Source organism: Tyto alba, unplaced genomic scaffold (assembly GCF_018691265.1).
Source record: "Tyto alba isolate M040663 unplaced genomic scaffold, T.alba_DEE_v4.0 Super-Scaffold_42, whole genome shotgun sequence".
Lineage (NCBI taxonomy): Eukaryota > Metazoa > Chordata > Aves > Strigiformes > Tytonidae > Tyto > Tyto alba.
In genome coordinates, this window is record NW_024881318.1 from 37,370,971 (window position 1) to 37,443,059 (window position 72,089).

Below are 72,089 nucleotides of genomic sequence, written 5' to 3' on the forward strand. Positions count from 1 at the left end.
TCTTTTCCTTTTCCTCTTTAATGAAAATAGATTGATTTTTTTTTTTTTAAAGTCAACTCTCTCAAGCACATGGAATAAATTTAATAGGTTTAATGGAAAGGATTACTATGTATCTTCCACTAACTTCAACTGGACATAAAAAATCTAAATCAAACTACCACGTCACACAGTCTTCATGAGAAACCAAATAATAGAGAAAAATTACTGTTGTCAATTTCAATGCAGATTTTCCAAATAAGAGGAAGAAAAAAAAAAAAAAAAGATCATTTTTATAGTTTTGCAAGATATATAATATCAGGTAAACAGCAAGTATAAATATTTTTATTTTTTTCAGAAAGCATTGTGTGTAATTATATTATATTAAATATGTAGCTAGCTAGCTCATTGTACTCCATAGTAGTTTAATGCAAAATCTAGGCAACATTTCCTAATGGATGTATTTTTTCAGATAAGTGATAAAAACAGAAAAGCAGTCATAACAGCTGCCATCAAATTCACCACAAAATTGGGTGGAGGAGGAAAAAAAAAACACAGAAGGTATGTAGCAGGCCAGAATAAAGTGTCCACAGATTTTCCTAAAAACTATACTGTAGTTAATACCGTATCTTTATAAAGCACTTGAAGATGGCACCATTTTCTAGAACATGAAGTTAAAAAGACAGAAACACAGTTTAGGTTGGCACGAAAATCAGGAATCATTATACAAGCCACCACTATACTGTTACTCAACAGAGCAGTGGTAGCACATTTGTATGAAAAAGTCAGGAATTTAAAAAGATTGTAAGTAAACTCTGCCAGATTAGGTTAGTAAGAATTTTTGGCATCGGGCACTGTAAATACTAGATTTTAATAATGATAATATGAAGCTAAGGGGTGAGGGTGAGGAGTGTTTTCTTTCTGTCCCATTTGGTAAGATCAAATTTATTAGACTATACAGTCCATTTTACCCATAACTACCATACCGAGTTTAGGATTAGTTTTTCTCCTATCTGATATCATAACATGCTAATTTCCCTTCTGTCCTCATACAGCCTTTATCTCCTGCCAGAAGATTCACTAGCAAGAAGCACTCAAAGCCCCAGAGAACCCCATCTACTGGTGGGAAGCTCAATGCCATCCTTATTCTGATGACCACAGAAGACCTGGGCAAAGCCAAAGTGTGACAAGGGCACGCAAGAGAAGACAGCTCTTGGCAAGGTTTACCGTCTGCTCTGCAACCTGTCTCTTCTTTGTCAGATTATAGTCCATATGTTTAATGTGTGCTTCCCATGCACCAGGCTGCAGCCACTACTTTTGATTCTAAAAGACCTGCTGCAGCAGCTTATGATGCAATTTCTCTGCTACTAGTAATTGTTTGTGTAAGTTTGTCTACAACTTTTTGTGCACAACCAAACTGTCAGTTTTCTGGGTGTGTGCATAAAGGAAAACAAAGTAGAAAGTCACTGCATTTGGTAACCTATGCAGTAAACGTTTACAAGATGTATATTTTTAATCCTCCATGGAGGGCAAGTATCATGTTTCTAATAATTACACATACAATTGTAAAAGATTTAGAATTTTTATACTATCAATCAGAATTGAAAAATCCATTACTCAAAACATTTATTTCACCTGGCATTTTCTGTTTTGTCACTTTGCTTTGAAGGCCGTCATTTTTGCTAACATATAGAGATGTGAACACCACAGACACATGATCATCCCATGGATTCTTCCAGCACTGCAATATAACATTTATAATGGAAGGAAGTCTCAATATCCTGTCACTGTTACAATCCTATAGAATGCCATTTTTTTTTTTTTCTTCTACAGAAGAAGCTTTACTTTTTAAATTAAATAACTCAGGAATGGACTTCTTTAACCCACATCAAAATTTTATAGGAGCTTCTCAAATTTGCTTACAGACAGCAGATGCGTACCAACTGACATCTGTTCCCATACATGAGGAAATTTAGGATGAATACTGTGCTACAGGGCTTTTTAAAGTTAGGTTTATGCAAATAAAGTTTTCCAAGACTAAAATGAAAAGTTTTCAAAGCTAACTCACAATATTTAGGGAAATCAAAAATCCACTTTCTTTCTGAATTGGAACAAATGCAAAGCGCTATTTCTCTAACATAGTTATTTTGGACCTTGTCAGCTGCAAATCAGAAAATACAGTTTTATCTGCAATTCACATTAATCAATGAAGAAAGACCTATGAAGCTATGAAGCTACACTGAAGATACCTTACACAGTTCTGGCAGTGTAAGACTACAGTAAATTAAAATCAAGCACTGTGCCATTAAGTCATTGTAAGATGTTTAAAGTATACTGTAAGAGTCTCCAAAGGTGTATGAAGGGTTTGGCTAATGTCATTTGTATTAACTACAAGAAAAAAGAGAAGACTAGGAACAAGTACAATAAGTTCAGAGCAGAAACAGCAGATATTATGGTGTCTAATCTGGCTGAACTAACCTGGAGATCGAAAAAAAATCTAAGTAGGCATATCAGACCTGAAACAACTGGTGGGACGTAGAACACATTCATCCTATCCATCCTTCCACTTGCCTTAACATATTCTTTGTCCTTCACAGAATATAGCAAAACCTTTTAGACAGGAAAAAGATATTGACTGGAAGAATGTATAGTAAATGATAAATGTGGTCTCTATCAATTAGCTTCTGTATATGTGTTTTAATAAGGTTATAAATGCTTATTTTTTTAATTTATCTTCCCAAACTATATGCTCAGCTTCTCTCATTTGTCAAGAATACTGAAGATTATGTGTGAAAACAAACACTTCTTTTTCTTTAAAACATGTGTTTTCTGGTGTTTTTTGGCCTTTTTTTCCCACCAAAGAAAATACAGATTGTAATGCCACACATTCCCTCTGGAACCCAGGCAATGCATCATTACCCAGAACATTTCATACTTATTTGAAGGAATTTATGTCCAGAAATTCAGTCCTTGTATGAAAGAAAAAAAAAAAAAAAAAAAAAAAAGAGTTTTATATTTTTCCACGTTTAGTAAGGGCTGGTTGTTATTAACATAGTTCCGGAGTATGATTTATCACTTCTTGAAATTAATGACCCAAGACTTTTTTTATATTATGTTATAAGACTGACACCTACCAAGAGCTGTGGAAGAATATGCTTTTTTAAGACATGTTAATTTAAATCATGTAAATTAATTGGCTGAGGTTTGAGAATAGATTGCAAAATTCTACCTTTTGGATTCCTTTATTAGTAGAAAAGTCAGGTGTTGAAATTCTTTTAAAGCTGTGTTATTCTGTTCTCTGCTGGTGTAGCGTGGGCAGCTTCTCACTTGTTAATTACACTGAGAGCACAGAAAAGGATGAAAAAATCTTCAACAGAAGGAGAGAATAAAATACTTTTCACTGGCATGTACTTAAGTTTCTGTTCACACATATATATGGGATCAACACCTTAAAGAACTATTGTAAAATCAAGGAATTAATGTTAGAATTGTTTGGGTTGCAAAGGACTTTCCAAGTGACTTTCCGGTTACTGGGTACTTTGCCTGACTGCCTTGACTTTTCAAATATGATGGAGAACAACTTAGCAACCACATCTGCCAGGTCCCTCAGGACTCTGAGATGCATCTTATTGGGTCCCATTGACTTCTTGTCTATGTACAGGTTCCTCAGGTGGTCTCAAACATGATCTACAATGAGCAGGACTTCATTCCCCCAGTCACTGTCTTGAAATGCAGGAATTTGACAGATGTGGGAAGAGCAATTGCTGTTGAAAACTGAGACAAAGGAATTGTTGAGTACCTCAGCCTTTTTCATGTCAGTTGTAACCAGATTCCCATCTCATTTATCAGAGAGAGTACAATTTGTTTTGTCTTCATTTTCTGACTAGATTACATGTAGAAGCCATTCTTATTATTCTTCACCTCTCTTGACAAATTTAGCTCTGTCTGTGCCTTAGCTTTCCTGATCCTATCCCTACAATCCCAAGTAGAACCCTTATATTCTTCCCAGTGGTTCCACTGCCTGAGTATTTCCCCTCTGTGTTTCAGTTTGACCAGGAGGTCCTTAGCCATCGCTGTCTTCTGCCTTCCTTTCCTGATTTCTTGTAAATGGGAATCAAGTCTTCTTGTGCTCTAAGTAAAATGTCATTAAGTAGCTGCCAGCCCTCTTCCCTTCCTTTATCCCTGAGGGCAGTTTTTCACCGGGTCACATCCACTAGTTCCCTAAACAACTGAAAGTTTGCTTCCCTAAGATTTAGGGTTGTGACTATACTTTCTGCCTGGTCTATATCTGCTACATCATTCCTACAATGATCAAACCTGCAGTGTACTTAATTGTGACAATTATTATGACAGAAATAGTGATCTATAATGTCTTTCCAAAAATAAGCGTTTGTGGCTACAGTACCACTAGATCACAAACACCAGATTATCTTAACTAAGTGGAATATGAAAAAGGTTGCAATTAAATTAATTGTTCAAGCCTTTCTGAAAGAACAAGAATATCTCTCATATTTCTCTACGGAAATGAATACCTGAAAAGCTGAATATAAAGCAAGAAAAAGCATGAATTTCATATCTGTGAATTGCACAGTTAATAATCAGGTTAGAATTTGTGTTCATTTGTTATTTTTCGCTTCCATGACTGACCTTAGCATATTCATGAGGCCCTAATTCCCATATGGAGACAGTAATGTTCTACAGAACAGATTACAAGTTTTCATGTCTATTGGGAAAATTTCACATCTAAAACAAGCAAACAAAGCAAACAAACAAGTTTTTAAAAAAATCTTTCTTAGCATTACTTAATTTTTCTAAGATGTTCAGACTGCATCCAAATTTAGTTGCAGACATACTTGTTTCTTTGTTCTTATGAACCAAGAAAGCCAGGTTAGTAATACAGTTGAATTTGGATCATTTCTGTGTAGATTAAAAACCTATTTGCATTGAAGTAGTGTTAAAAAAAATGTATGAACAACTAATAAGCAATATTAATTAAAAAAATAAATAATAAATTAAATCACTTCAGTACGACTCCTTCAGGTTGCAGATTAACACAAGTAGGTGATCAAGGAACTGGAATAGAAAAACATGCATGTTCATCATCATAATAAACCCAGGAATATAATGAGCAGCTATGAGAGAAATTTCTAATATGAATAATTGTATGCGAATAATTACCTATTATGTAGAAAAAATAATTAACTACTGGACAAAAGTCATACCATTTATAAGTCGTATCATTTTATCTTTATTGTGCAGGGAAGGCTTATTTTAACTCCAAATGGAACCATGTCTAAAGAGATTTATGTTACTTAGCAGGAATCTGTAAACTGAACTGTTCCCATCCTAAACACCAGCTGGGAGCAATATAAGGTATGAATTTTCCCCAGGAGAGAAAATGGTGAAAGTGAAACTTTCTGAAGAACCAGGCAAAGACCTGTTCAAAATCAGCAGGAAGAAAATAAATAACTTTGACATCAAAGAGTAAATAAGCAAACAGTAAAGGCTAGAGAGATAAAGAAGCCCCACATGTATTATTGGCAGAGAGTACAAAATAGACAACAATAAAAAATATTAGGAAACATGATGGAAATGAGTAAAAATGCACTCATGGTATTCTCCAATACCTGTTAAATAGGAAAGCTGTGTTTTAAAACAAAGTTAAATGCTCGACACAAATGTTTTGTCATCTTTCTCTTATGCATTTGGAAGCTAGCCATCACAGGAAAATAAAATATTCAAGACCAAATGTTTCCATTGCCTACCCTGAATCAAATATCAAAACCACATGACTAACTGAGCAAGAGCCCAATAGTTGTCCTGACCGGATGAAACACTGGCAACAGAATGCCGGTTAGTTTTTCATAAATGACAGGAAGGAGACTGCAGGATACTCTCATTCAACTTAATGATTCCTTTTGATATGGCACCTTCAATACACTTACTGCATTTTTACTCAATCAATTAAATTAGTAGGATATGGACACATCTGCCATGTACAGCACCATCAGCAGCAGGTGTTTTGTTTTTTGTTTTCAGTTTTGGCTGAATTTGAAAGATTGGTAATAGTTACTAGCACATAGATTCACAAAGTAACAAGTTATTCCTCTGAGCTACAATTAAATCAAGTAATTTTAAGAAATAGATATTTACAAAGGGAAAGGATTCTGATTTATATCTCATTAGTTACATAAATTGTTGTGAGAATATGCGGTGTTTTTCAAATGAATCTAATATGTTCAAATGTAAATAAAATTGCATATTCTGAATAATCTATTTCCAACACACAGTGTGCAAACAAAAATGGTCTTCCTTGTACCATAACTTCAGTTTCCATGGTTCAGTATCTATAATACATTTCATATGTAAAAAAGTAACTGGATATAATTCAATCTCACTACTAGCCCATCTTACACAAACCAGTACATTGTGCATTCTTGTAAAACATAAGCAAGAACCAGATAAAAATTTTTGAATTGAAATTGGTAGAAAAGACTCTAACACTATGCAAGATCTTTCCGGGTTTTGTTTGTTTCTTTGTTGGTTTGTTTGTTTGTTTATTAGTTTTCCCCAAAGAGAGTTTAGTTAGCCTTACAATAAGCTAATTAAATTCAAGTTCATTCCACAGTGCTGTAATATTGGTCCCCCATAGCATTGCGTGATAAAGATCTCCTTATTTCTACAATGCAATGCTACTGATTTTGGGAGAGTTTACTCAAAATTATGCTTGCAAATGTAAAAAAATAATTCCCTTTACAGCAACCATTTTGTTAACGTGTTGCAGCAGCAACAGGGGTTTTAAGTTTATCAGCTACAAGTTGGTTAATATAAGGAGAGGAATCTAAATTAGATTCGACAGAAAGATCTTGTATTGTGAGCTCCTTTTTAGCTGCCTATTTTAAAAGCTTTTTCTCTGTTCTAACTGTGCCTAGAGGGATGTACAGCAGATATTCTTGGAAAAAAAAATCTGTGGTTAGAATCTATTCAAGATAAGGTCAGAAGGCAGGATTTTTTGGTAAACTGTGGAAATGGAAATAACGTCAAATACACCTGAATAGAATTTCCATAAGAATCACTGCACTTATAACCTAACAGGCACAAGAAAATGGGATGAACTTTTTCTTCTGGTCATTAATGTATACACAGGTGTGCTAAAGAGCAGATGACAATGGACATTTCTTTGATGCCTGTTCAGTTGTAATAGACACATCTCACTATTGTCCAGGCTCATTGCAGATCACAGAGAGACAGATAAGTGCATAAGAAAATTATTTTCAGAACACCCTGAACTGAGCAGTGGTACAAGTTATCAGAGAGAGGCTTTGGTCTTGAAGAGGGTCCCAATACGGAGAGTGGCCCGAGTAACGACAATCACACCGATGCGGTTACATGTCGTCCCCCTCTATTGCCCGAATTGCTTGGTTATATCCTTTGCACAGCAAGCACTGGCTGTTCACGCACCCCATACCCCTTGATTATTGGTCATAAGCAACTTATCACGCACCCAAAGGCAAACTGTGATAGGCTAGCATCTTGCGGTTTGCTGCATATTTGTGATTAGCTTAGCCAGATACATAGCTGGGAAAATTCCTCATTAACAGATACAGTTCCTCACAACACAGCCCTTCAAGGTCATTCTCATAACACAGCTGTTGTTAGCAGTCTGATCTCAGGCCTGGATTGTCCAAACCTTGCAACAAAATATCATGGCCATTCTCTGTCAGAAATTCTACTACATATCCCCCTTTTTCTTTTTGGACAATCCAGACTCGATTCATGACCTTTGTCAGGTCTTTTCATATTCATGAAATACAAAGACAGACAGCTAAAAATATAAGCAGACAGTAAATAAGCAAGCGAAGGCCTTCTCTTAATAAGCTAGCTAACCAATCACTGATTACAAGACATTGCTATGGTTGCTAATTTAAATCAAGTGTTAGAAACAAATCATATCCTGTTGACCCAAAACCTGTGTCTCCTCGAATGTCGGAAGGACCATTCAGAAGTGATTGATGCAAGGGATGTTTTGACTCTAAAGCAACAATTTGAGCAATTTCACTACCTTTTGGAACGGTTACTGGTGGTTGTAATGCATATGCCATAATTTGGATTTGATCTGTTTAATCTGCATCAATGACAACAGGGAGCACAACAACACCCTGCTTTCCTGTGGACGATCAACCAATTAATAACCCACCCACTGGGGAATCTCTAGAAAACAAAGGTCCATATGCTGTGGTTGGTATAAGTGTCACAGAAGTACTGGTTAATGTGGTCACTACTGCTGTTGTCACATCAACTCCGAGGCTTCCTGGGGTCGCTGGTGTGTGGTCGAGTAGGAAACCTGGGGGGTTGAGACCTGGACTTGTGTCATCACATGAGGTCCCTTCGCGCTGCGCCTGCCGTTTCCTGACTTTCTGCAGGCCATAGTTGCATGAGTATCTGTATTGCAGGTACGGCACCAAACAGGCTTGGTGCATCTATGTTTCCAATGACCTGTCTCACCACAACGATAGCATGCGCCCGTGGTCTGACTGCTTTTAGCCAGCTGCCTCTTTGGCTGTCCTCCACTACTTCTCAACGCAGCAGCCATTGCCATAAATGGTTGATGGAAAGTTTCCTTCATGGCTGCTGAGAAAGCTGCAGCTTGGTTTGATTGCTCAGCCCGAGATGTTAACAGCAACATGTCATCTACCCCCAATCCTTGCAGGAGTGTGACTATTAGGTGCTTGGTGGTTGCATTACTATTGTCAAAAGCTAGTGCGCGGAACAACTGTGTCTGCATGCCCTCAGTGAGTTCCGGAGCATCTTTCCACGCTGCATGGAGTCGGTCGACGAATTGGCTAAATGGTTCAGTGGCCCCCTGTTGCACCGTTACATACAATGGTGCTTTCTTCTTATCTGGTACCACTGACAATGCACGATGAGCCAATGATTGTGACTGCTGGTGGACCGGAGTCGGCAGAGCTAATTGGGCAGCTGTTGTCAAATATTGTCTGTCCCCAATTAGCATCTGAGCTGTCACTCCATATAGTGCACCTCCCTGTTGTCGGGGAACACTGGTTTCTGCTACCGTTAGTCTCTTCCACTCTCTTTCCCACAGCAAAAATTGTGATGATGATAGAAGCAGTGATGCTACCTGCTTACTATTATTTGGACATAAAACATCAGCTGTAAAAATGAACTGTATAATGTTTATCGCTGCCTCAGATCGTAGCCCATAAGTGGTCACAGTTTGTTTGGCCTGGTTCAAGATCTTCCAATCATGAGGTTCCCAATTAGGTCCCCCATTCGTTGTCACTACTGGGCAGGCCAACGCTCCAGCAGCATGCCAGTCCCCTTTTAATAAGGCATCACGAATCATCCCCCTCCATCGGGACTGAGCTAAAAGCGGAGCTGGTTCTGGTAAGGGTGGCGGGAGTGGGTGTGGCGGGGCTGCCGGCAGCGCTTCCTTTTCTTGTAATTGTAAATGCAGAGTTCTGTTCTGTAGCTTAACTTCTGTAATTTTCTTTCAAATTCTTGGACTCTGTCACTGTCCTTTTCCGATGTTTGACTCTCTTGCTTTAATTCGGACATAGCCGCCGTCTTACTCTCCGACTCAGACGCTGACGCGCCGTCAGGGGCGGAACCATCCGAAGAGGGGGGAGGTGGGCGGAATTTGGGGCTGCACGCCGCTCCCCCCTGGCGGGAGGGGTCATGTGGGCCCGCCCCCTCGGCCGGGAGAGGCGCTACTTCCGGGTTCTTAGCAGGCGCTGCACCGCATTCCGCGGGCACTGCCCCTCGTGCTCCCGCGCCGCCTGGTTTCTCTGCCGCTTCTTGCGCGGTGGAGCGAACAGGAATACTTGGTGACATGCCCTTAATAAAGTGGAGCTGCTGATTAAACCCGAAGAAGGTGGCTAATCCTGACGGACGATTGGTTTCGGCAGGGACCGGTGGAGATGGTATAGCGCCGGTAGCCTCAATAGCAGCAGCGGCTATTTTCTTTTCAGCTTGCATCTCCCCCAGAGCTTTTATGATCGTTCTCCAGACCAGCCCTTGCTGTCGTGCTTCACTGCCTTTACTGCCTCCAGTAATAGTCTCGTCCCACAATAAATCACCTACTTCGTGCCACTCCTGTTGGCTAAATATTAGCGAGGGGTCACTCATTCTGACCCGTTTTCTAGCCCACTTAACCAGATCATGGGTATCTCCTTCCTTTAGCCTCTCAACTCTCTTAGAGAGCATGCTAAGGAGCAGTCTTATTGCCGTGTCAAGTTCTATCGCGGTCTTACCTCCTGCCAAGGGTCAGTCAGCCAGCTGACTCGGTTGCTCGCGTCTCCTTTTCGCAGCAACTCACTTGCTCATCACTCTCCAGCTCCCAAATAGAAAGTTCATTCGATGCTGTGGAGTCTTCAATCCGTATTTAAACGTCCGACTTCAGAGGCTATATAGCATCCTAGTCAATCTGAGGGTCCCTGTTTGGGCGCCAAATGAAGAGGGTCCCAATACGGAGAGTGGCCCGAGTAATGACAATCACACCGATGCGGCTCCATGTTGTCCGCCTTTATTGCCCGAATCGCTTGGTTATATCCTTTGCACAGCAAGCACCGGCTGTTCACGCACCCCATACCCCTTGATTATTGGTCATAAGCAACTTATCACGCACCCAAAGGCAAACTGTGATAGGCTAGCATCTTGCGGTTTGCTGCATACTTGTGCTTAGTTTAGCCAGATACATAGCTGGGAAGATTCCTCATTTATCTTTACTCAACAGATACAGTTCCTCACAACACAGCCCTTCAAGGTCATTCTTATAACACAGCCATTGTTAGCAGTCTGATCTCAGGCCTGGATTGTCCAAACCTTGCAACAAAATATCGTGGCCATTCTCTGTCAAAAATTCTACTACAAGGTCTTTCTTATATTCCTATGTTACAATAGGAGTATCTTCCCTTGCAAGTTCCACAACATCAGACAGGACGCTCATTGATAACCATGGAAGTAAAATGTCTTGAACTGGATATTTGACTTATATGGTGTACTATCGGACAGTTTTCATTCCCAAAGGCAGTTAGCTTGAACACCTGGTTCTGTCATACCTTACTGCTTGAATAAGCCACAGAGTAATCTGTTATTGAACCCTCTGGATAATTTGAATGAGTAATAAACTACAGTTAGTGTATGCCTTTCTAGCTGGGACAGACTCAAATGTGTCAGTGGGTGAGAAATATTAAATCAAAATGCAGTGTGAGTAAAGGAACACTGCTTTAAGGTCACGTCCAAATCAGTAAATGGAGCAGACATAATAAATTAAGACCACCTGAAGACCAAAAATAGTTTTTTTCAAATAATACTTCACTGGTATTTGCTGATCTTGTTTATGCATGCACTTTTCTTGCTGGAGTGAAAATCTTGTAAAGGATAAAAGACAATGGAAGAACTCAACTAGCCAGTTCTCCATGTATTCTTCTCTTCTACAAAAGCTAAAATTCTCAAATAGATAAATATCTAGGAACTCCCACTGAGAACAATTTGCACCTATGAATCTAAACATTTACTGAGGCTGCTGGATGCTGAAACCACTGGAAAATCCAGTCCAAGAAGAATCCTTCTTTCTTTGAAAAACAAACATCCAAAAAGTTGATGTTTAAAGTAGTGTTAGTAGGAGAAATTGACATATCCACTCTGCATCACCTGCAGGTTTAATTTAATTTGATTTTTAAAGTATCTTCATTTTAAAAAATTAAATTAAGTTTAAAACTGATTTTTGTGAATTGCTGGATTTAGATCCTTTAAACTTTATAAAAATTTAGTTCACCTATATCAGGTGTATATCACTAGTTTTATACTTGTAAGAAATAAGTATAAATGTATTTATACTTGTATAAATAATTACTGCAAGTTTGGATAAGATCTGAGCATTTCATCAACTATTTCTTTCTAGTTTAACAAAACCTTATCAGTCAGAATTTGAAAATATTTTATTCTTGTGGGCTAAATCCATTTTCTGAGGGTAATTTAATTTAAAAATATAGAGAATCATAGAGCTAATTTTTTTTAGCCAAAAGACATCTATGTACAGGACAGCAATATATAAAAGAGCTTGTTTATGATCCATGAGAGATTAATTTAAGTATTATAAAAAAGGACATGGAATTTTAAATGTTAAGGCTTAAAATTTGGTTTATAAAACTATCTTCAGAAGTTGTTGATTAACTAACAAAAGGTAATCAACCATAAACTGTTAATAAACACCTAAGTAAGTCTCAAAATCACTTAAACATATAATTCCATTTAAACATCTAAGTTAATTTTAAGGAGTTTTTCAATATTTGCTTAACATTAGGCTTTGGTTTAAGCATAAGTGAGGGCTTATCATTGTTTTGTCAAAATCCCTCTTCTGGGGCAGAAGATTTTGCAGTGCCCATGTTAGCAGTTGCAATCTCAAAGAAAACTCATGTACACAAAGTAGATAAGCAGGCACTTCTTTATTCCAGAACTGGGGAACACAGGAGATAGCTCCACCAAAGACGTGTTCACCAACAGATACAAAGCACAACGTATTTATATACTTTTTCAACAAAGTCATGGTTACATAAGATTCTTTACACAGAAATGCATAGAATGCTCACTTCTTAATTTGACCGTTTTAGTGAATGGCTTTATTAATTACCTCATTTTATCCATACTTTTAAGTAATCATTGGTTTACCTTACTGATTGTAATCCTTGGTATTAAAATCAAAGAGGGGAGGATAGTGATTGGCATATTCATGTTATTTCCTGGAAATCATTATCATATGCAAATGTCTCTAACACATGTGTGGTTATGTTGGATGGGGGTCCACTGGTGGTCATCAATAGTCTTCCTCACTGTGTCTGCTGACTGAACTCCATCCTTGCGCATGCTCATTTCATCCTTTGGCTGATCTCCCAAACCAAGTTCAGTTTCTTCTGGTACCCATTGTTTTAATTCAGAGTCCATAACTATTTCCATAGTAATCAAGGCAAACACAATGCTGGTTGCTCATTCCTAAAATCTTAACATATCCTATGTTTCATAGCTACTATAACTCTGTATCACCCATATAACCCCAAATCATAATCATATTCTGAAATTCAAGTCATTTCATTACGGTATTTGTAAATTGTAACACCCAAGGACTATATAGGAAGGATGCCACAACTGGGGCATCATTTTGTCCCCTTTATTCTCCTCATTCACCAGAAAAGGGTGCTTGACCATATCAAGTGCATTTGTAAATGACCAGCCCTAGTCTGATTGCATGCCAATATTGTAAGAATATATCCAGGATTATTATTTTAATTAATTATATAATTTGTTTAAATAATTAATAAATATTTTATGTTTTTCTCATACAAGGAAATACAGTTGATATTCTTGAAGAACTTGCCTATACTTTCTCAATTTCTTTCTGCAACAGCAGTATTTCAACACAGAATTGGTTCCTAACATTCTATTTTGCAGTTTAAATGAGAAACTAAAAGAAATAAATACTATTTGGTCATGACAACACTGAGAAATTTAAGGGGAAATACTTTGTTGTTATATTCTTAATTATATGTTTATGATATGTTTAAATACTAGACCTGGATTCATTTTGATATGTAAAGGGACTCCAAAATGCTGAAACACACTGGGAAGATCTATCAACTGGTATTAAATATTTCCAGTAACATAAAACAGTTTCAAACTCCAGTTTTTTGAACAACACTTTCAAATCTTACTCTCATCCTCCTTTTACTAGTGTATGTTAGGATTCACTTATTCTACATACAAAGGAAAACATATAGTCAAGAGTTTCAAGTGGTAGAGATAGTATAAACTTATTATTTGATATTTGATAAGGTATCCACCAATAAATAAAAATGCTGGCTTCTAGAAAACTGCATACTTTTATATGTTTTAAAACATCTCTGACCCCAAGTATATTTTTATGAATCACTTCAGAGATGAAATTACAGTTTATCTGTCCTGTGACAAGCTCCTGCTTCTGTTACTGTTGGCACTGATCAGAAACTATTTGCTTATGGTTAGAGGCGTTAATAAGAGTACTTATTGTACTTATATAAAATGCTACTGTTTCTGTCGATATCTAAAAATGTCACAGTTCAGCTTGTACTGGACAGCAACCCTCACTAGAAAAAATTTACCTACATTTCAATGTAATTGGCTAATATTTCCTGCTGATGATACTGCTAGCTCACAAATTTTCTCTATCACCCATCTCTTTAGTGTAATTTCAGCATATACATACTTTAAAGTTTTGCATATTTTTCATACTGGGAAACTTTTTCAAATAAAATCATAACTTAGAACCTGCTTATGCATCTTTTACAAGTCACAGTTAAAGATTTGGGGCCTTCCAAAGTAAAAATTCAGACATTTTACCTGAAAAAATATTTGACTAACTAGGATTTAACCATGTCTCCCATTTATAAGAAGTGTTGTCAACATGTAAAATTAAATTGCCAGGGATGAACAAAAAGGTCACATTCAATAAACGTTTTCATATTCAAGCAGTGCAATACTCAGTATTGAGTGCAATACTGGAATTGCAGAGATGTGGGTATAAAGAGTTAGTATTAAAATCAATAGTGAAGAGCAATCACCTCATATACAGAAAACAGCATCTTCAGATCTACTGTAAAACACTGAAATATATCCTTACTTAATCCATGCTCCAAGAAAGTCACTGCAGAATTTATCTTTATCTACACTATCTTCTATCAAATGTTTTTGGAGAGAGGTATAGAGAATGTAAGTGTTGCAGTTTATGTGACATTAATCTAATTTTTGTCAAAACTCTTAAATCTCATTATAAATCCCTTTAGAAAAGTCAAAAATTCAGAATTGTCATATATTCTTATTTATTTTTCTTTTTAACTAAGAAACAACAAACTGAATTCTCATCTTTAAGGTTAGAGCATTATTATAAGATACAATAATTTTAAGTTAAAAGCAATAAATAGGATAATCACTTCACTGAGAAATTATTTAAATCCCTTTAAGCCTGTGAAGCTAGGTAGATTAAACCTTCCAAATATTTGGGCCCAGATACTGTGTTCAATTCATCAAAAATCTAGGGGGTTTCTTGTTTTTTTCTTTTATTTATATTAAGTAAATGGACTTGAACATTCCTGCCCCTTTTATATTTTCTAGGTAAGAGCAGCTGCAAAATATTAAGCAAAGTGGTAAATTTCTATCTTTTAAAAATAAACACTTATTAACACTTTTCAAAATTGGTGTGGACTGTTGAATGCTGTGATAGATTGAAGTAACTGGATTCTTTAGAACTAGATATCTATATCAGTTATTCTATAGAATAATGAAAAACTATTTATGGGAGATTTTTCTGAAGGTATGATTCTCTAAAGTGTAAGCTTTCAATAATTCACATAGAAATCCAGTATTTTCTGTCTTAATATTTGCAATTGCATAGTTTTTATCACATGTAATTCTCCCCTCTCTGCTCTGCCTCATCTGGCTAAAAACACACCTCTCTCTCACATGCTCCTCCTTCTTCTCTTCCTCCTACTCTTCCTCCTCCTTCTCCTTCTTCTCCTTCTCCTTCTTTCTCCTCCTCCTCCTTCTTCTCCTCTTGACAAGCCTTCAGTAACATCTGCCTTGGCCATTTCTCTCCCGGTTTGCATTCACACTCATAATTAGGTATAACTGCTCTTCCACCTCTCTGAAATTCATTCCTAGTCTCAACTATAAATTCATTCCTAGTTTCCCCTATACTTTGCACGTAGACACCTACTGCTGTCTAAGACAGCCTCAGTCGGCTGTGACATCTTTGCTTCCTTCCACCTACTGATTTTTAGGGGTCCCTAAATCCCTTCCTCTGACACGGAACACTACCACTCAGAGGACTTTAGACAGCTAGCTCATTTAAGATTTTTCACCATGTCAAGCTCCTTCAGACAAAATAAAAATAAAATCCTGTGTGATAATATAAACTAAGCAGCACTGTACTGAACAAATGTGATAACACTATATATGTATGTTGTACATACACTTTACTTCTTTGCTAATACCAAAAGTACTTGTAATTTTTTCCCCAGTAAATATGTGAGAAAATCAGACAGATTGTTTTGGTGAATTTCCATTATATTGTGAAGAGGCACTAATTCAATTTCATGTGCATTTACAAAATGAGGATTTAGTAAGCCAACTTTCATATTTCAAAACAAGCTACAGAATTACTAATGTTTTTAAAAGTACACTGCAGTAAGTATTCCAATTTTACTGTCAGTAATAAAACTATCTGAGTCACTTTTCATATCACACATCACTAAATGGACATACTGCCATAGTACATTTGAACAAATTCATCACATTTTCTTTATTTTACTTTTCACCACAGTTTTGTGAAGCTGATTGATTATTGAAAAGCTTGATCAAGACATTTTTTCCTGGACTTCATGCTTTTATACATATAATAATACTACTGTGAATGTTACAGCAATTAAATTAATCTATAAAATTTGTCCATGATGAAGGAAATATTACCTTTTTGTTATATAAAAAAAGATTATCAGATACATTTCCCTTAATAGAAATCAGCTTTTAATGATAGTAAACTACAGCTGTAGTTAAACTTTAGGAATATAAACATTTTATACAATACCAGATTTAACTGAAAAGTCTACATTTAAAGGTGACATTTACTAGACTCTGCCTAATAGCAAAGATATCACAGTATGACACATCAATGAAGATCTGGCTGCTTGTAGTAGTGATATGACATTGAATACCCTACTACTATTATTTTATTTCTAGACAAGAATAATCTCTAAGTAATATCATAGGCAAAATTCTTGACTTTTACATCTTTTGCTTCCATTCCTCACATCTCTTTACCTAAATTTCTTGCATAATTATGGCAAAGATACTTGGTGTGTAAAAATACAACACTGATTCAAAAATTATTTGAAAAAAATATGTTGCAAATAAAAATGCTATGACAACTTGGCAAGCATGACATAAAAATGTTATAAATATGTACTGCAGTGGATGTTGTTTCTGAAAAGGGATTTTTCAACGCAAATTCATTTTTGGTACAGACTTTAGACAATGTATTTCACAAATGTGAAGGCTTTCCAAAAAGGGGCAAAGAAAATCCACGTTTGTAACATGTTGAGAAAAATAATCTTTTGGAAAAGATATGAAAATTACTGTTTCAATATAAAACAGACATAAAGAAGGGAAAAAAAAAACAACAACAACAACAAACAAACAAAACAAAACCAAAATATCCATCAGGAAAGACAGTGATTGCAAATTTCTCATGAGAAGAACTCATTTTTTGCTTCTTAAATTATATAAATAATATTATGTAAATATATAAATAAAAAATAAAGGACACATAATCAATTAATTATCTCAATTACCTTTTAGAATTATAAAAATTACTACAAAAATGTCCCAGAAGTGAAAGAATTTTCCAATTTCCATTTTTCCCCAACATTTTAAAGAGTAATTTTAAACTTTTACAATTTTACCACAGTGCAATGGAGAATAACAGTATCTAATTAAATCTTATCATAGCTCAGTTGCCCAGAGAATCTGTGGATGTTCTTTCCTTGGAAGTGTTCAAGGCCAGGTTGGACGGGGCTTTGAATAAACTGGTCTAGTAGAATGAGTCCCTGCCCATAGTAGGAGGGTTGGAACTAGATGGTCTTTGAAGGTCTCTTCCAACTCAAACCATTCTATGATTCTATGACTCTCCAGAACTAAGACAGTTAATACAAATAACTTTTAAATATCTTGAAACCTGTGTGTTTGTTACTTTAAAAGTCCTTTAAGACAAACTTAACAGACATCAACTACAATTGTAGGACATTTTTTTTTTTTATCCACAAAACTCGGCTAACCCTTTAGAAGGAAAAAAAAAAAAAAGCAAAAATAAATCTAGAATTGTTTTCCTCTTTTTCTCTCATTGTTTAACAGTTAGCTCCAATTGTGATAAATTAACATATTTTAAATGAAATGGACTTCAAGTTACTTCTAATTTCTGTGTGAAAATTATTATTTCTACACAGGAACTAATGTATTCAGTTCTTTCTTTGAAATGTTCAGAAAATAATGTTAAATGGATATAGGATGTGAGTACCTCAATCAATGCCAAAAATATATTTATCTGTGACTAGTGACAACATCTAGCTTTCAAAAAATTATGTCATTTTCAATTGTACCAGTAAGTTGTCATTTGTTTTAAACTTTAACAAATCTCACCAAAAATAGGTCCCACTATACCATTTGTAAAACTTCCAACACACAGAAATATTCTAAAGCTCAGTCAAATAAATGGAAATATACTCATGAACTCTGTAGACCCTCAGAAGAGGACTATGAATCATCTTCATGAACATTTAAATAAAGAAGATACTTGATGATTTTCAAAGATAACTGATCTATCCTTGATTTAAAGTCAGGCAGATGGAAAGGGATGTGAGAACTTATCTTTAAGAATACTTTTCTGATTTTTAGAGAGTGTTTATTTTTCCCATGGGGAAAGTCAGCCTCTTTCAACACTCAATTTGATCATCAACAAGTTAAGGCACCAAAACCATTTGTCAGTTGATTACTAGAGACTAATCACTGTAATTACTAGTAATCACAGTTCACTAATTTCTGAGTTCACTATTAGTGAATTGTAAATCTTAATCATAGATCCAGTAAGTTCTGAGAATATTTTGTAAGAATTCTTGTCTTTTCACTGTCCAGATATGGTAGGAGTGTTTTTCTGTCTAGGTCAATTCAGTTTACTCTGTGACAGAGGTGTAAAAGCAGTTAATACTCTCCAGTGAGTAAGTCTCCAGGTTTTCTAAGGTGTCGATTCTGGTCACTGAGATGACAGTTTTCAGTGAGATAAAACAGCAGGGGGAGATAGAAATAGATTTCCAACATGAGGTGGATGTTGCTATGGCTTCAGGCACACACGGCATGCAAAATGTATAAAGTTACCATCTGTTCTATTGACCTATTGAGGAATAGGATAATATTAACTTTAATATTTCTTCAACTTCCACTCTTCTCACATTTCTAGACCACAACTTCCCATTACAAATACAAATAATTTTGCTGTGGATAATGTTCCACCATGTTCCATCAATGCAATACATGTGTACTGCAGTGGAAGTCTCATCAGCCTGGGGGCTGAGGAATACTTAGGCTTTCTTTTTCATTTTTTTTGTTTTTTTTTTTTTTTTCTTCTAGCCTTCTCCAGGGAATGTTTTGCTTCAGGTGTCTGATTTCCTGAGAGCTGAGTACATCACACTTGAGAACAGGCTTATGAATTACTGTTTTCTTTAAACAATAAAAATTGTCATGATTTCACTGTGGAAGATAGCAGGATCTCTGAAATAGAATCAGAGACAGTCTGTGGAAGAGTGCAAGTATGTTACATAGCTCTCTTGTTCCTGACTACCAGTTACAGCTCCAGGACAACTTATTTTTAAAATTATTAAGGACTGGATCAAATAGAAAACCAGATTCCAGCACTACAGGTAAGCAACAAGTTCTGAAATCAAATAAGTTGAGTAGCAATTCAGCTTTCTCCTGTATTTGATAGGGCTATAGACTGAAGATAACGTGCTGCCCTTTAGCCTTATGAATTAAGCAGCAACACTATATAGTGCTGTCACCTGTCATTTGGATGAACATTTTTACCCACAGTTCCTAGAGAAGGGTGATTCTGGAAAATTTCATTACAGTCCTTTAAACTCTAGCAAAATATGACTTTGTAAGCAAGCTTCGTCATGAAACAACCTGGGACTGTACTGTTTACACCAAGAGAGACTATTGCATGCCACAGGGGATGCCAGCCAACAGATTTCAAGGCTGAGAAATAATTACAAGGACTAGGCAAACTGAGTGAGACAAAAAAAAAAAAAAAAAAACAAAAACTATGTTAGAGATGGATCCTTTACACTTTTGAAAAAAAGATTTCTTCATCAGACATCCCAGTAAACAGCAGTTCCTGTGCCAAGCTCATGAGCCTCACTGGCAGCCTACATGTGGGCACAGTATTCATGATAAGTGGAAAACAGACAGACACATGCAGAGTAGCTAGCTGTATGAAGCAGATAACAAAAATGATGCCACTGTGTATTAGGAAACATGCTTTAGGAGACAATTCCCACATCCATGAGCTGAATGGCAATGACAGGAATGCATTCTGACATCTCTCAGTAATCACAGTGAGCCACTGTGTGAAACTACTGGTATTATCACAGAATCACAGAACAGCTGAGATTGGAAGGAAATTCTGGAGGTCACTTGGTTCAATCCCATTGCTCAAGCAGGGCCACCTAGAGCCAGTTGCCATGGACCCTGTCCATATGGCTTTTGAACATCTCCAAGGTGCAAGACTCCATAATCTCCCTGCTCAAGCTGTGCCAGTGCTCAGTCATGCTCACAGTAAATAATTGTTTCCTGATGTTCAGAGGGAACCTCCTGTGTTTCAGTTTGTGCCCATTGCGTCTTCCACCACTGAAAATAACCTGGCTTTACACCTTCCCTTCAGGTATTTGTGTACATTAATAAGATCTCATCTGAACCTTGTTTTCTCCATGTTAAATAGTCCCAACACTCTCAGCCTTTCTTTATAAGAGAGATGTTCCAGTCCATCATCTGTGTGGGCTTTGTTGGCCAGTCTCCAGTAGCTCTGTACATTTTTTATGCTGGGGAGTGCAGAACCGGACACAGTATTTCATGTGTGGCCTCACTAGTGCTGAATAAAGGGGATCACCTCCCTTGACTTGCTGCCAAAGCTTTCTCTAATGCATCCCAGGATCCCATTAACCTTCTCTCTGGCAAAGTCTCATTGCTGACTCATATTCAACACGGTGTACACCAGGACTCTAGGGACCTTTTCTGCCAAACAACTTTCTAGCTGGGTGACCCCCTGAAGTGCAGGACTTTGCACTTTCCCTTGATAAGCATCACAAGGTCCCTGACAGCTCATTTCTCCATCCTGTCAAAGTCCCTCTGGATGGCAACATGACCCTATCAGCCACTCCTCCCTGTTTTGTATCCTCAGCAAACTTGCTGAAGGTACACTCTGCCCCATCACACAGATCATTAATTAAAACATTAAATAAGATTAGACCCAGTGTTGACCTCTGAGATATGTCAGTAGTTACTGGCCTCCAACTAAAAATTGTTTTACCGAGCATAACTCTCTGGGCCTAGTCATTCAGCCATTTTGCAATCTACCTGTCTGCTTATCCAACCCATATACCAACAGCTAGTCCATGAGGATCTTATGGGAGCCAGTGTCCAAGGCCTTCCTGAAGTTCATGTAGACAATATGCACAATTCTCCCCTTGTCTACCAGGCTTGTCATGTCATCATAGATGTTTATCAGGTTACTCAAGCTTGACTTCCTCTTGAATCCTTGCAGACTACTAATTTTAGTGAAACCAACAATTGTCCTGGACAATATGTCATTATATAGTCTGGGAACTGCCCTGATCAAATAAGAGAATTACAAGATGAAATCCACTGCACAAGAACATGAGAGGGAAAAGGCATAGACATGTAGAAAAAGGAGTTAAGAGGTCACTCATGTGTGTCAACATTTTCAAGATTCCATTAACAATCAGAGACTGGTTGACAGATTTTCTTGTCTGAATATCTCTCCTCCAAGATTTGTATGACAGGATACTCTTAAAATTTTCCGTTTTCCTAGATGACCTGTCAAGTTACCTACTGCTCAGTAGAGCTGACCAATAGCTAAGGAAATGGTGTTGTGTGCAGAACTGGTCATCATTTCACTAACTGAAATGGGTAAGAATTCAATTAAAATTTCTTCACTTCAGCTAACTTCCTAAACATATCTGCAGCTAGCCAGGTTCTGCCAGAGGAGACAGCCTTTCAAAAATATCTAATTACAAGTGTAAGTAAGAACACAGAGAAGACACAAGACTTTTGGTTATGGGTTGTGTCTTGCTAAGTCTTACGATCATATAAATTGCAGTTCTCCAAAGCCTATAGTATGGGTATCAGCACATCACTACATACAGCACTTGTATCGGCTATGCTGTCTAGTAGCCATATTTTCATTAGACTCCAACAGTACATCACAGTAACTGTTTTTCCTGATGTTTGAATCTGCTGGTCCTAAATCACTTGATATAAAATTATGGACCAGAAATAGATATCTAGTAAAACATTATCAGGGACCAGATCTCTAAGCTCTTCCGTTTTCTTACAGCTGGAAGTTGTCTTCTCAAAAGAAGAAAACTGATAATGTAAGGATATGTATAATGAGAGTGTCTTCTCCTGGACATGTATTTGGTCAAGGGCTTTTTCAATGCGAACAGGGATAGTGAGAAAAGAAGAGGCCATAAACAAGAACATACAGACATAAACCTGACAAATAAATGCTAATGAAGGTAGTGATGAGAACAAACTCAGTCAGCCACACTAATTGGTATGGATATGTGAAGTGTGAGAGTTTTCATTTTTCAGTATGATTATCTGACTAAGTACCTTGTCAAATTGGGAATAGAAGAAAAAAGAGAGAGACAACATACAGAGACAGAACCTGACCAGTTAGCATTAACAAAGACAATAACTAGAAATAAACCTGGTCAGCTGCACTAACTGATGGGCTATCAAGAAACTGCAGGCAAACTGGGACATTATTACTGAGAAGGATATAACCCTGAGGTCCAGAACACTGGAGGAGGGTCAGTGGGACTAAGCAAATGGGTGAGAGGGAGGGGAAACGGGTAGAAACAAAGCAAGGGGGTAGGTAGAAAGGGGTCCAAGAGGGTTAAGTGTAAAATAGAGCTGGTCTGTACTCTTGTCTGGCTGAGTCCTGGGCCTGATCACCACATTATGTCCTATCTTCTTATATCTTCTCATTAAAACTTTTCTTAACTATCTCTCCGTGTAGTCTCACTCTCTATCCCATACAATTATGTGGACTAAGTGACCATGAGACTTGTGAGTGAGACAGTGAGTGAGTTTTGGTACCAGCTACTGGAGCCAGACTAGGGTTGTAGGTACCACTGGCCTAATGTCAGCTACTGGTATGAGCGGGAGCCTTTAATGTCCAGCCACTGGGGTGAGAATGGTATATGTCCCCTGAAAACCAGCTATCAGAGGACTAGCATGAGTGAGGTGAGTGGGCGGCTTAGCATTAGTGGCTAGAACAGTACTACGGGTCACAGCCTGTGTGCCTGGTGCTGGCTGCTGGGAAGAAATCTTCCCCAAACCTGGGGGGTCAGTGTGTGTGTGTGTGTGTGTGTGTGTGTGTGTGTGTGTGTGTGAGGGTGTATTCATTGACAAATTTCATGCTGGACTAGCTGATGAACTGGGGGGCCCTGTGTTCAGACCGGGGTATCAGTTGGGTAGCTGGTCATTACAGGTAACCCCAAGCACACCTGTGAGTGTGGGGTGCCTGCATTTGCTATAGAGCATTGAGCTGGACCAGACAGCAAGTAGGGCACCCTTGCAGTAAGTAAGAGGGATAAGAGGCCATGCCAATACTTCAAGGAAGAGAATAGATAATAATAATTATAAGATCACTTTCTAAAGTAGTATTAGCTAGTTTAGGTCCTTCTTTTTTTTTTTTTTTTTTTTTTTTTTTTAATATACCCCAGAGATTGTCTGACACGCCATAAAAACAGGTGAAGTCTTGACTAACATGCGAGGCATGTTCAATTCCTAAGAATCCCTTTTATATCAAGGGAAATGCCTTTGCTGAGACTGAAATTATTCTCTGCTTTCACCAGGTCCCATTTTCTTAGCTTCTTTCTTTGCAGAAGAAACAGCAGCCAGAGAATTCTATAAACCTTTGCAAATACTAAATCAGAACTAGGTAAAATAACCAGTTATAAGCTGCAAAAAGTCACTTTCATTTGCATCTTCTTAGTGGAAAACCCCTGTGCTATTCATGCACCAAAATAAGGGACAGAATTTCTAGTAAGAACTGTCTCAAAACAGTCAGCATTTGCTGGAGCAGAAAATGGTAGCAAAGGGGTAAAAACTAAAGCATTGCTGAAGTAAATGGGTACAACTGAGTAACAGTAGCAATAGGAAACAGCCTGTCCCCCCAGGTTCTTGCCACTAATGCTTGCTCCCTTGTGCTTGTACCTTCTGGATAGCTATTTCAATCCATTGATCAGGATCCAATGTCTCCAACCATCTTCTCATTTCATTCTTACTTGCTAATATGAACTGCATTTCTTATTCTTCCTACCAGATGTATGGTATATTTCTAAAAACTACTTTATGACACTGTGCTGCATTTTTTTTGGAAAATATGCTTGAAGACTTTGCTTAAAGAGCCAGAGCCCTATCTTGCAGAATATAAATCAAAGGGAGTCTTGGCACTGAACTCTAAGAACAAGACCTTCGAGCCAGTGTTCAGAACTACTCCTTTCAGAAAAAGATGCTTACAGAGGTTGGTGCAAATGTACCTGTAACTTGGGTGCCTGAAACTAGCTTTTGAAATAAGTTTACTGTTAAATGCTTGACATATTCAGCATTCTGTTCCCTACTGCTAAAGGTATTTATTAAATATGTTTAAAATACATAATAATAGTTTTTAAAGAACTTCACAAGTAATTGTTGTACCTTTCAAAAATGCACAATAAAGTTATTGTGGTTTTGGTTTTGTTTTTTGAAATAGGCGAAGACATCCACGTATGCTGAACCTTGACATTTTTCATATATTCACAGAATCTTAGAATTAGACTATATTTGGTTTATGTAGCAGGGTTTTGGTAGTAGGGGTAGGGGTGCAGCTGCAGGGGTCACTTCATGAGGAGATACCAGAAGCTGCCCCCGTGTCAGACAGAGCCCGTTCCAGCTGGCTCAAGGACTGTCCTGCTGCTGGCCAAAGCTGCACCAGTCAGCAGTGCTGGCAGTGCCTCTGTGATAACGTATTTTTTAAAGGGTAAAAAATGCTGTGCAACAGCACCTGTGAGACAGGAGTGAGGACATGTGACAGAAAAAACTCTGTAAACACCAAGGTCAGAGAACAAGAGGGAGAAGAGGTGCCCCAGGCACTGGAGCAGAGATTCCACTGCAGCACCATAGTGAGGCAGGCTGTCCTCCTGCAGCACATGTAGTTCTACTGTGGATCATATAGATCCTGCAGCCCTTGGAGGAGCCCACACTGCAGCACGTGGGCATGATCTGAAGGAAACTGAAGCCTGCGGTGAGTTTGTGCTGGAGCAGGATCTTGTCAGGAAGTGTGGCCCATGGTGAGGAGCCCATGCTGGAACAGTTTTCTAGCAGGACCTGTGGCCCCATGAGGGACACACATTGTAGCAATTAATTCCTGAATGATGCATGGTGGAGCAGTTCTTGAAGAACTGGAGTCTGTGAGATGGACCCACACTGGAGAAGTTCATGAATGGCTGTATGTCATACCTGGAACCCTATACTGGAGCAGCGGAAGATCATAAGGAGGAAAGAACAGCAGAGATGAAGAGTTATAAACTGATCACAGCTCCCATTCCCCATCCTCCTGCACCACTTGGGGTGGAGGAGGTAGAAGGAAACAGTGCGATGGAGGTGTTCTTAGATTGTTTTTATTTCTCGTTATCCTACTTTCTTTAATTTACAATTAACTAATTTCCCCAAGTCGAGTCAGTATTGTCCCTGATAGTGACTGGTGAGTTTTCTCCCTGTCTTTGTCTTGACCCACAAGTTTTTCATTGTATTTTCTTCCCCTGTCCCATTGAGGTGGGAGGGAAAGAGTGACTTGGTGGGCATCTGGCAGGTGCCAAGGTCAACTCACCACACCACCATTGCTGTGGCTGGAAGGGACTTCTGGAAATCCCCAGTCCAACCTGCTGGTCATCGAGATTGCGTTATTCTCTGGATGTGTCAGATTCTGCATATCTCCAAGAATGGAGACTCCACAGCTTCTCTGGGCCACCTGTTTCTGTTTAACTGGAACTTCCTATGTTTCAATTCCTGCACATTGCTTCTTGTCCTGTCACTGGGCATCAGTGAGCACAGTCTGACTCCCTCTTCATTCCCTCCTATTAGATATTTATAGACAGATATAAGAGCCTGAGCCTTCTCTACTCCAGTCTGAACATTTCCAGCTCTCTCATCATCCCTTCATGTAAGACATGCTTAAAGACCTTAATAGCTGTTCTGGCCCTTGGCTGGACACCCTTCATTCCATCCCTGTTTCTTTTGTACTGGGGAGCTCAGCGGTAGACATAGCACCCAGATGCATCTCATCAGGGCTGAGTGGAGAGGACAGGATCACCTGTCTTGACCTGCTGACAATGCTTTTCCTAATGCAGCTCAGGAGTCACTTTGCCTTCTCTGCCACATAGTGCATTACTAGCTTATGGTCAGTTTGTTATTCACCAGGTGTTATCCACCAGGACCTTTCCTGCACAGTGTCTCTTTTCTGGAAGCAAAAAAGGTGGCCACAATACTTTCACAACCCTCTGTAGGTTGAAAAGGGGAGCAATAGAACTTGGTCATTGTGTTGATGAAAAAATTATGTTCAGAGACTGTCCTGGGTTGAGCGAGTGGTGGTTTTTTTTTTGGTGGCAGGGGAGGGGAATATAGGGGCAGCCCCCTGTGAGTAGCTTCTCGAAGCTTCCCCAGCTCCAAGTCAGCTCCACTTCTGTTTGGAAACTGAGCCAATCAGCTGCGCCTCTGTGATAACGTATTTAAGAAGGGACGTGGTGACGTGCAGTTGGACTTGTGAGGAGGAGTTGCTGCAGCTGCGTGAACACCAAGGTCAGTGGAGGAACAGAGGAAGAAAGGAGGGGGGAGGTGTGCCGGAGCAGAGGCCCCCCTGTATCGTGTGGTGAGATGGCAAGGCAGCCCCCTCTGCCACCCATGAAGATCTATGGTGGAGCAGACATTGATTTATGGCCTGTGGCTTCTGCTTTGTTGATCAAGGTTCTGTGTCCGAAGAAGGCCGGGGTCTCGTGGGAAAAGGTAGCCCCGTTGCTGTAATTCAGAGCTGGGAGAATTGCAGCATGCGGGGGTGTCCCACACTGGAGCAGCTTGGGAAGGGCTGCAGCCATGGGAGGGAATCCAGTTGGAGAAAGTTAGTGACCCATGATGGAGCAGTGTGGGGAATGCTGCGGCCCATGGGAGGAACTCATGCTGGAGAAAGTTTGTAGAGAACTGTCTGCTGTGAGAGGGGGACCACGATGGAGCAGGGGGAACAAGATCCAGAAGCTCCCCCCACTCAAGATGGAAAAAGTGGCAGCACTGACTGCACCCCACATTCCCTGCCCCTGATCTTCTGGGGGAAGGAGGTAGAGATATTGGGAGCAGAACTGAGCCCAAGAAGAAGGGAGGGGTGGGGGGAAGGTATTCTCAAGATGTGGCAATGCTTCTCACTGTCCAACTCCATTACGTGTTTTTAGTGTCTGTAATAAATATATGTTCTTTTTTTCTTCCTATAACAAGTCTGCCTTTTGCTTGTGCCAATAAAGGGTGATTTTTTTCCCCATCCCAGTCCTATCTCAAACCACAAGCCTGGCTCTCTGTCCATTCTTCTTGCTGGAAGAGAAGGGAGAGCGAGTGGTTGCGTGGTGGTTAGCTGCCAACCAGGCTCAAACCATGACAGCTCACCATATAAACTAGAAATTAAAGGTGGGTATTTTCATGGTGTCTTAGATTAAACTTCCCATGCTCTATATTTTGTGCCCGTATTTCTTCATTACTATATTCACACTGAAGCCATGTTTGCCAAATACCCACAAATATCTGACAGCAGGTTTTCTCGGGCCAGAAAGCCGTAAAAAAACCCTTATAAGTAGGTAGATTAAGTACTGAAGATAAAATTTCTATAATTGAATATGGATAAATCCATGAAGTGTCCTCTTTCCCTGGCAGAACAGAACAAGGAGCCAGTCATACTTACTATCCACAAAGAACACAAATTGGTTTATGGCAAGGAGAAAAAAATAACAAACCACTATCAGAAAAATAACTTTGTTCATGAATGAATGATCTAAGTTTGACAGAGGTCAAACTGTTTGTAGCCGGCCCAGAGAAATTTAACAACACCACTCTCTCCTTTGTGACTTCATGGAAACTGATACAGATATGTCTGGGGCTTGATTATCATATCATTTACACCCGGACATTCAGTAGCAGCTCTGCTTTAGCCAAGGATTATACAGTGTGACAATTTGAACGCAGCCAAGATTCTTCTCTCTCTCAGGAAAGTAAGGAGAAGTAAAAGGCATCTTTTTCTGTATTTTCCAAGGGAAAAGGAGACAGTTTGTCAAGGAACACGAACAGGCTTCCAGGGCTACGGAAACTGAAGGATTACTCCTTTTGAGCAGACATCTCTCTTTTAAGGGTTCATACGTTACTGAGAGTGAGATGTGCCTGAATGAGTTTAGGGAAGAGAGTTAATACGTGGCAAAACTGACTAGGTCAGGCTAGAGTGTATATAATATTCTACTATGTTCCTTTCATCCAGACAGAAACCTGAGGAAATAAAATGCCTAATATATTTGTCATCCCCTTTTGGGAACACCATACAAGGGATCAGTGTAGTGGAATAGGAAGAGAAACTGAATTTGAGAGCAAAGATATCCCTCTCCTGCTCTTTGCACTGGTTGAAAATATATAAGACATGCAACTACTCTGTTATTAGCTTTTGTATCACCCTTCTCACAAACCCCATCCCACAGGATCCTTCTTTCAGGATGTTAATGGCCACAAGAACATACTTTTAGTTGATGAGCTTCAACTTCTAGTCTAAATATTTTAACCACAGGCCACCTGATTCAGAAATGGAAACATCCTTCCAGTCTCTCTATCCATCTGAAATGTTTTAGCTGCTTCCTCACCCATGCACAAACAAGTTAAGCAAAATCTACACTCATTGTTTGTTAGCAGGCAATGGCAGCCACCTTGGACTGCACAGGATCTGCAGCATTTCAGCTGTGCAGTGATTCACTTAACAACCTGGTGTGAAAGCCCCAGCTTCCAGCACAATTCCTACTGACACCAATAGGCAAAAAATTAATTACTGCCCCACTAAAGGAGTGTATGGTTGCATAAGCATGATACTTGTAGGTGCCAAAGTTTCAGCAGTGCTCTATGTAAGGTTAATTTTGCTTCCCTTTTCATGAATATGACAAAAAGAGACACAGTTGTATGAAAAATATTTTAATGAGGCAGTTCTGTCTTTTCTTACAACATGGAATAACAAATCTCTGGGTTTTACATACTGTTGAAATTCTTTATTTTATGAATAAGCGTCATGTAAAACAGGATATACTAAATTATAGACCATAAGCTGTAAATTGCTCATGAACTGTTTAAATCTAATACTATGGACTGAAGAGGGAAGCTAGAGAAAGATTTTGAGTCCATCTGCAGTGTCCCCTTTACACACATGACCAAATAACAGTCAGAGAAAGAAGACATTAAAGGAACAGTACGAGTGCTGAATCCTGAACCTCATTGCTATCTGTTGCATAACGGTGTAGCCTGAAAGGAGAGACAATACAGAAAGAGAAATAATGCTGAATTAGAGAAAAAGAAAAAATACAAACAAATAAAAAAAAAAAATAAAAACCCCAACCAAACAAAAAACAAACGGACAAAAAAAACCCCAAACCAAAACAAAACAAAAAACAACCAAAAGAAAAATACAGTTGATAGATGCCGATTTTCTTTTTCTAGAGGGTGAATACTTTTGAAGACAAGAAAGTGCTATTATTACATAGAGAGCTTTCAAATCTCTCACTCTATTTCTGATTTAACCCTTTCAGATCTTCAGCTTCTCTTTTGATTTTCTGACATGCAGCTGTGACTGGACAGAAAGTCACATCAGGACTGCTATTTTCTTCTCAAAATCATCTCCATTCTATAAACTTCTGCTTGATTACAGAAAATTCTGCAAAGTTAATAGTAGATGACCTCTGCATATCTTTCTCCGATCTCTCTCTGACACCATGTCAAGGATGCTAACATTTTTTTTTTCTTCACACTGCAATACTTTAAAACATATTTGGACTTTTGGTATCTTATGCAAATTGCATCACTCAAACTGGAATATTTAGGTTTTCTCCTCTACTTCTAAGGTTCTCCTAAAATTCTTTTACAGACAGCTCTGTATTCATGATTTCTTCACCCACCTTATCTTACCTGATACCTCCTGTTGTTTCTTATGCACATCAAACTGAACTTTTCATCTGGAGGTGAAAAGGCTATCTTTTATACTGCATATTACATTTCCATTTCACCTGACCTCACAAGAGCCTTCAAATCATCCTCCCACTCACACCTCAACATCTCTCTTCAAATGACTTCCTCACAATGGGAAGGTCTTTCTCAGTGCTGTGAGATACTTCATCAGTTCCTTCTAATTATTGCCCATAAACATTCTTCCATTCTTTTATCTCTTTTAACTAAATACTTAAAGAAATACAACCTAAATTACCCACTTTGCTTACATAGCTGTAGCACCTTTACTATCACAGTATCCGAGCATCTTATGGCAGCTACTGTTCATTAAACAGAAGATTATACTGCAGGATGATGATAAGAAAATCAAAGGACAATACTAAGAGTTCACATTTTTGTCATGTCCCAGATCTTTGGCCCTTTGACATTTGGACCTGACACAGTCATAGTCTATTGTTCTTTTTGCAGTTTACCAGCACTAGAATAAATGAATTTTATTTATAAGTCACTGACTCAGAATTCTCAATAATTTTCTTTTAAGAATACTTAAGAGAAGAATTGAGCATGAGGTTATAAAAATCCCAGTTAAAACACTGAGAGCTGTTACTGGAGCCTAAATTATGTACAGAAAATGTAACTGAAATACTTAATGGGGCTTTAAAAAATAAAGTTTTCAGCTGTGTCACAACTTCTTCTGATATCTACTGTACACAAGAGTGGAAGGGCAATTTTTACTACATTTGAAAGACCATACCTAACTCAAGGAGATAAGACATCCACTGTGTTCTGTCACAAAGAAGAGATGACCTTCAGTAGTCTGTAATTTATACACTGGAATGTTTCAGCATGTATTATTAAAAGCCTAAAGCTATTGCCAAGATTTTTCCCTTAAGAAAGTGCTTTTAAAAACCCCTCCAGTCATCCAAGTCCTTTACATTGCTCGGATTTTGCATATTGCTGTCTGAAATGCATTTCAACACCTAAACTTTTTTTTTTTTTTTTTTTTTTCCTGAGATTATTCAGTAATATGCTAATGAAAATCATCAGGTTCTTGAAGAATAATTTGTTTTGTGGTTTGGTTTGATTTTCATTGCTCTGTACTGCAGTGAGTAGTTTCTGTTGCTTCAGCTTTAAAATGTCGTGGAGGTTGGGGTTTTGTTGTTGTTTTTGTTTGTTTGTTTGTTTTGTTTTTATGTTTTTTTAGGGGGAGATCGGGAAAGTGGGGGCATTGTTCCACAGCAGAAGCAGTGTTCTCTCAAAAGGCAAAGCTTGGCATAAAGAGTGAGTAGCTGGTAAAGAGGAAGCAGCAAATACTGGACTGTAATGATTCAAATTTAAAGATACTGTGGCAACTTACTGCTATTCTACTAATGATTAGCTTTAATGGCCTTGAGGGAGATATTGAGTTTCATGTTTTCCTTTCTACTGAAATGTGTCAGAAAGAAAGCTGACAATATGAGATGGAAAGTATAACAAGGCAGAAAATATAGAAACTGCACAGAAAGTATAAAAAATAATAATAAAAAGACCGCAGTAAATGAGTCATCAAAAAGTTGATTCCAAACACACTCCTAGAAAATCTGTCGGTGCTTCATAGCTGTCAGATTTCTGCTTTGCAAGTTGTTCTGTTATTCTTCAAGCATAAGGGAGGAATAGGGAATAGATGAGGGGGCTTTCTGCTACACTAAACTTGGGATGGTTTCCCCAGAAAAAATAGTTGCTTGACTAGCTGCATAGACAAAAAACAGAGCTGTTGTATCCACAAATTTTATGGATAAATAACCAGGCAACTTAAAGGTTTTATCATTGTGCATATCAGAGATCCATTCAGTACCTGCTTTGCTTTTTTCACTCATATCTCAAAGGGTTTCAGTAATTAACACTGTATGAAAAACTAAAAACCAGACCATACAGAAGGCAAAACCTGGACTATATGAACTAAATTTTTTACATTGTAAGCAGATAAATCATACCTAACATTATATTAAGTCATCATCAGAGTTGGTCTCAGAAGACAAGACTGATGTCACAGAGATGGTACCATGACATACGACTGCAGTGAGATTGCAGTCTTTTCACATATCGCCTTCATGTACTGTAGAAACAGATTATTTCTTTTTTTTTTTTTTTTTTTTTTTTTAATCTGTTTTAATTGAAAAGGTCTTGTTTTGTGGCTTTTTTTTTTTTTTTCCAAAAATAAACACATTCACAAAAATAGTAATCTTTTGCAAATTTGTTCCGTGTTTGCCTGAAAGGTAACCTAAAAACTGATTTTCAATTTATTTTACAGTCCTAGCTCACAGCTAAATTGTAATTTAGTTCACTTATTTTTCCTTAAAGAAAGTTTTATCAGATCTCTTGTCTTTCTTCCTGGTGTGTGAAATGTTTGTAATAAAAGGAATAATAATGAATAAGTTCATCAATACCTGTAATATAGTCTAAATTTTTAGATAAAAGTTTTTAGATCCTGTCAGTAACAATGGTGTTTTATTGGCTGATATAATAGTTGTTTTCTTTATTGACACAGAGTAGCAAGAAAATTATGAACGTGACACAAGCTCTCTACTTCCCAGTTAAGAATCCTAGTCACTTGTTTAAATTATGCCAAAAATAACTAGAGGTTAATAATAGGGTGAATTCTTAATTGCAATTCTTTCTTGCCTCTTGGCACAGACAGTATTATTGTTATACTTTAATTTGCTACATCAAATTAAATTCTTTGTCTTCAATCCAGAACAGTCTTTATGTTTGTTTAGTGACACTTGCTTCTCCTATCCACAGAGATATTTGGTTTACTAAGAGAAGTTATTATGCAACTCACACTGTGCTCTTTTAGTAACTATTTAGGTGCCTGTCAACACCAACACTGGTTTTAACCATCAAGTAGGTAAAATAAACCATGAGTCAGATTCCCTTCTTACTTTCCACAATGCAAATCAGTAACATATTTGTTGAAATCAGTGAAATTACATTTCTGTAAAAAGAAATGGCCTAAAAGAGGAGAATTAGTCTGACATTTGTCTAGTAATATCTATGTAATTTTTACTCACAGGACTAATTATATTTTAGAAGTAAAGCTTCTCCATGGTTTCAATGGCATGACTTCTCTTTTCAAAGGAATGTCTTAAATTTATCTGTTCAAGTCAAAAGCTATGCCCTAGTTATTACATGTTTGCACAGTTCATGGTATGACAGAACCATGTTCTCACCTGGAACCTCCTCCAATGGTACATTAATAAGCTTGCCAACAATAGGCTTGAACTAATCTATCAAGAATAGAAGAAAAAATAATTTACAACCTCTCAGGAGATCTTTGCTATTACAGAATTCTCAAAACATCCTGTTAATAGACACCTGGAAAAGTTTTCAAATAGTCAGAAATGCTTTGAAAACTTTGCAAAAAGTCATACCAGTATTTTTGTGGACCTAATTTCAGGGAACAAAATTAACTACAGCTAATTTTATATGCATTTTCACAGTTCCATTAGAGGATATTAAGCAATTGGAATGTTTCCACGTTTTAACTAAGATACTGTTTATACCAACGTTATTTTACAGCTTGGATCAGGGCAAAAAATAGTTTAGAAAGCAATGCATTAGACTGCCTTGACTTGAAGCAATTAATTTTGATTAATTGTTTTAGCATTTCTGATGAAAACAAATGCCTATTAGGAGCCCAGTAACCTAAACAAGAGTAACATATAAAGGATTTTGTCAGTCTATAGACAGGTGCCAGACCTAATGACATTAGGAAAAGAGGGTTCAATTCAATTTTTATGTTTGATCTGGATTTGATGGCAAATCGTTAGCACTTAGTATCAATTATCTCTTGGTATATAAGACAAATTGTAGAAATGCTTGATTCATTTGCTGAAGATTTACTGTGTGGTTACTGTGACACATTTATTATATTAAAAAATGGATGGCCAGGAAGCATAAACATCCGTTTGCCTTGCCCTGGCTGAACACAAAGAAACATCTGGTATTGTAGGATGGAGAGAAATCCCTTCCTTTTCACCAAATGAACATAAACAGGAACAAGAGTGGAGAAAGACAGCACTCAGATGTCTCGTAGAAGTGTATGCCATTCTTGCATCAGGAATCTGAGCTACTTTTCAAGGTCTAAGGGATAAGAGAAAATAAAAGAAAGTTTCCTAGGGACCCAGAGGGGACTGAGTAGATGTCAATGAGGAAACCAACAAAAGATTCCAAACTGCATAGCAGAACCAGAGGGAAGGACAAGCCCTGCAATGGCAGAGCAGACAGGGAATATGGGATTTCTTTTCAAGCCTCCTGTTCAGATTGTTTCAAGGCAGCTCTGAAGAGTTTGCTCTCTTTCGAAGTTATTCTGATTTAGTATTAAATCATTCAAATAAAGCAAAGATTTAGAAACAGAAGCCTTTTCTCTGATGTATTCACTTCAAAAAGGAATTAAAAAAAAAGAAAAAAAAGGAAGGAAGATCAGATCCACCTTGAGGATCACGGGGTCTCATCATAGTATAGGTCAGCAAGGGCTTTATAAAGGAAAAAATCCATCAGCTTAACAGTTAGTCAAAGCATGGGAGAGATGCCTTTACATCTCTGCATCACAACAAACTTCTTTTGTATCTAAGGGCAAATAGCAAAGTTTCTTTGTGCTTTGGGTCTACATTTCTAAAAGAAGAAGAAGTAGCAGTTTCCCCCTCGTAGAAGTTTGCCTTTGTAACAGTTTGTGGATACTGCAGCAGTGATGACCACATTTATACCATAAAATGGTCAGGGCAAGAGAGATGTAGCTGAAGCTAAAGAGAATGAGTGGGCCCTAGAAGGACAAAGAGGAAAACATATACTGACTAAAAGGCCATAGACTTTTGAAAATTATCTTGTCTACCAAATGATGATTAAGTATTGGCAAATAGCTTCAGGATCAAAATTTATAAAAGTACAATTTTTCATAGGAAACAGGTTGATTTTGTAAATCACTGAGAGAAGCTATTTTAATCAGAAATGGTGTGAACAACAGAAATATGACTATTCTCCTGAGTCCTATCACATCCCACTCATTGGTACAGACTATGCCAAAATAAGATGTGTTATAATGGACTGAAAAATAATAAGCCCACATTAAGTTTTCTATAAGAAATTAAGTCCCTGACTGGCCCTTGGGAACTTCTTTGTTTCAAGCACTTAACTGATAACATTTCTCTCAGTGTTCATTGCCTTTTGTGTACAGTCAATTCTTATTATAATTCACTACTTGTATTATTGCAGACCCAAAAGTTCCAGACATAGACAAGGACCTCATAAAACAATGGGAGGTACTAATGAGTGTCTCTGCTGGGGTAGAAGCAAATGCCAAGAGTAATGAAGGAAATATACACATAGCCTTTTCCTTTATACGTTTGTGTCTCTGTATGATACTTATTTTTTGGCAAAAGAAAATATGTGTCACTGCATGTCACCACTATATATAATCTCCAAAAGGAAAACCATGTAGGTAGGTAGTTCTTCCAGATAATGACATTAATTACCTGTATTCTGAATGGGATCACAGATAATCATGCAACCTTCCTCTCAGTCTTTGAACAGAGGGAAATGGGATGATTGGAAGGGAATTTTAAGGGAGTAGCCTATCTTGGCTTCTGTTTAGTAAAATGTATCTCGAAGAAATGCTGATGACAGCCTGCACAGCAATTTTTATAGGAAGCTGTGATGTATTAGCAGTAAAATTTCATCTACTGACAGACTCCCTGAGAACACAGATGTCTGAGGTTCAGGACTGGCACCATAGAGAATATCTGCCTACTGAAGCAAAGAAAGATATCACAGGATGTCTATATTAGAAAGTGTATAATCACCAGCATCTGACTTAGGTAGCCAAAACTATTAAGTTCTGTTTCCTGTAAGCCAAGTATTAATTGCCTGTATCAAATACTCTCATCACTGTTCAGGACCACTGTTTTAAATTAACGCATATATTTGGCTTTCTCAAACTCTCTACCAGTTCTTCAAGTATATTTTGTTATCCACCACACCCTTTTTCCAGCAAGAAAACAATTATAAAATAGAAAAAAAAAAATCTGTTATTTAGCATAAGTTGATGACAGAGTCAGTAGAATATTTAGATACAGTTCCATACTGTGATGATGATATCATCTGTTTCTTGGATTTCTCTTCCATGGATATTTGGCATAAAACACAATATAGACTGTCCTTCTGCAAAGTTAGGAGAACAACTGAACCTAAACTTAAAAGTAAAATCCAAATTTTATGTTCCCAGATGGCTCCATATGAACTTGGAGAACTTGGATGAAACACTGGTTATTCTGATTGTTGTCAAATCTTTTAATAATTAAATTTTCCATTTGAAAAGCATGGAAAATGTTAACAATCTTCCATTGGAAAGAACAATTGAGATAAAAATTGAGAAGATACTAAATGCAAATTGCAAAATACCTTAATACCACACAAGGAATACATAGGGAGGACAGCATTGTTACCTACCATTCAGAAAAAGTTCTTTCATACTTATTTTTCCTGCATATTGTAACAATAAAATATCACTGAAAAGAGTGTTCATGGAGACAACATGTTTTAAATAAATCCTACAAATTCTCAAAGGCAAACAAGTTTTGATTTAAGAAAGGTGAGCACTGCTCCAGACAACATAATCTTAGAATTATACTCATGCATCTGTGGAACAAAACAGTACCAGGTGATTCATGTAGCATATCAGAAGGACCTAATAAGACTGAATGTTACACACACAAAAAAAAAAAAAAAAAAAGTTGTCCAATAAATGGCTCACAACCTACAAATCTAGTATTATTCATAGAATTATTTTTTACATACAATTTGCTCATAGGCTTCTTATTCACTTAAAGAGAGTGTTTAATTCCCCAATTATTCATTTAACTCTAGTTCCTCAGGTGGCCATTGTTGTTTGTGCAATGAATGTAATGCTATTAGTCAGATATAAATAAGAGGCTATTGTTCTGAAATCTGCCAAGTGGAAAAGAAAATAACAGGCTATTTAATTTGAAGGAGACAGTTTAGAACTATATTATTTTCTGGAAAATGTTATTACACAGTACAATGAAAAATCAGTAAAATTATTTGGAAATACAGAATCCTTAAAGTTATATGTTTTGAACAAACTTTCTGCACTGAACTAAAGAATGTTACCTAAATCTACCTGTAGATAGTACAAAGCATCTGATATGCAAATACTCAAAAGCATAACATTTTTTCATTCTGTTTTCCAAAACAGAGAAAAAAGAAATTGTAACATGCTGTTTAAATAAACATCTCTTTGCATGGTTATAAAGCCATACATTATTTTTCCAACAAGTGGTGTATTGTGTAATATCTGAACCTTGTAATAAGCAATTACCTGTTTTGTTTATTTTATTTTATAGTATCATATAAGGTGTAAACAGAGCATCAACATTATTAGTATTCTGTCTATGATAAGATTTTGAAGTGAATCATCCCTATTACCTGATTTTGGAATATATCAGTGAGATTACAGATTGCAAACTGGATTCCATTGGTATCAAAGGAAATCAGAAAGTACACTGCATTTGTTAATGAAAGTCCAGAATATGGTATTAATCCAGAACCAGACAGAAGTAAAATTATCAAGACCCATACACTACAGATGTCAGATCTTCATCATCACCCTGTTTTACACTACAGATTTACTTGCTATGAATTACTTGCCAATTTAGATATGCCCAGAGACTGCCTCCTTTAGATGAGGCATAGCCTAGTAATAATTTAGATTATGAAATGACAGCTACTTTGCCTTGTGTCAAATTGGAAATGAGGCCCTATTTCTTTATCTCCAGAAACTGATCTAATTTGGCATAGAAGCAACATTCAAAATTTTAACTTGATAAAGCAGGATTGTTGGCACCCAAGGACAACAAATTAAAGGAATGTGATGCATACACTTGACCCCTAGCCACACTTTGGTTAAAACTGACTAGGAAGCAACAGGCCTCACATCCTGTGGTGAACCTGCAAGCTGGAGACCTCCTGGCTCTCTTACAAGGAAGTGAAGGTGCATTTGAAAAATATTTAAAAAGGTGTTTTTAAAGCCAAAAAATACAGTATAACCAAAGTACAGAACAAGATACCAGACCTAAACTGAAGACATCTTATCAATACTATTGGGTAACAGCCAACTACTTCACTCTATAAATATCACAATTAGGATGAACCCAATTGGAGTTGTCCCTGTATTGCAGCTGGACTGTATGTCAGGTGGCTCTCTCCTTGAACAGGGACACTTCTCAAGGTTTGAGATCCTTTACCTGAGACTAAGAGATCCTTCCTTGCCCAAGGCAGAGAGATCCCTTATGTTCAATAGATTTTCAATAATTGACAGATATCATGTTGAACTAATGCTAATGTAACATTACTGATCTGTGTAGCTACTCAGTATTAATTGTTATAAACTTTATATAGATAATTTCATTAGATATAAACCACTGTCCAGGGCTGTGACAGAAATACTGAAGATTCAGTATTTCTGAATTTGGTGAACTGTTTACTATTAGGAAACTTTTACTTGTCAGAGAGAGACTGGGCTCAAATAATGGAAGAAAAAATATGGATTGCTCAAATAATTCTGATGTGTAGACTTTCAAGGACTCAATACAGTGAAAGAAATTTTTCATTCCTCAACCTTTACATGTCTCTGTAATCAGACTCCAACGTCATGGCTGAAATAAATTCCAAGCTGTAGCTGACTTCACTATGTGAGACAAATGTAGTGATTGAAATGATCATGCCTTCCTAGTCATACTAGTGATTCTGTGTTTACGCAGATCATTTCATGAGATGTATGTTTGTGTGACAGCCTGACCTTGCTCTAGCTTTACTTTCTCTGTGAAAAAACAAACAAAATTTGTTAAGAGGTTCTTTTTTTTTCTTTCTCTAGAATAGAAAACATGGACTATTCTGACTCCACCACAAATGGTAAGTAAGAACTAAGAATTTGGTATATTTTAAAACTATCTTAACAAATCCATTATTAAATTTTTGTGTTCTCTCTCTGTTTATCTCTTTTAGCACATAGAGGTCAGGAAGCATGTGTATTTTCAATCATTTATCTTAAGGTAGGGTATGTAAACACTATAGTACTTCTGGAATTAAGAGTTGAATCATTCTGTTTATCAGTTGTACCTTTCAATGTGCTAATCAAGACAAAGTGGTTTCTACACTGTGATTATTCATTACTTTCTCCTGCATTACTACTATTTTCCACACAAAAATAAGTTGACAGTGCAAAGTGATATTGGCCAAAAAAGTGTTCAGATGGGTTCCACCACTCTGTCTGTCAATGTACAACTTCAAAAGAAGTGAAGAAAGGGCTGAAGGTTTCAAGTCAGTAACTATGCAGTGTAGGGGAAAGTCTACATGCATTTTAATCAGTACTTATAGCACATCAGAAGCCCTACCTAACCATTTTTTACTTCCTCTTTCTCTCTTTTCAGCTGCCATTTGTTAATTCTGAAGTATTTTTCTGTTTTAATAGACTATTTAAATATTCTTCATAAAAGGGTTATTGTAAGTAGATATGCTGTGAGTTAGTGATGCCATGTTTGACCTGTAGTACTGTATCATAGGTCTTTACTTTCTAATGCACAAGGAAATTTAGTTACCATGGTTATAATTACCGTAATTTTACACCTATTAATTTTTTAACATTAATTTTCATAATCTAAAATTTGAAACAAAAACATCATCTTTATTCTGTTATTGGCAAGAACAGAATTATTACGAAACTCCTAAATGTCACTCTTTTTCATTTTTTCACTGGATCTCTCCAGACACTTTCCTTCTTATTAAAATTCAAACAGCTGTGAAATGGCCAGACAGCAAGAAGACAAAAGTAAATGTGAAGTGACCTTCATCCATGCTGAACAAATAGAATATTATAAACAAGCTTTCCAGCTGAAGTTACACAAAGCAAATCAAGAATACCTAAGGCTACAATTTACAGAAATAATGTTTCCTAAATTTCTGACAGTTTCATTTAACTGACTAATTAAATTTGCTTGTAGGCATTTCAGTGAAGTAGTCTTATTTGGAAAGAAAGTGTACATGACTTTTCTGAGGAAACGTATTTCTTATGATCTATGTCTCCCATTTAACACTCAACTAGTATCAAATAGTGATACTTTATCGAATCAAACGAGATGGTAAGTTTTAGTTAAAGGTGATTTAAAAAATACCCATGCTAACAGTCATACCAGATGGAATATCAAAATATATGTTGCCAAGGAAAGTATGTGTTTAGGATTTCAAATTGTCCTGTAGAGGTGTATTTTCTAGGATTAGTTCAAAAAAAATGAGCAGATCGTAAACCTAATCCTCACTGATATAAATTAATGTTCCCACTGAAATCAATACAGTATTACCTAGCTGCAGTAACTAACATACATTATAATCAAATTATTTAATCACAGTTTATTATTTCTCTAAACTAAAAGTTTAAATAATTTTAAAGTACGCATCTTTTCATAGTGAATAATTTGGTCTATATGATAAGTAGTTTCCAGGAATTCTGTACACAAAAAGCTTTCAACCCAGGAGACATGGTTCAGATAAAAAAATCTTATCTTTCTTGTATACATTGCCCCACACACATACACACAAGAAGAAAAATAATTACTAGAACAAACAATAAAATTTATTTTTCCCTCCCACATTTGAGAATAAATAAATAGAATACTTTCATCATTCCACAAAAATTCATGATAGAAACTTCCAAGCAGTTTTGTAAACATGCAATCTACAGGTGCATCAGAGAAGCTGTACCATCAAACAGCCTCCAATTTTGTATAAGTGTAATACAGGTGAAATCCTGGATACTGATGAAAACATAGAATTATTCTCTTTATTTCTTTGGAAACACTTTAGATTCTTGCTATATAAAATAGAAAACACTTGATAAAGTTTAATAATGGCTTTCTTTCATTATATCTGTATTTTTCCTTTCAGAAAAAGACATTTCAAGAGAAAATGTTGAGAGCTGCAATTATGTGATTATTTTACAAAACAGTAGTTCCTTATAGGTGATGGTTGAATCAGAATTTCTGTGTACCCAAGGCAGTTCACAATTGGAAATAAGAACAAATAACATTTTTGCATATGTGATAAAAGTATAGCTTTTTTATTTTCTTCACATCAAAAAAAAATAGTATTAGAATTAAAATAGCATAATTTTTTATTCCTGGAAAAGATATTGTGTGCTTTGCAGGAAAAAAACAGCAAACATCATTTGTCTGTCAACTGAATTAATCAGCTGATTCAAGCAAGATTTTTCTGTAGGAAAAGTATTTTAAATCCATTAACTTGAACTAAGGCAGGTAAAATGGACAAATTTTATTTAGCTATTTAGCTCCATGACTGTGTCAAAATCATTAGGTTTCCATGATTAATACTTTAAAATGTTGTTCAATCTCCCTTCCCCAATCCAAAATTTACATACACTGTTATACCACTATTTTAGCAGCCATGACATTTTAAATATTATATAACAAAATGTTATAATACTATTTATTCTCTGGTAACAGCTGCTCAGTTTCAATTCCAAGGCTGCATATGATATTTTTTATTCCTCTTCAGCTTCAGACCTACATGAGGAGAAAAACCTGTTACTACTGCTGCTTTTGCTGCCACTATAGAGGTCACATACTGGATCAGAAGAGATACGAGGTATATGTTAGTACAGCTGAAGGGGATTGTGCAGAAAGCAGCTTCAAGCCATCTTTGGTTCTTTCTACTCCAAACCCATTAGGAACAGGTAGTGGTATGGTGTAGGTTAAAGTGGCTTTGGAGTGTTTGAAATCTCACCAGCTAGATACCCGAGCACAGCCAGAGAATGGAGTATGGTGGTTCTGGGACCTGCTGCCTGGGTCGCTGTCTTCTCCCTCCCCTGCTGCACTTACCTATATTACCTCTATACTCTTTGGTAGAGTAACAGTCTTTAGTCCTGTGACTGATGAATATTAAAATATTTGACAAAGTTACAATTTAGTAACAATTCAAGATTTATTAACAGTATGAGGTGGAACAAAAGGTTGAATTTTAGCAGCATTTAATGATTGACCAATTTAAAGATCAACAAGGTAATTTCATAGAATATGTTATAATTAAAACAGAGACTTAATTACATTTTGAGAATTACAAGATTCATACTAACTTACCACAAGGTACCCTAAATCAAAGTATATATATGTACATATATATAAACACAAAACATACACACATACACAGAGGCAGAAATATTTGGATCAAGTGAAACATGAGATGCCCACACTCATGAAGGCAAATGTGCATATTCAAACACAGAGATAGGTAGAGAGGTGGATGGAAGAGGCTAGCCTATAGTTAAATGTCCCTCTTCTCAAGTTTAGAGCAAATACAGTGTATCCGCATTCCTCAATGGGTGATAACTGAGCCTTGAGAAGTCTGACTTCTCCCTTGCATTTCATCAGCTTTTTTGGCAGAGATCTTTAAACCTTGAGGATTCTATGCCTCAGAGGCATCCCAATTCAGGAAAGATGCTTATCTCATCTTGCTTCGATCCAGGAAAACTCAATGGGTCTTGCTTAGGGTCACTATTTATAGGGTCTGAGATAACAGATATTCGTCAGGTACTTTTCCATTTCAGCCCAACTCAGAAGACAAAATAATTCCATACTTTCCACATGTTGTGCAGGCCCAGAACCTGATAGATCTTGAAGTTCTGGTATCATTCCCTTTGGGCCACAACCCAGTTACAGATGTACTAGGCTGTTAGGAGGTGATTGATTGTAATTACGGTTTCCAGGAAGTAGAGGAGGCAGGAGCCAGGAGTGTTAAAGGGGTGCCTTGATACACTGGTCCACTGCCTTTCTCAGTGCATTTTAGGTTGGCATGTGGCCTGGAGAGGGGGAAATTGCACCAAGCACTAAGTGGCCCAAGAGAGGGAGGGAGTTGCACCAACAGTGATGTACTTGATATGAATAAAGCTGACTCTGCTCTCCTGAAATGGTTTATTTAGTGAGAGTGAAGATCTCTGTCTTTTATTTTCCAAGGGGAATTAGCCTCTGATACAGTTCAACAGCAACTTTTGGATATTATATCAGACATGATTTTTAAAGTATTGGCTTAGAGAGGAGAAAAATTTACAACATGCAGTGAATCAGATTTGTCTATAAAAGATCTTTTGGAGCTCCTATTTAGAAGACTGGAAAGGAAGAATAGAACAGACAGAATAGAATAGAATAGAATAGAATAGAATAGAATAGAACAGAACAGAACAGAACAGAACAGAACAGAACAGAACAGAATAGAACAGAACAGAATAGAATAGAATAGAATAGAATAGAATAGAATAGAATAGAATAGAATAGAATAGAATAGAATAGAATAGAATAGAATAGAATAGAATAGAATAGAATAGAATAGAATAGAATAGAATAGAATAGAATAGAATAGAATAGAATAGAATAGAATAGAATAGAATAGAATAGAATAGAATAGAATAGAATAGTTCAGATGAAAGGGACCTACAACAGTCATCTAGTCCAACTTCATGACCACATCAGGCTGACCAAAATTTAAAGTGCAGTATTAAGGGCATTGTCCAAATGTCTCTTAAACACTGACAGGAATGGGACATTGAACACCTTTCTAGGAAGCCTGTTCCAGCTTTTGATCATGCTCTTGGTAAATAAATGGTTCCTAATGTACAGTCTGAACCTACCTTGCTGCATCTTTGAACCATTCCCATGAAGCCTGTCACTGGCTCCCAGAGAGAAGAGATAGCACCTCCCTCTCCACTTCCCCTCTTCAGGAAGATGTAGACACCAATGAAGTCACTCTTAGTCTCCCTTCCTCCAAACTAGACAAACACAATAGAAGATGTCATGGGAAGGTATGTCCTCCAAGATTGACCAACATATAAGTCCACGTACAAGTTCACAATTGCTAAACTAGATCTTATAAATTCAAGTTTCAGTTAAGAAATGTTTTATATGTCTTATGTAGGTGGGGTTTTTTAATGTTTGGTTGGAGTTTTTTTGAGGCCGAAGGGGATGGTTGTTTTTTTAGTTTTGATTTTTTTTTTTTTTTAAACTAGGAAACACACAATCATTTATGTCATTGCTATAACTCTTCCTATGTTTTTGCACCAGCTTTATGATCACTGAGCTAATGAAGACTCCTACTTCCTTGAAGTCTCAGCAGTGAGAGTAATTAATGTGCCTAAATATCAGTGTCTACTGCCCTCAGGGTTTTGGGACATCTGCCTGGGTCTAGCAAGTTTGACAGGACTTACACTCACTCCAAGAGAGTTAGCTAGAGTGTGGCGGGATCTGCTGGTCATGAAGTGTGGGCAAATGCCTGTTGCCACATCTACAAAGCACTGAAGTTTTACCCATTTTGGTTTACTCTTCACTCACTGCAGGTTACTTGCCCCCTCAAAGATCTGTCGGCTGAGTTGTTTCCTTGCCTACCTTGAAGCAGGCTGGGGAAAGCCCTGCTGGTTATGTAAACATCTGTGATGGAGTCCATGTCTAAGTGCACAAGGAGGCAAATTAATAAGGCAGTCACTTCAAATCAAAGATGTTAAAAACGTCCCAAGTCCCAAGCAGAGCACCCTAGTGAAAATGCTATAAGCTTTTAAAAACTTTGTAAAAATTTGACACAGATTTTGTTCTAGACAATATTTTTATTTCTTGTGGATTTATTTAAACTATAGATCTACAGTCTGTAATGATACTAAGAGATGACATGTGCTAAAAAACAGTAAGTGGATAAGTTAACAGAGTTAATTACAGTTAGTTACAGTGAGGTTTATCACATAAGATGGCAATGGTCCTGATTCTAAAAGCCACAAGTCACTGGAAAGGAGGAAAGTATTCTGCGTAAAAACTACACCATGTTTTCCTAGTGTTATTCTTTCTTAATCACTTGTTATAGACAAAATTTAGTTTGATCTAGTAGGGTACTTCTTGCACATTGTATTAAATCTATGTAGTCTGAACACAGATGCAAAAGAAGTGAGAATATCTGTATTTTAATATACAGCATTTTACAATCCCTGATTACTAATCACACTTTAAATAGCTCATGGTATTGATCTTTTCTTTGCTGTCCTGATCTCTTAAATTTCATACAATCTTTTTCCAGAGGTGCTTTACTGATTTTGTTACCAGAACTCCATCTGGTTTGTATTTAAAAATGCTAAAATTTGGCTTAATTTGATTTAAAAATACCTTAATTAAGCCATAAATCTGAAATAAATAATAATTCATTTCCTTAAAAAAAAAAGAACCCATAAAAACAAACCAGATAAAAATAAAAACCAACACTATTTTTTATCCTTATGTGTGAATAGGGCCTGAGCAATATTGTTTCTTCATCAGAGTACCTTACGAAAATATTTTGCATGAGCAGTGAAACAAACTTATGTACCCATGTTACTACCCATGGGGTTTTTTTCTGTTTTTGACTTTTTCTTATGACATGGATTAAATATTTCAAGTGAAAAATTAAAAGCTTTACATGACTTTCAGTCTTGAAACATTTATTTGAGCAACTAATTGAGTAAAACATTTTTAAAATAATTGATACTCTGATATGTTGTTTTACACAAAGCCTGCCTTTCATAAGACTTTTTATAGGAAAATATCTTTGAAATGTATTATAAAAGAGAAAAAGATAAATGCTTGAAAGTGAGGACTTCTACAGGAGGTGGATGGACTCACAGAGTCTATATATTTCACAGAATATACAAAAAGAATAGGAATATGTAAAAGAATAAAAAAAATATGATAAGGTATTAATGTGTCGACTCTAGTTCAGCCATTTTTCTGAAAAGTTACAAAAAAGAAGCAAATTGCTATAAAAGTGTAGGTACATACAAATGTATATATAAATATATTTATGCCCATACATGTATATACACAGACATTGTATTCCCATGATCACACAAACACCGTATAACTGAGTAAATACTGAAGAGCTGCTTTATCATTTATTTTTTTTTTTTTTTTGTAGAATTATAGGTAAAATGTATCTCCTAAAACTGTAAAATGAGGGTGACTGATAAAAAGAGAGAAGAGTAAGGTAACTCACCCAGCTGTGAGCCTATTCAAGGTAGATACAGAATATCAGACCAGGTGAAGGACCTCAGAGTCTTTCAGTCTGTTTTAGATTATTCCATTCTACTGGTATGGAGTCTGATGATGACAATATCACACAGTGAAGGAAACTGCATTTTGAATATGTATTTTATCTACATAATAGTAAAATAATTATTTTGAAGAAAACTCTAGTTAAGAGCACTTTATAAAAATATCAGAGAGATAGAAGGAAGGATACATACTGTGTATATCTCAAGTGTGTTTGGAAAATTATGATCATTTTAACAGTGAGTAGATCCATGTGAATGCAGCTTTTTATATATTTTACCTGCTGCTTACACTTTTCTAGTTCATTGACAAAGAATAGCAGTCAGTTGCTAAAGCAGTTCAAACAGCCAAGTGAGTTATAGTTAAATTGGCAACTGAAGAATGACTTTGAGTCGATTCCATAAAGGTCTGAAACTTCCTTTTAAAATTTAGATACAAATAGAAGGAGGGAACCAACGTAAGGCTGCTGACACAAAGCAGATGAACCACAGGCATAAGTTTGTCACATAGGCTTTGATCACAAAACTCTATATAAAGCACATAAAAGTTTCTAAAAGTTGATGATCCTAGACCTCTGGCAAACACATAAACCAACTGAAAAAAAGCAATTGCCTCCAAGTGGTCTGAAAAGGTCTAGAAAACAATGGAAAAGGGGAATCCAGGTCACAAGCCTCCACCCTGGCATTCATCCCTCACCACTACATCAGGAACCACCCAAGGCACCAGCACTTGCACGGATCCTGTCATGGCTCAAAAGACAGTAAAACAGAACCAATTCTTATTCAGCTGTATAATCCCTTGTCCTGGGTTGAGTGAGTGGTGGAGTTTTTTGGTGGCAGGGGAGGGGGCTATAGGGGCGGCCCCCTGTGAGAAGCTTCTCAAAGCTCCCCCAGCTCCACATCAGCTCCACTTCTGTTTGGAAAATTGAGTCAATCAGCTGCACCTCTGCGATAATGTATTTAAGAAGGGACGTGGTGATGTGCAGTTGAACTTGTGAGGAGGAGTTGCTGCAGCTGCATGAACACCAAGGTCAGTGGAGGAACAGAGGAAGAAAGGAGGGGGGAGGTGTGCCAGAGCAGAGACCCCCCTGTATCCTGTGGTGAGACGGCAGGGCGGCCACCCATGAAGATCTACGGTGGAGCAGACATTGATTTATGGCCTGTGGCTTCTGCTTTGTTGATCAAGGTTCTGTGTCCGAAGAAGGCTGGGGTCTTGTGGGAAAAGGCATCCCCGCTGCTGTAATTCAGAGCTGGGAGGATTGCAGCATGGGGGGCTGTCCCACGCCAGAGCAGCTCAGGAAGGGCTGCAGACGTGGGAGAGGCTCCAGTTGGAGAGAGTTGGTGACCCACGATGGAGCAGTGTGGGGAACGCTGCAGCCCACAGGAGGAACTCATGTTGGAGAAAGTTTGTAGAGGACTGTCTGCTGTGAGAGGGGGACCACGATGGAGCAGGAGGAACAAGTTCCAGACACTCCCCTCACCAAAGAGAGTGGCAGCATTGAATGCACCCCCCATTCCCTGCCCCTGTGACACTGGGGGGAGAAGGTAGAGATATTGGGAGCAGAACTGAGTCCGGGAAGAAGGGAAGGGTGGGGGGAAGGTGTTCTCAAGATGTGGCAATGCTCCTCACTATCCTACTTTGTTATGTGTTGTTAGTGTCTGTAATAAATGTATGTTCTTTTTTTTCTTCCCCTAACGAGTCTGACTTTTGCTTGTGACCATAAAGGGGAATTTTCTCCCCATCCCAGTCCTATCTCTGACCCCAATCCTGGCTCTCTGTCCCTTCTCATTGCCGGAGGAGAAGGGAGAGAGAGCTGCTGCGTTGTGGTTGGCTGCCAACCAGGCCCAAACCACGACATCCCTGTATACTTTGAGAATATACTTTCCTTGTTGAAGTTCTGTTCCTAAAGCCATTTTCCAATGCAGATAAAGCCTTTGAACAGAGTCCATAGGGCTGTTCCTGAAGATGCAGTCTGCAGTCTGACTCCTGTTTCAAGGGCAGATAACCTATGAATGCATACAGTGGCAAAAGTACCTAAAAGTACCTATAGGGAGAGCTTAAAACTAAGTGGAAGAGGGGGTGGAATTTTCAGTAACAGATAAAGTTATGGACTTGTGATGTATTAGGCACCAAGAGGGAAGCACCTGTGAAATGCCTCTGTATTGGGTTTACATTGCAAGGTTTTGGTAGCAGGGTGGGAGAGGGACTGCAGAAGTGGCTTCTATGAGAAGACACCAGGATCTGTGCCCATGTCAGAGAAAGACAGTTACACTTGGTTCCAAGCTGGATCTGCTTCTGGCCAAAGCTGAGCCAATTGGCAATGATGGTGGTACTTCCTCTGGATAATATATTTTTAAAAAGGTAAAAACCACTGTGCAACATCAGCTGTGAGAGAAATGTCTCTACCCCAATGCATGTAGCATGGGTAACAAACAGGATTTGGAAGACACTGGTGCAACTAGAAAGCTATGATCTAGTCTCTACCATCTACCACTGAAACTTGGTGGGATGAATCACATGACTGGAGCACTGTAATCAAGGCCTATAAAGTGCTCAGAAGGGACAGACAAGGAAGGAAGGATGGAGGAGGTTGCTCTCTGTGTGAAAAAATGGACTGACTGCACAGAGCTGTCTTTGAAAAACATCAATGAGCCGGTTGAAAACTTATGAGTAAAAATTAGAGACCAACAGAGGAAATCTCATGGTTTGTGTCTATTACAGATGCTTGATAAAGGAGAGGATGTAGATGAAGTATTCTTCGTTCAGGAAACATCATACTCACAGGCTCTGATCCTGCTGGGGGACTTCAATCACCCTGACATCTGCTGAAAAAGCAGCACAGCAAGGTGTAATCAGTCCAGGAGATTCTTGGAGTGCATTGAGGATTTTTTTCCAATCCAGGTGATAGACAAGCCAACCAGAGGAGTACTGTTACTGGACCTGTTGCTTAACAACACAAGAAGAACTAACTAAAGATATCAAGATTGGTGACAACCGGAGCTACAGTGATCGTGTCCTGTTGGAATTCACAGTCTTAAGGGATATGGGCCAGGTGAAGACAAAAGTCAGGACACTGAATTTCAGGAGAAAAAACTTTATGTTTTTTAAGGAATTAGTAGATGGGACGTCCTGGAAAACTGCTCTCAGGGATAAAGCAGCAGAACAGAGCTGGCAGCTCTTTAAGGATATTTTTCTTACAGCACAGGAGTTCTCAATTTTCATGTGTAAGGAATCAGGCAAGGAAGACAGGAGACTGGCATGGATGAGTAAGGGCCTCCTGGTCAAACTAAAGTGTAAGAAGGAAATGCACAGGCAGTGGAATGAGGGACTTGTATCCTGAGAAGAGTACAATCCCTGCCCAGATGTGTAGGGATGGGATTTGGAAATTTAAGGCACAGCCAGAGTTAAATTTTGTGAGGGATGTGGAGAACAGTAAGAAAGGCTTCTACAGGTGTGTTGATCAGAAAGTGTTATGTCCCAGTTTCTCAGGATGACAACTCAGATTCATTGATTTCCATGTCAGGATTAAGGTGAAGCAACACCGAGGGTTCTTCAATTCACAAAACTCAACTTTTATTTTTTCACAACACATACTGGCATGAAACTTTGTCAGTAAGCCTTGTGACCTCTGCAACAAGCAGTAAATTTTAGAACATACACCAAAAGGCCTCAAATCTCACAATATACACCAACAAGCCACAAATCTTGCAACATATACTGACAAAAATCTTACAACATATGCCAACTAACCTTGCCATATATGCAGGGATATAGGGATAGAGAATGGGAGAGAAAAAGAGAGAGAAAGGGGAAGGGAGAGGGAAAAAAAAAAAAAAAAAAAAAGATTTTACCAATCCTGGTTCCAGTGTTGGTCCAGCCAGCCTAAATGTCCAATTCCAGAGGGGCACCCCACGTGGGGTTTCTATTAGTGTTTTTTTGTAATTCCTTGACCCTCCTACAGGCAGGCACTTGGACTTACTAGGCTAATTAGGTGTAATGAACAGTCTACGCTTCTAGAATCCTCTTGGCTTTTGTGCATTCACAGTCTGTACCTTCAGAGTCTCCTGGAAGAAATGATATAGCCACATCTGCTTCTTCAGTTAGATTACTCACACTGAGGTTAGGCAAATCCGAGTACTATCAGTAGTTATTAATCAGTCAGAAATGTTATAGTGAAAACAAACAAATAGAGGAATTCAGACCAAAATATAATTTAAGATAAAACGTTCTAGATTAAACAACAGATACTACCAGTATGTTACATCAATAACTTTTAATTGAATTCTCTACAGCTATTTATTCTTTGAGCTAAGCACAGTGATAAAGCCATTGTGATTTTTAATTGAATTGTGTTAGTTTTATGCTAAACTCACATATAACGTGTAGGCACATTTGAAGACCTATCATCATTATATGCAGGGTTCAGTCCCTATGAACTGCTGCTTGTATAGCAGCATTAAATCACTGTGTTATGTTGCAAATATAAGGATCTATGTTGTTGAAATTAGAATTGCAGGTGGGAATTCATCAGTAAATATTTCATTTATAAAAACCATGCAACTGTCAGGCCCTCAGTCTTAAGAAATTATAAGCATTTTTAAGGATGGAATCTAGACTTTTAGACAAAATTTTCATAGAGATAAGTTGCCAAAAGTATAGTAGGATATTTGGTATTTGTACCAACATAGCACTTACTTCTACTGTTTTCTGTACAAGTACAGAAAATGTAGTTTGCTGCTATTTATAAATAGTAACTATTCACTCACAGTTTTGCCCAAGACTGAACTAATTTTATTTTCATAAAACCAAAGTCATTAAAATATATTAGCTATGCCTGTGAGAAAAAAATCTGTCCATTCTAATCAATGATCACAATAACCATTTTAGTTAATACAACAGTGTAGTTTCCACAACAGTTTTGAATTGGGAGTTGCAAGTAAAGGATAACTCTGTTCTTCTCCAAACTTGCCTACATCTTTCAGGCTATTTTTACATGGCTCCTTTATCATAGTTTATTCTTAAAATGAATGATGCCACTTACATTTCACTGAGATGTTTAGGGGCCTTTGTAATGGATCTCTGCACCAGAGGTATAGTCCTCTCTGAAGTAAGAAGTACGTGATTACTGAAAAATGACCTAGTGTTCTCTCAAGATAAGTTCTTTCTGTAAGTGAGTATCCTTGTAAAAGGAACAAATAAATAAATAAATTAGTAAACAATAACAAAAAATATTAAATATTTGAAGACAAAATTGCAAGTAAAAGTGTGCTAAAATGATAAAATTTTCTATTTAATTAGAAAACATTCTCAAGCGATATTAACAGGTTATGAATAGTTTTATCTCCTGTTGTTTCTTTTTAGAAAATCACTTATTTTATCACAAAATTGCAGGATGGCTGAAGTTGAAAGGGACCTCTGGAGGTCATCTTGTCCAACACTCCCTACTCAAGGAAGTTCACCTAGGGAAGATTTCCTAGGACAATGTCCAGATGGCTTTTGAATATCTTTAAGGTATGAGACTCCACAGTTTCTTTGGGCAACCTGTACCAGTGCTCAGTTAGCCTCACCGTGAAAAAGTGTTTCCTGACATTTAAACAGAATGTCCTATGTTTCAGTTTGTGCCTATTGACTCTGGTCCTGTCACTGAGCACCACTGAAAAGAGTCTGGCACCATCTTCTTTGCACCCTCCCTTCATGTATTCATACACATTGATTATACCCCCCACAACCTTCAATTCTCCAGGCTAAACAATGCAGCTCACATGAGAGATGCTCCTGTCTCTTCATCACCTTAGTGCTGAGTAAATGGTAAGGATAACCTCCCTTGGCCACTGGAAACACTTCTAATACAGCCCAGGATACCATTAGCCCTCTTAGACACAAGGGCACATTGCTGGCTCATATTCAATATGGTGTCCACCAGGACCCCGGGACCTTCTCTGCAAAGCTGCTTTTCAGCCAGTCAGCCAGCCACCAGCATGTAGAGGTGTATGGGGATATTCCTCCCCAGGTGCAAAATAAACCACCACTTCTGTAAATCAGCATATCACTGCAATATGTGGCATGTCTTGGAGAGATAATCTAACAGAATAGACAGTCCAGAGGCCTGCTTCGTTGTTTAGAAAATCTAGACTTCAAATGAACTTTGACTTTAAGTATTGAGGTTTCCTGGTAAGACTGATTTGGAAGAATATTTTATTTGCTTTATCTATTTTCTAAAGATATAAACCCAACTAATTTCTCCAATTTTACCCATTACTACATTTTAAAATACTGCTCTGTACATTGTTACTTATTTCAAGGCTGAACAAAAGACTTGACACCACTTTCCAAAATCTGGACCATATAAGAACTATATTAAATTGTTTTCTCTTTAATTGAAAAGCACTGATATTTCCAGACTTTCTGTTTAATATTTCATAGGTAATTATTATTTCCAATACTTTTCTCACATATATTTGTCTTCATATCATTTTTCACTAAGTTTGTGCGCTGTTTTGCTGCTTTTTGAATATGCTTTTTTACACATAATGTCTTATGCTTATAGTCCCTCAATTTTGCATTTTATTTTACCATGTATATATAATCTCAAGTTTGAGTTTGAATGCTTCATTTGATCTTGGCTTCATACTAAAACAGCCAAAAAAACATTCCTAGCAGCTTTTGGAGATATGCACCCTTTTTAGTCATTTATGAATTTTTATTGCAATGAACATCAGTGTGATTGAGATTTGTTATCAACAACAGCTATATGTACTTGAGCACTTCCTGATATATTCTGTCAGTTCTACAATAGTTCCTATAGTTTCTTCTGATCAGTTTTAACCAAACTTTCATTTCAGTTGAACTGTCTAGGCTTGGTAACCATTCCTTATTGGAATAGGCTGATGGCACAAATCTGAACCCAAGTTCCAAATTACTTCTGTTTTATTCATTAGTCTGTAAATACATAACAAATACAAATAACAAAATAGCTAGATAGTAAAGTAAAGAAAACTGTGATATAAATATGTCACTAAAATAAATGGAAACTTATTTTAACATATTTGTTTATGCATTGTCTCCTTTTTTTTTTTTTTTTTTTTTTCTGCTTTTCTCAGTATTCCGTTTGAGATTTCATTCTTCTCTTCCTTGTGACCATTATTTCCCATTAGCAGTTGTAGTTATAAATCAAAAAGGCATGGACAAACTGCATGTACCTTGGAGTTAGGGAGAAGGAGATAGATAGATAGATTACATACAAATTCTGGTAACTACTTAATTAAAAAAGAAAATATTTCTTTGCTGGAGGATTTTGTAGTTACCTATATAGCAATTCAATCAAATTAAACTTCTTCCAAGATAATAACAATCTGAATGGGGAGTGCAAAACTGGATATAGCATTCTAGATGCAATCTAATGGATGTCTAGAAAAATAAGCAGCTCCCTCAATCCACTTACTGGTTATGTTTCTGATCAGTTTGTTGTCCAACAGTATCACCAGCACATTTCAGCAGAATTCTTGCCAGTAAGTGCTCAGGCAATGCAAAGGACTAGTCCTTGTATAGTTGCAGAGGATTAGTCCATACTTGACACAGATCTTTACATTTATCCTTGTTCAGTTTAATAAGATTCCTTTTGTTCCATTCCTCCATGTTGTCCATGGACCTCTGAAAGGTAGGTTTGTTCTCATCTGTATCAACCACACCGTAGTTTGGTGTCATCCACAAACTTTGTGAGAGCACAACCATTGATGAACACATTGAATGGGATGGGTTCAAGACAGACTTCTAAGAAATTCCCTGTAACTGGCCTCCAGATAAAGGATGGCTCAGCAACCACTAACCTCTATGCTCAAAAACAAGTCTTTTCAACCATCTAGTAGTCCAGCTATCCAAACAATAGTGTTCCAGACTCAATATAAGGGTGCTGTGATAGACCTTTTAAAAAGTTTTGCTATAATCAATGTAGGCAATTTTCACTCTCTCCCCTTATCCACTTATCTAGTCATTTTAACACAGAAGGCAACCCTGCCAGTCAGATGTGATTTATCCCTTAGAAATCCACTCTGGCTATTCCCAAACACCATTTTTTATTCCTGTATGTGCTCAGAAATTACTTCTAAGAAAATCTACTTCATAGTTTCCCCAAGTTTCAAAGTGAGGCTTTAATTTATTGAACCATGCCTTTTACATTTCTGAAGATGGGTGCCTCATTTGCCTTTCCCCTCTCATCTCCACAACTTTTCAAAAATGACCAAAAGCATCCTAGAAGTGACCTCAAACAGTTCTCTCAGCAAGAAGATGAAGTTTTGTATTTGTTGTCGTTCAACTCCAGCTGACAACTAAGCACCACACAACCATTTTCTCACTTTCCCCCCTGGTCAGATAAGGGAGAGAGTAAGAAGGGTAAAAGTGAGAGAACACGTGGGTTGAAGTAAAGACATTTTAATAAGTAAAGCAAAAGCCATACTTGAAAGGGAAGCAAAATAAGGAATTCATTCACCCCTTCCCATGGACAGGCAGGTGCTCAGCCATCTCCAGGAAAGCAGGACTCCATCACATGTAACGCTGACTTGGGAAGACAAACACCATAACTAGAAATGTCTGCCCTTCCTTCTTCCTCCTGCAGCTTTATCTGGTAGGCATGATATCATATGGTATGGAATATCCCTTTGGTCAGTTGGGGTCAGCTATCCTGGCTGTGTCCCCTCCCGAATTCTTGTACACCCCCAGCATCCTCATTGGTAGGGGAGCGTGAGAAGCAGAAAAGGCCTGGAGTCCATGCAAGCACTGCTCAGCAGTAACAAAAAAATCCCTGTACATTTTTCAGCCCAAATCCAAAACATAGCCCCACATTATCCACTATGAAGAAAAATAACTCTATTCCAGCCAAAACCAGCACAGTTTTCAGTGTAGAATTGCTCATTTACAGTGAGATAATTTTGAGATTAGTTTGGCCTCACATGTCTTTACCTCATATATGGCAGTATACCACTACAGGTATAATCACATAATTAAAGTAAACTGTTGTCTTAGAAGAGAAACAAAATAAAATACAGGGAAAAAAAAATTAAAAAACAAAAAATCTCTAATGAGTTCTTGTTTTACCTTCCCCCTGCTCTTCCTTGTAGGAGATGTAGAGGAGAAAGAATCTGTGCAGAAATGTTCTGCTTTTTAATATAACTCAGTAATACCAGGTTTGGCAAAGTTCAAATAGAACTGGTTTCTATGCACAGATTTTCAAAAATACAGATGTAGTACTCATTTAATATTCTTATCCAACCATATTCTTTTAAAGCAGGTACAACCACATTTCTATCCTCAGATAAACCTCTACTAACAGCTTATTCAGAACAATTAATGTTAGCACTGAGATCATAATACCTGTGATTTTATTTCCTGTCTAGGACATATATTCCATTTCATTCCCTTAAAAATTAATACAATCTCATGGAAGAATATATCATGCTAATATTTAAACCAACCAAAAGCCTATCCATAAACTAATATTATTTATTTCCTTGAGTATCTTTAAGGTTAGAGTGTCCCATTGATAATCCTAGAATTCAAGATTTAGGAGATTTTTTTTATTTAGTTGCTCCTGTAATTTTGTCTTTTTTTTCTAATATGCTATATCTCTGAATACATCATGGCCTACATTGATAATAGATTATAAACAAACATTGTTATTCATTTGCATTTTGCAACTCCGGTAAAAGATGCATTAGCCTTTGTTATTCTGTTCATGAACCAGATGATAATTTCTACATTGTCTTTTTTAATTGCTTTCCAAGTTCACAGCTCTTCTTCATAATAATAATCTTACATTTACATTTAATACTTTATCCTGAAAGTTACTAAAGCCTTTCAAAAACTGTGAGATGAATTCTGTCCTCTGTTTTATCCAAACAACTACCAGCTGCAAAGAGATGGAAAATCTCTGAGGAGATAATTTGATAACTTGAATAAAAGAAAATTGATCACTTCAGCAGAAAATACAGACCTAGTTCAAACCAGTAAGAAGAGGCTTCCTGTAATTTAATTTGTTTTTCTTCTGAGATTGCTCATTTTTTCATAAATAGACTTCCCTAGTCAGCTGAAAGTTCTTATTAAGTGCAAAGACTGTACTTATTAAAGAGTAATTTCTGTTCTACTTTCACATTTCAGTTTTCACTGAATTGCTTTATCTCTGTGCTTATGTTGTGTTCTGTGGGCTTTTTTTTTCCACCAAAGAGTTTTTCTTTAGCTGGTAAGTAGGTCCAATAATATCAATGTTCCAGGTAATCTTGAATCTACCACGTTCACGGTGGATCCATCATGTCAGCCATCATTTTCCATGTTGTTATTTGATCAGTGTTCTGGTAGCTTTCACCAAAAATATTCTTGTGACCTCTAACAATATTTTAAGCATTACTTAGCATGCATGCTCTAAGTTTCTATTTCCAAACCCCAGTATTTATATGCTGTGCAGCCTAAAAAATTTGCATGAAAATGAAGAATCTATTACAAACCAAATTACAGATTCTGAACACTGTTTTTTAATAATCAAGTGAATCAAGTAAAATAAAAAAAATACTAAAAAGTTAAAGGAATTGTAAATTTATGGACAGTATGAAGTCTGGTGAGGAAAGCAAATCAGGTATACATTATCTGGAAATTTTCAAGATACGGATTTCTTATCTTTTTTCTACTGTTTTAATTTATAAGACTGTTTTATCGAGGGCTTCTTCAAAGGCTTTATTTCCTCCTACATATTTGAAACAAACAAACAGTCTTTGCATACATATTTTTGTCTGCACAAGGATAACACTCCAGACTAGGTAAGTTTTAAAGATGGTTAAATGGAGCCATGTTCAGTAAAGTGATAGCCATAAATAAAAGTCAAATGACTTTTCTAAAAGCAAAACTGCTTTTTCAGCAAATATTTTGCACCAAATTTTTGCACTTATTCTAAACTACTGCTTTCTCACACTTAGAGGTCTACCATGTAATACAAGTTTCAAAAAAGCTTTACAATGAATACATTAATTTCTCTCTGTTTCTTAAAATGTTGTGGTGACTTCTAGTCTTGGTATATAAGGAGGCTTTTTTAGCCAGTCACACCAAGTGCAAAGACATAGGGAAAAATCAAACAAAAAAGAAAAATAATAAGAAATAATATATAAAGATATTACTTTGATTTTTAGGAATTATCTTACTTTCCTTCAGCAAGAATTCAGTTACAAACTTTCTGAACATTTTTAAAGAATGTGTTTTACAAAATATTCTGAGAGCTTGTTTGCTCTGATAAGAAAAGATCACAGGTCTCAGAAGACAATGCAATTGTCAGGTGAATAATGGCAAGGCAAACCTTTTTACCCACAGAAGATCTGTGTAACTGGGGCAAGGGGAGGAGGATCTTTTATCTTAATGTAAATGTTCTAAGACAAGCAGTGTTTTCATTTCTTACTGTGTTAATGGTAGCCTTTCTTTGGGCTACTCTTCTGAAGTATGAGATTTCTGCATCTCATTAACTTTTTAAAGGATTTGGAACAAAATCTTTCCTTGTCTGCACAAACACGTATTTTTTTTTTCCCCCAATATTGCAGAATCATGTTCACAAAACAGGAATCAAAAGAAAAATCACAAGACCAGGGTGTTCATTCAAGTTTTGTTACAAAACTGACTGGAAAGGCTGATATCAAATATGTTCATAGGTGAGTACGAAGGTGAACAGAGCTTCTAGATATTCTCAAGGTGGCTCAGCATGTCCCCTGCCTCTGGATTTGAGTATCTTCTCTCACATATATTGATTTTAAGTCTAGAAGTCCATTCACTTCTATTCCTTCCTTAGCATAAGGGACACATAAATCCCAACAACTTTCATTATATAGGTTGTAACCCATGTTTTTTCTTAGATCATTGAATGACAAATTACCAGTTCCCAAAGTAGTTTGAGAAGTACAAGTTATGAACGTATACTGTGAAAGTAGGAACAGAATGGGTTTTCAATGGACAAATTGACAATTATGTTATTAACTAAATGTCTCACTCATCTCTGAATAGTTCTTTTGATTTTTTTACAGGATGGATTCTTATACCTTTTTGCATGAGAAATAATTCTGTACTTGAATGTGCAGCTGCTGTTCATTTGGGCTTTCTTGTTTCTGATGCTCAGGAGAGAGCTGCCACAGATCTTCAGCTGTGTAAAACCTTGAGGGGCCACACATGCCAAAAAGAGAAAATGTAATTGCAATTCATATGAGACTGTAAAGTGCTAGTATAAAAGGTCACAACACATTGTCATTTATTCCTCAGTAGATGAAGTCTGGAAGGTGAATCCTCTGTAGAAATATAGAGGTGGTTATACCCTAGAATAAGAAAAGGATAGGAGAGGTCACACTCATTGGAGGAAGGACCTCAGAGGCACAGAATGGAAGAAGCTGGAGGAACTCAATTATTACCTGTCATCCCTGGAGACGTCTTCAAAAACCACTGAGGTAAACAAAAGTCAGCTCAGACACAGATGTCCAAGACACTCATTAATTTATTGTGCAATGACACAGACAAAATTGTTTCTCTGTTAGGGCAGTCCACCATGCATATTTGTGCTAGGGCAAAAGGCTGATTGAAATTGTGCATGAAAGAGGGAAACTTCCACTGTATTTCACCCATCTATCATGCTGATAAACCCCTTTATACATTTTCCTTTGTTTCACTCACCTTGTCAGCAGCTTCTTCCACTGCATTCCTGGAGATACTGAAAGCAAACAGGTTACGAAACCACTTACTTGACAGTTTTCAACTCCGGGTACTTGTTACTTTCCCAGGATGGAAACTCACAACCCTTAAGGGGCCTGGAGTGTCATGAGAGTGCCAGTTTTCAGACACAGTTCAGCCTGCTTTTCAAGCTAAGAAACCACTTCACAGATTACCTTTCAGGCAATTTACATACAGGTGAAATAGACTAGAACTACACATTTGTTTTCACCTTTTGTAATGGAAAATGAAAAGGATTGTTTTTAATGGGTCAGAGGTCTACTAAATGTTAAATGGTTCTGTTAAGAAAAAAAAAATGAAAGGATGGAGAGGGTAGGAAAAGACATTAGATCAAGCAAAAAATATCAAGTTTACATAATTTTTTTTTATTTGCATATTGCCAGCAGTTTGATTCTAAGAGATTTTAGAGTACCTCCTTTCTGAAAAATTTGTCTTAAATTTCCCTCTATGCAAAGGTGTTAATAAAAGTTACAGGAAGGAGACAATCCTAGATAGGAGAAAGCAATAAAAAGGCTTGCTCCACTACAATATTTAAAAGCTGGAGCAGTCCATTTCTCCACTACAAGGTCATTGCTCATAGCCCTGTTATTTTACCTTCTTCTTACCTTAGTTTTGGAATGTCAGGATAAATGGGGAATATTAAACTACAGAAGTGTCATTCCCACTTCTCTTTCATAGTGGTTCCTCACTGAAGTTTTCCTTCATAGATGCAAATTATCTTTGGCTAGGGCTCTGCCACCATGTTGCAAACTTATAAAGGTGTCAATTGTAAGTCAAGCCTCTCAAAACTTAAAGAAAAACCTAGACATCTCTGACTCAGACACAAGTTTGTCTTTACATTTATAAGGGCTAGAACTACTTTCTTCCCAAAACAAAAACAAAAAATGTAATACCTATGCTTTCACACCAACTTTTAAGTACTAGCTTTTTAAGTATAGTCCTTCTTTCTTAATGTCATGGTTTGAGCCTGCTTGGCAGCCCAATACCACGCAGCTGCTCACTTCTCCTCTTCCAGTGATGAAAAGGGACAAATGAGCCAGGCTTGGGATTTCAGAGAGGACTGGGAGGGGCAGATCAGCCATTATGGTCACGGGCAAAAGGCAGACTTTTTAGGGGAAGAAAAAAAAAGAACATAGATTCATTACAGACACTGACAACAACAACAACAACACTTAAAAGAGTAGGATAGTGAGAAGCATTGCCACATCTTGAAAACACCTTTCCCCCACCCCTCCCTTCTTCCTGGGCTTAGCTCTGCTCCTGATATCTCTACCTCCTCCCCCAGTGACACAGGGGGCAGGGAATGGGGGGTGCATTCAGTGCTGCCGCTTCTTCCATTTTCAGTGGGGGGAGCTCCTGGAGCCTCTCCTCCTGCTCCATTGTGGTCCCCCCTCTCACAGAAGACAGTCCTCTACCAACTTTCTCCAACGTGAGTCCCTCTCACAGGCCGCAGCATTTCCTTACACTGCTCCAGCGTGAGACACCAACTTTCTCCAACTGGAGTCCCTCCCACAGGCTGTAGCCCTTCCCAAGCTGCTACAGCATGGGACACCTCCTCATGTTGCAATCCTCCCAGTACCAAACTACAACAGCGGGGGGCTACCTTTTCCCACAAGACCCCAGCCTTCTTCGGGCACAGCACCTTGATCATCCATGCGAAACCCCTCACAGGCCATAAATCAGTGTCTGCTCCACTGTAGACCTTTATGGGTGGGGGGGGGGGGACACCCTGCTGTCTCACCACACGATACAGGGGGGGTGTCTGCTCCAGCACACCTCACCCCTCCTTTCTTCCTCCGTTCCTCCACTGACCTTGGAGTTCACGCAGCTGCCACAGCTCCTCCTCAAAAGTCCAACTCCTCATCACCATGTCCCTTCTTAAATATGTTATCACAGAGGCGTAGATGATTGGCTCAGTTTTGGTGCAGAGGTGAAGCTGACTTGAAGCTGGGGGGAGCTTCAAGAAGCTTCTCACAGAGGGCCATCCCTATATCCCCCTCCTCTTCTACCAAAAAAACCCACAACACTCAAACTCAGGACACTTAACCCTATCCTGAATCCAACAACTGATAAGATATACATGTTCCCATATATCACCTCCTTCGACACAAGATACCAACAAATAACATACAACAAAACCTGAAATATGAATCTGAGCTTTTAACCATGAGAGAAGTATAAAATATTAAGAAATATAAAATTGTCTTTGCATGCTAAAATCTACCTCAAAATCTCTTTCACAATTGACTAACTGAATAAATTGGTTAATCTACTTCATGCTGCGGTTGTGCAGATACTGAGAGTGATTGTTAAAAGTAAAATCTGAGGTGCTGGCATAGGGCCACATTCAGGTAAGGAGTCAAATCAGACAGGGTAATCAGTCACTATGTGATGGTAGTGGAAGTGTCTGTTGTAAGGGTTCTTGTAGTGGCATCTTCATCTTGACTGGCACACTGACTACTCCTCTGCTCAGTTTTTATCATCCAGATGGCTTGTGATTTTAAATGACAATACCAGCATATGCATAGAAGAAGGTCATGGATAGGAATGTGGAGATAATTCAGGTTGAAGGAAACCTGAGGAAGTCTCCAGTTTAACCTCCCTCTAGTTGTCCTGGTGCAGTTTAGGCCCAGCTGGCAATGAAGCATGATACTACCACTCAGCCACTTCTCCCTCCCCACTGGAGTGGGGAGGAGAATCTGAAGAAAAAGGTAAAAAAATCTCATGGGTTGAGATAAGGACAGTTTAATAGGACAACACAAGGAGAGAAGCAATAATAATATCAATAATACAAAATAAAAGAATATATAAAGCAAGCAATGCACAACATAATTGCTCACCACCTGGAGCCTGATGCCCATCCTGTTCCCAAGCCATGATCTCTCCTCTCCACAGCCAGCTCCTCCAGTTTATATACTGAGCATGACATCATATGATATCAAATATCCCCTTGGCTAGTTCGGGTCAGATCTCCTGGCTGTGTCATCTCCCAGGTTCTTCTGAAAATTAACTATCCCAGACGAACCCAGGATACTATCCAGCCCTTATTCTATACCATCTTCATCATGCTGAGATCATACACTTACTAATTAATTACCACCAGATTTCCTATCTTTGAGATAGAGATAGATAGATAGATAGATGATAGATAGATGATAGATAGATAGATGATAGATAGATAGATAGATAGATAGATAGATAGATAGATAGATAGATAGAGATAGATAGATAGATTAGATAGATAGATAGATAGATAGATAGATAGATAGATAGATAGATAGATAGATAGATAGATAGATAGATAGATAGATAGATAGATAGATAGATAGATTAGATAGATAGATGCTCACAGACATCATTCCCTCGGTCTATGAGCCATCCCTCTAATGTGTCCACTGAGTTGATCTAATCTATGACCTTGGGGCTCCATCTGTCATAACAGTCTTTCAGGGAAGGAGAGATGGTATATGATGTTGGATTGTTGCATTCTGGATCTGGAGCTCACAGCTGGTGTATTTGACACAGCCCATGCCCACAGTCTGTGGGTTGAAGATGTTGATCTTGGTGAATTTTCAGGGCACCAGTTGCTGAAGCCAATTCAAGTTCCTTCACTTTTCTCAGTCTTACCAAAGTCCATCCTTTATTGATTTGTGTGATTCTTACTGTAATGCCACTGATATGGCATATAGCAACTGTAGTAGTGATGGCATACAATGGCAGAGTTATTTAGCAATTAATATCATACAATTTAATTCACTGACTATACTCACCTAAAATCAAACTCCCTTGAGGCACATACTGAACTTTCCCATCTATCCACATGCCCACCAAATGCACCTAGGTCCTTGAGCAAAAATAGTCCCACAGAGGGGTTTGTCTTCACCCAAGGCCGGACTAACCCAAACTGTCTTCCTTAACATATTCTTCAAGTGCACTACAGGGACTTTATCCCCTTCTATAACACATGGATATTTTGATTGGGTAGGGTCAGCTCAGTTGGTAGATCTTCTAGTGTTTGCTAACTAGATGGCTTTTGTTAAATGTGTATCCCAATTTTTGAAGGTCCCACCCTTGATTGCTACTTCAGTCTTAGCAGTCTGATCCACCTGATGGTTGTTTTTATGTTCTTCAGTGCCCTGACTCTTAGGTACATGGTCATCTACACTATGTACTTTTACAACCAGCTTCTCTATCTGTGCAGCAATACCTTGACACGATGCGGCAACCCAGATGGCTTTATCTCCATGCTGCCAGTTGCTCTGTTTCCACTGTTGCAACCACTCCCATGGGGCATTTTCCACCATCCATGAGTCAGTACAGAGATAGAGCACTGGCCATTTTCCTTGATCATCAAAGTCTAAAGCTAGCTGTATGGCTTTCACTTCTACAAACTACCTCCTTCAGCAGTTCTGTGACTTGTCATATAGGACTCCATACAGTAGCCTTCCACTTTCAATGTTTTCTTACAATATAACAGGACCCATCAGTGAACAAAGCATATGGCTTCTCATTTCTGGCAGTGTCTCTTCTGCACACATCACTTCCTCCTCTGGCGATATTCTGAAATCTTTGCCTTCTAGCCAGTCTGCAATCACTTCCAAAATTTCTGGGCAACTGGAGTTTCCTATTCAAGCCCACTGTGTGATCAGTGTGACCCACTTACTCCACGTGGCATCAGTTTCATGGTGTGTAGAGGATACCCCCGCTTTGAACACCGAGCCCAGCACTGGCAGTGGGGGTGCCAAGGGGAGCTATGCTTCAGTATCAACCACCTCCAAGGCAGCTCAAACTTCTTCCTACCTCAGATCCTCAGTATCCCTGACTACAAAACCTTAGGTGTCCACCTCAGTTGTCCTGTGTACTTTCTGCCAGAGGCAAGAGGTAGGGCCATTCTCCCCAACTGCAGTGTAGAGCACATTTTTAACATCTCATCCTGGCTGGACTGGCCCAAGAGCTACTGCATGAACTATTTCCTGTTTCATTTGTTCAAAATCTTGTTGTTGCTTAGGGTCCTGTTTAAAATCGTTCTTCTTCCAGGTCACTTGATAGAGAGGGTTTGCAATTAGACGGTAATCTGGAATATTCATCCTCCAAAAACCCACAATGCCTAAGAAAAGCTTGTGCTTCTCTTTGCTAGTTGGTGGAGACATAGCCACTATTTTGTTGATCACATCCATTGGGATCTGACAGTGGCGATCTTGACATTTTATTCCTAAAAACTGGATCACCCATGTCTCTAAGGCTGAGGTATATTTTCCATCCCACTCCCTCATGTCCTCTCTGTGGTCACACAGGTAAAAACCACAGGGTACCCAGTGGTGTGTACCTCCTATATCCTCTGTCTTGAGCAAAGGAACGCTTACTGCTAATAGCTGAGATACAGACCTGTACAGGTGAAGAGCAGAATTTACCTACAAATCACTGGAACCCTTGGGACAGTTTCTCAGCTAGCATCTCTAGAAGTTTCTCCACAGCCAAGATGCAGGTCTGTAGGGAGGAAGAAAGACTTCCTTAGTATTGCTGGAGGTGGTCAGCCACTTCATCTACCATTTGTCCCTCGCCTTCTTTCCAGGACACTACTGCCAATCAGTTGGCATATAATGGTGGTGCACTTTGTAGAAACTTCCATCATGTGCGTTGTGTGCATTGTACTACATCCAGATCTGTGGGTAACTGATCATTATTTGGATCATTATAAATAACCTCCAGTATGGCTAACTCCCTCAGGTACTGGACACCTCTTTCCATGGTGGTCCACTTGCTTGGGTGACACGTAATATCTTCCTTGAAGGGCTATATTTCCTTCACACCCTACAGAAGTCAATTCCAGAGGCTGAGGGTTTGCATCTTTTTTTGAATTGCTTTGACAATGCCCCCTTCCCTAGAGAGGGACCCCAGCTCCTTGGCTTCCCTACCCTCTAATTTCAAGCTATGGGTACCATTATCCCAGCATTGGAGCAGCCAGGTAACAATGTGCTCACCTGGGTGTTTTTTTGTGTGTTTCTTTTTGTGTGTTAGCCGGGGTCTGAGTAGCCACAGTGCCTGCCACTGGAGTTGGGGTAGTTGCAGTACTTGTCACAAGGGTTGGAATAGCTGCAGTGCCTGTTAGTAAGTTTTCCCTCCTTTCTCCCTAAGGGTGCTGCACAATACCGAGCAGTGTTTGGTAGTTAATGGCCACGGCCCAGCACAGTGTGGTAAATTGAGCCTCTTTGGATTAGCCACAGCATTTTCCTTTCAAATGTTCTGTCACTTCATCAGGGTCCTGTAGTTGTTCAGGAGTGAAGTTCCTAACCACTGGAGGTGAGAAGTTCTCTAGGTACCTGTCCATATTCTCCCACATGCCATGCTGCTCATGACTATCCAGCCTTGGGGCAGATCTCTGGATGGTATTCCTAAGAAAAAATTATGTAATCCTAAACAAGACCTGAAATGCATTCAGGAGACATAGAAGTAAGAGTCTGCTGGTTTCAACATCCCCAGAATATTAAGAATTCTCAAAAGCTGATGTAATTAGACTGAAAGAGAAAGAGGAGGTGAAAGAGGAGGAATAAATATCCATCCCCTGTTTTCCCCATAGATTGTGTGTGATTACTAACAAATTCCAGAAGAAGGCACCCAAGGTATGGGCATGAAAACAATGCTTCATACAAATATCAGCTTAACCTCATGATCAGTGAGGTAGCCATATCATACGTCAATATTACCCAGTGCAGCAAAATGATAGTCCTGCTCCCTCTTCCAGAGGTGATAAACATCATCACAGGGAATATATAGTGAAATACATAGTGCATATAAGGATTTACTTGAGATCACCATGTGAACAAATGAACAAGCATTGTGACAAATGACTATTTAACTAATAAAAGAAATGTGTATAACTTTTTTTTTTTTTTTTTTTTTTTTTTTTTTAACATGATCTGGTCAGACCTGTCATTATCTCAGCCCTTCAGGTCCCATGTTGGGCATCAAAATGGACAGGGTTTAGACCCAGCTGGCAACCATGCAGCCACTCACCTACTCTTCCCCCTAACTGGAATGGGAACGAAAATCAGAAGAAAAGGGTAGAAAAACTTCATTGGTTGAGATAAAGACAGTTTAATATGACAACACAATGAGGAAAGAAATAAAAACAATATCACTAAATGAAATAATATATAAAGCAAGTGATGCACAGTGCAATTGTTCACTGCCTGGAACCTGATGCCCAGCCCATTCCCAAGCCATGATCCCTCCTTCTGTCTGGCCGGCTACCCCTGTTATATACCGAACATGACATCATGTTTGAATATCCCCTTGTCTAGGTCAGGTCACCTATCCTGGCTGTGTCCCCTCCCAGTTCTTGTGAAAATTAATTCTATCCCAGACAAACCCATGACACCTGGATACGAGGTCAGATTAGGTTGCTCAGGTTTTTGTCCAGTCACTTGAAAACCTCTGAGCACAGAGACATCACAAACCCTGGTCTCCTCTGCTCTGTTGCTTGGTTGTCCTCTTGGTTCTTTTATTTTCAGATCCAGCCTGAGCCTCTCTTGTTTCAGCTTATGCACAATGCTTTTCAGCCTTCCACCATGCACTGCTGTGAAAGGCCTGGCTGGTGTCTCTGCAGTCACCTCCCTGTCAGTGTTGCAGGGCTGCTGTTTGGTTCCCCTAAAGCCATTCCTTCTCCAGGCTGAATGATCCCTGGTCCAACACCTCTCTTCACAGGGCAAGAGCTGCAGCCCCCCACCATCTTGCTGTCCCTACCCTGATTCCAGTCATGCTTACTGATGTCTTTCTTGCATTGGGAAGCCCAAAAATTGCATGTAGTATTCAACATATGATCGAATGAGTCCTGAGTAAAGAGGGGTGATTGTCTCAGTAAACTGGCTGTGTGCCTGTCCATACAGCAGAGATTCACAGTCTGTTTGCTATCCACCACATCCTACAAGACTGCTACAGAAGAGCTACTTGTCAGGCAGTCAGTCCCCAGGATGCATTGTTGTAAAGGGGTTTATTTCTTCCCAGGTGTATGAGTTTGCATTTATCTTTGTTGAATAACATTAATTTCCTGCCAATCCATTCCTCCAGCTTGTCTAATTTCCCCTGGACAGCAGTCCTGCCCTCAAACATATCAACTGGTCCACCCTGTCTGGTGTTTACTGAACACCTTATATGCAAGCACTTCATAAATTCCTCCAGGTTATTAGTCAAGATGTTAAGCAGCATCAGTCCCTATGTTATCCCACTTGTTATCAGCATCCATTAGCCACAACTCATTAGCCACTATCTGCTGAGCCTATCATTCAATGAGTTTTGTACCCATCTGGTTGTTCTTCCATCCAGACTGTATTATCCTAACTTGGATAAAAGAATACTGTGGAAGACAAGTGTCAAAAGGTTTGCTAAAGCTGAAGTAAATTACCTTTTTACTCCTGATGATCAAAAGTCTAGTTATTTTATCACAGAAGGCAATACACTGGGTCAAGCATAATTTATCCTTGATAAATCTATACTGACTGTTCCCAGTCACCTTCTCTTTCACAGGCACAGAAGTGTGTTTCAATAAGACCCTCTGATTTTCCCTGGTACTGAAGTTGGTTGACTAGTTTGTACTTTCCCAAATCACTATTTTGGTGATTTTTTATAAATAATGTAATACTTTTCTCCAATCATCACAGATCTCTGCCAATTTTTAGTTTTTGAAAGATATTAAAGAGCAGCCCTCTGAGGATATTGGCCGGCTCTCTCAGCAACCCTGTATGCAGTCTGTCTTGTACCACAGAGCTGGTATGGATCAGGTTCTCCTAAGTAACCCCTGACTTAATCTGCATCTACTTTTTCTCCTTGAATCCCTTCACTAGTCCTTGTTGGTAAGACTGAGGCAATGAAGGCACTGATTACCTCTGTCCTATAGTATCCACTATCATTAAATCATTTGCCCCAGTCAGCAACAGGTTCATTTTTAATTTGTTCAGCTTTTTATTACTAATTAGCCACAGCTTCTTGCTATTACTGCTCATCTATGCAGATGACTGGCTGGGGAGTTCCTCAACCACTGAGCAAATGAAGGACTTAAGAGTACTGATTGATCATGCAGTCAATAGACCTGATGTCCTGCTCTCCTTCATTTAAGTAAAGAAAATCTTGGCTTATAAATAAGTCTTATGACTTGTGCCACATTGCAGCCATTCAAATACTACATAAATATATTTATGCTTACTGAAAGATGCAATTGTTTTACTTTACCCTGTGTTTGCTGAAAAATCAAATTTTTCTGTTGTGAGCCATAAAACACAATGAAGAAAGATTTGGTTTCCAAATTTCTTTACATCTGAACATGATCACAATCAAATCCTGACATGTCTTTAGGACAATAAATGAGCAATGTGTTCCTAAATAATATTTTACAATGTCCATTACATTATTGAACAACCAATTTCCTTAAACATGATAAATACACTTACCATCATTCACAACTGTGTGCTTGTGCACAGCAAATTTTAAGTCCTAATTAGATCATTTGAATTGCTTGAATGCAAACTGAAGTTTCAGATATCTATTGCATCTGTATATTGAAATACTTGATTCACTTTTGTTTTGCTTTTTTTTTTTTTTAGTTTATGATCTGATAATGCAAATATAGCTCTTTCTCTGTCTTGTTCTCTCATAAATTTTTCAGACTACGTGTATTTCAATACACAGACAAGTGTAACAAGTGTAACTAGTATATCTGGACCCCAATCATTATGTTTGGGCAGAATAATCCGTGACAGAAAATTCAAACATAAAGCCATAAGAAGCTGAAAGAAATAAAAATTCATACACTTTGTCACCTGCTCAGTATTGTTGTCTGTAAGGTAAGCAAAATATTAGGACACGTGATGTATATAAATATGTGCTTACAATTCTATGCACAGTCATACACAATACACTAACTGTGATCGTGTATCTCATTGCATAATTTAAAAATAATTTTAAATTCTTCTTTGCAATAGAATTAACACAACATTTATTACTTGTGATATGTTGAAATGTCTAGTTAAATTTTATTTAGAGATATATATTACATAATAAGGGCAATGATTATTTATTTTCCATTGAAAAGCAAATAAGAATTGTATACAAAAACTGTCTCAACCAGAAAATAGTATGTGAACTGTTCAATGAAAAATTGCCAGATTGGTAGGACTTCGGCCCAAATCATGAAGACTTGTATCCATCTGAATCCTTATGGTCAGATTTTAAAACATAGAAATATGCCTATTTTTACCACTTGAATTACATATATTTATATAAAGATGGCAACAAAACCAACAAAGAGCAACCTTACTATTACCTGTTCTTGTTAGTCCATATTTCTCTGAAGCACACTAAAGGCACTTGATTTCTTCCCATCTTCTGACAATGAGTAATTAACTCTAATAATATTTTTTTGTGATCTGTATTATTATTGTCTTTATAAATGTTTTATTTAACAAATTTTCACAGTGACTTGGCTAGAATATATTGTACTGTTGGCCTGTAATGGTTAGACTATAAAAAACTGCTTAGCTGTAGAAATCATATCTTAGTTGCTTATATGTATATGTTTTTTCCCTTGGCTAAAATAGGTAAATTTAGCGTCTTAAAGTGATGGACTCCAACCCACCATCACTGTGAAAGTCCAAGTGACTGTTGTGTGCAGAACAGAGATACTAGTGGTGAGACACCAGTGGGCTGAGTGCTTTTTATAGCATTGTTTCTTTGTGTTATTATTCCAGATGACATCTGTGCTGTCACAGATGACCTACCTGTTCAGGTTTGTGGGTGCTTTCATTTAATCTCAAGCACCACTATTCAAGACAGCAGGGAGTGAATGAATTCATTCCTTAGGCACTAGTTCAAACCAAGCACTTCTCAAACTCTGAGACATTTGGTAACGTGAAGAGCTCTTAAAAGTTACATAATGAGTCCATAAGAAAATCTGTAGCTTAGAGCATAATACATGTGCTAATTTAGAAAGCAACATGTCAATAGTAGGTCATAGAAAGCAGACATCTAAAACTTGTAAATTAACAGATATCAGGTAATGATTGTATGAATACAATAGTTTTTAAATTCATTACTCACAAGAAGCAATGAAGAAATTAACTGATTTATCAGTTTCTCATCCTCTGATGTTTAGCTGTGTCTCCAGAAACTACCATTTTAAACACAAAACAGCCTTCCTGTTTTCAGTTACTGGAATCACCTGCATATTTGGCTATTTAGTTTATAACCTTTTTGACTGTGACTAAAACCTGGGCATTAATGCATATGCATTCAGCCTATATTCTAAAATAAGAATGCAGATATTTTCTGTGTAAACTTTTGTATGTCTTTCAACATTTCTTTGTTAGTTTGTATGTTATTTACTTATGAGCCATAGGCTTCCTTTTTATAATTTATTAACCATTTAAATGATTTTGCTAATGCTACAACTGCAGGACTAGGTCATATTTTTTAACAAATCTCCCTTATAAATTATCCCTCCTTTTATTTCTTGCATCACTGCTAGCACTTGCCGGTTCTGTGGTTTTCTTTATAAATTAAGGCCAACTCCTTATTCCGTTAAAACCATTGGCAAAATTCCTGCTGAATTCAGTAGGAACAGATTTCAACTCTTAAGTCTCAGCTGTCAAGTAATAGCTAGCACTTACAGTGATAAACACCTACTCTTTATTTTTTAACCTTGACAACATAAGCAGGTTAATAATGTCAAAGTAAAAGCTAATGGCAGTTTAGGTTGACAACATTGTCACATCGCTTTGCTCTGTAACTGGCTGAAGATTTCTATTCTTTCTTTTGCTTTTGCCACACGTCAGGTATTCTGAAGTTCTGAAATAAACTTACTAAAGGTTAATGTTGCACGTCTTTAAAACTCTAGCAGTGTTATGCAGGTGAAAAACTTAATAACAGGAATTGTTTTACCCTCTCAGAATAAGAATTCTTTCTATAGCTGTGCCTAACACATTATGACTTGGTCCTGCATAGTCCTAAGTGTTGTAAGATTTTCAGCATATTCGTCATCAAGTGAAATCAGTGAAATATTTCTAAATTAAGATCAGATTAAAGAAACCTGATTTGCACAAGTATTTGCTGTCAAACCCAAGGCAATTTAGGTATAACATACTGGCCTTCATACAAAATGTCATTCTATGACCGAGTTTTATAATATTAGCACACGATAAGCAAAAAAAAGGTGATGAATGTCTGCTAAGGTGATGACTGGCCAGGTGGACAGCAGTGAACATTGTTTATCTTGATTTTAACAAGGCTTTCAACATTGTCTTCCATAACATCCTCATAGACAAGATGATAAAGTATGTCCTAGATAAATGGACAGTGAGGTGAACTGAAAAGTGAACTGCCAAGTAAAGGGTTCAAGGGTTGTGATCAGAGGCACAAAGTCCAGTCATAGGCCAGTCACTAGTGTTGTAGCCCAGAGGCTGATACTAAGACCAAAATGACCCGGACTATGGAGAGAGTGCACCCTTGGCAAGTTTGCGTATAATACAAAACTAGGAGGAGTGACTGATACTCCATGGCTTTATTGACATTTAGATGGTTCTGGACAGATGAGCAAAATGGGTTGGGAAAATTCTTGGAAGGTCATTAAATAGAAATGCTAAGTTCTCCCCCTGGGTGGGAGATAACCTGATGCACTAGCACATGCTGGAAGCTGTCTGGACAGCAGCTTTGCAGAAAAGAACCTGTGGGTCCTGGTAGATACCAAGCTGACCATATGCCAGCTATGTGCTCCTCTACAGCTGGGCACAAGAGACACATGGACATAATGGAGTGAGTCCAGCAATGGGCCACAAAGGTGATTAAGGGAATGGAGCATCTGCCATATCAGGAGAGGCTAAGAGATCTGGGAGTGTATAGCCTGGAGAAGAGAAGGCTCAGAAGGACCTTACTCATGTATATAGACACCTGATTGGGTGCAAGGGTGAGAAGATAAGGTGGAGCCAGGGTCTCCTCAGTGGTACCCAGTGACAGGACAAGAGGCAATGGGCAAAATCTGAAATACAATAA